The following is a 72,089-nucleotide window of genomic DNA, read 5'->3' as shown; positions in this document are numbered from 1 at the left end:
ATTGTAGTTGTTGTAGTTGTTGTTGGGATTGTTATTGTTGTTGCGGTTAAAGTTGCGGTTGTGGTGGTAGTTATTGCGTTTGTAATTGCGATTATTGTTATTGTTGTTGTTGTTGTATTGGTGACTCTTGTCACTGTTTTCTTCCCACTTCCTCTTGACTTGTTTCGTGTTAGCTTCTTCGGTCGCTTGCTCATTAATTCTCCCCTTAATCTGATTTATGAGTTTATGAGCCATTCGACTTGCCTTTTGTATGGAAGCGGGCTCGTGTGAACTCACATCTTCTTGAATCCTTACCGGTAACCCTTTTACAAACGCGTCGATCTTCTCTTCTTCATCTTCGAACGTTCCCGGACACAATAGGCACAACTCTGTGAATCGTCGTTCATATGTGGTAATGTCGAACCCTTGTGTTCGTAACTCTCTAAGTTCTACCTTGAGCTTATTGACTTCGTTTCTAGGACGGTACTGCTCGTTCATAAATTGCTTGAATGCCGACCACGGTAGTGCGTAAGCAGCATTTTGTCCTACATGTTCAAGATAGGTGTTCCACCACGTTAACGCAGTACCTGTGAAGGTATGCGTAGCATACTTAACTTTGTCCTCTTCAGTACACTTACTTATGGCAAACACCGATTCGACTTTCTCGATCCACCGTTTCAATCCAATTGGTCCTTCGGTTCCATCAAATTCCAAAGGTTTGCAGGCAGTGAATTCTTTGTAGGAGCATCCTACACGATTTCTTGTGGAATTAGTTCCACTGCTAGATCCAGAGTTATTGTTATTTTGCATCGCAGCCTGTACTGCGGCTATGTTTGCTGCAAGAAAAACACGGAAGTCTTCCTCGCTCATGTTCAAATTCTGACGAGTCGTCGGTGCCATTTTCTTCAAAAATAGCCCAAAAGAATTAAGTTAATCATATAGAATATTAAGAGTAGTCAATAGTATTTCGTAGCATAATATGAACTCATTTATAAAAGCTTTTTCTTCATATTAGCGTTTTATAGTTTTAATTCGGGTAGTACCTACCAGTTAAGTTCATACTTTGTAGCTAATATACAATTTAACTACTACAATTCTATATGAAAAACTGATTATAATAATATTTCGCGTTCAAACTTTTATACAAAAATTTACAAACTTACAATACCGCTATTACACATATAGGATGAAATATAGCACATAATAACTTTGCTACTCGGCAGCTATAAAGTCAATTCTAGTTAATACGCAAGTTGTTCAGCAAAAGAAATAAAGACACGTAATTCATAAGTCCAGAAACAAGTCATGCATTCTGGTTTTACTAAGACGACTTCCCATCCTTGGTCTCGTGGAAAGTAACCGTTATGACATTTGGCTAGGCAGCATGTTGTAATGTCATCAAAAGGACGAGGGTTTCGTAATGTCCAACAGCCCCGTAATAATCTAAAAACCTTGTTTCTCACCCCAACTACTGAATCCGTCACTTGTGGGAAAGCTTTATTTAAAAGTTGTAACCCGATGTTCTTTTTCTCACTTTGGTAAGAAGCGAACATCACTAACCCGTAAGTATAACATGCTTCTTTATGTTGCATGTTCTCTTTCTAACTCACGAAACCCTATGTTGGGATATGTTGAGTCAAAATATGTTCTTAACCTATAGCGTAAAATTGCATTTGGGTTCCCCGCATTTAACGCTTTAAATAAAATACGGCGTAACTTACGGTCTCCCCAATGTGATATACCCCACCTATCAAAGGAAAGCCTTTTATAAACTAAGGCATTTATGGAAAGTCTTTCAAATGTTTGACAAGTTACTTTCGCCATAACTAAATGTGCTGATGAATTCTGACCGACTCTAGACAAGATTTCCTCAATCATATCCTCTGGTAGGTCTTCTAAAATATTCGGTTGTCTACCCTTAACATTCATTTTATTTTTATACTGTAAAATAGACAAGGATTAGATTCGTAAAAGATAATTAACAAACAATACAAACAATTTTTACATAGAACATAAAAGTACAAGCACACTACAATACATATAATACACAACATGATTTCAACCCTCTAATCTGAATCACTGGTTTCTTCTTCTTCGAACTTGGTTCGTTTTCCTAATTTTCTAGGGATATATGGTGTTCCTCTAATACGAGCCGTCGTTTTCCACAATGGTTTAGAAAAACCAGGTGGTTTAGAGGTTCCCGGGTTATTGTTACATTTTAGAAAATACGGATGTTGCTGATACATATAAAGTTCATCGGTGTGACGACCCGAAAATTTCCGACCAAATTTAAACTTAATCTTTATACGATTTCGAGACGATAAGCAAAGTCTGTTATGTTAAAGTCTTAACAATTTTGAACTGTGTTTATATATTCAATTACCTTTTGACCTATACCCGACGATTCACGAACAATTGTTTGAAAACATATATATATTATGTAAAAATAAATAAAAGTATACATAATAACTTTAATCAATAAAATACAATTAAATTATTTGAATTGAAAATGTAAGGTAATATACAGAATAATTAAAATGCTATTAAAAATGAACATATATATATGAAAATGATTTTTATGAATGATTAATGATTATATATATATAATGTATAAATAATAAGTATTCAATAAAAGTTGCTACAAGTTAATGTATAAAGATTATATTAATATTGTGATTGTTACTTTCATAATTATTACTAATAGCAGCATTAATAATTGTATTATTAATAATATTATGTTTAACATAAAATAGATAACTATATATATAAAATTGATATAAGTTGTTGTATTATCAAAAATTATCGATATTATTATTATTTTTATTAAATTTCTTATTATTATTATTATTATTATTATTATTATTATTATTATTATTATTATTATTATTATTATTATTATTATTATTATTATTATTATTATTATTATTATAAGTAGTATTATTATTAATACTATTAAAAAGATTGTATTATTATTACTAGTATATATATTGTAATGTATAAATATTGAATATTAAATATATGTTATATGTTACATAATTAATAAGTTATAATATTAAATGTAATTACAACTTAAAAAAAATATATTATTATTATAATAATAATGTCTTATTTTTTTTATTATTAGAAAATAATACAATTTAATATAATTATCATTAATAATTATTATTAACAATTTCATTAAAGATTTTATTAGTATGACTTATTGTTATCATTACTTTTATTATTATTATTATTACTATTAATATATATTTATTTAATTATTAATCTTATAATTTATAATAATCAGATAAAGGGAATTGAAGTTGTTTTACATAGCTTTCATCTGTTGCTAAATTTTGTCTATGTCTCAAACTTGTTACATATCAACATCCATCTGTACGAATTTTGTTTGATTCCATTTTTTTTATTTTTATTTTTTTATTATTTCTTCGTGATTGAATTATTTTTCTATCGAATATCTAATCGATATATAAACAATCAAATTTGGTAATAAGGGACACCATTCGACCTTATTATAACAACTAAATTACAAATACAATTTTTTACAGCTTTAAATTTCGAAAATTCCATCCAAAAGAATGAAGAACACAGGTAATAACTCTGTACGTGCATATTTTTTGTGAAAACTCGAATTTAAAACAATTTTAAAAATCTAAGGATGCAGTTAGGTTATAAATCTTCCAAGTAAACTATCTGGAAAGTTTCATGGTCCAATTTTTACAATCGGGTTCCAATTTTGAAGTTAAACGTGATTCATAAAAAAAGTCAAACATTGTTCTTGAACAAAATTGGAAGTTTCTGTTATGATTTCGATTAAATTAACGAATTATATAGTTTCTAATAACGATTTAAAATATTTGTAATGTTATATGTATAGTCTGAAACGTCCTTAGAATTCAAATTTGATTTTGAGTTCATTATATTTTTTTTCTTCGTATACCGCTGCTGCTGTATTGTAATTTTTATTTTTTATTTTTCCTTCTATCAATAAATCACTCACTGCAATGTGTTTGTCACGATTTAGGAGTCAAAAATGAATTTGATTAACTCGTTGTTGGATTAGTTCTCTGATCGACTTGTTATGGTGAGGATGAGAAAGAAATATAAACCAAAAATAAGAACCAGTTAAATAAAAACGTGTGGAGTATAATTTCAGAAAAATGGATCTAGTCGGATGGTTAAGGAGTGATTCGAGGAACGAGAGGTCGCGGGTTCGAATCTCGTATAGGACATTATTTTTTGTAAAGCTTGCAAAGGGTATAACCATTTATCTTTCATCTTTATTATTATTATTATTATTATTATTATTATTATTATTATTATTATTATTATTATTATTATTATTATTATTATTATTATTATTATTATTATTATTATTATCATTGTTATTATAAATGAATATTATTATTATCATTATAATTAAAAGTATCATAAACATTGTTAGTATTATTATTGATATTATGATCATTATTAATTATTGTTATTATTATTGTTATATTAATAATATGCTCTTTATTATTATTAACATTTTAGTTATTATTAAGTAATATCTTTATGTATTAAAAGTATTATTATTATTATTAATATAAGTATGATGATTATTATTATAACGAATATGATTAGTATTACTATTGTTATTACGAAAATAACACAAACTATTATTATTATCATTAATATTAGTATTAGTATTATAGTAGACTTATTATTATTATTATCATTATTATTAACACTAGTATTATCATTATCATTAATTTAATCACTACTAATATTATTTTAGTAATAATATAATTACAATTTTAGCAAACAAATGAAGTATATACATATAAAATATTTGATACATATAACATAACAAAAGTTATATTTTTATATAGTAATAATGAAATACATAAATTAATTATATAAAAATTATATCATTAATAATAATATATATATTTGTTCGATTACAAGTATATGTATTAATAGATACATGAATTGAATGATATAGGTTCGTGAATCCAAGGCCAACCCTACATTGTTCAATTGGTAAATATCGTCATATGTATTTTTACTACAAAATACATTAGGTGAGTTTCATTTGCTACCCTTTTAAATGCTTTTGCAATATATATTTTTAGGACTGAGAATACATGCGCTTTTATAAATGATTTACAAAATAGACACAAGTACGTGAAACTACATTCTATGGTTGAATTATCGAAATCGAATATGCCCCTTTTTATTAAGTCTGGTAATCTAAGAATTAGGGAACAGACACCCTAATTGACGCGAATCCTAAAGATAGATCTATCGGGCCCAACAAGCCCCATCCAAAGTACCGGATGCTTTAGTACTTCGAAATTTATATCATGTCCGAAGGAGGATCCCGGAATGATGGGGATATTCTTATATGCATATTGTGAATGTCGGTTACCAGGTGTTCAATCCATATGAATGAAATTTTTGTCTCTATGCATGGGACGTATGTTTACGAGAAATGGAAATATGAAATCTTGTGGTCTATTAAAATTATGAAATGATTATTTATGTTAAACTAATGAACTCACCAACCTTTTAGTTGACACTTGAAAGCATGTTTATTCTCAGGTACGAAAGAAATCTTCCGCTGTGCATTAACTCATATTAGAGACATTACTTGAAGTCATTCATGGCATATTTCAAAAGACGTTGCATTCGAGTCATTGAGTTCATCAATATTATTAAGTCAATTATAGTTGGATATATTATGAAATGGTATGCCTGCTGTCAACTTTCGATGTAATGAAAGTTTGTCTTTTCAAACACGAATGAAATGTTTGTAAAATGTATCATATAGGGGTCAAGTACCTCGCGATGTAATCAACTGTTGTGAATCGTTTATAATCGATATGGACTTCGTCCGAATAGATTAGAACGGGTCTTCACAGTTGGTATCAGAGCAGTGGTCTTAGCGAACCAGGTCTTGCATTAGTGAGTCTAACTGATAGTCGTTAAGATGCATTAGTTAGTCTGGACTTCGACCGTGTCTGCATGTCAAAAGTTTTGCTTATCGTTTTTGTCGAAAATCATCTGCTTATCATCCTTAGGAAATTACCTGCTCATTATTCTTAGTCTAGACACGTTTTACTGCATTGACTGCATGAATAGTATATAGACAAAATCCATATCTTAGCGTATCTGTCACTGTAGACTTTATCTGACACGTTTCCTTAATTTTCCCCGTAATTCACGGGATCTTTGGAAGTATGTATAGATATTCTATATATAATTATAATATCATTCGATATTCGAAAATCATTTCATATCAAAACTCTTTAACTGATCGTGAGAGATGGATCCTACACCTAGCTTGGATTCCATTAGTTCCGGAAGCAATTTCGAGATGTATATTGAAGCAGACTCCGAAGTCAATGAACCAGAAGTGCCTCAACCATTTAGTTATTTTTCTTTCTGGAGGAGATGGGGTTGGGTTCGAGACTTACTCACTCGATGGAGAAATGAAGAAGGCGAGCCCTACTGCCAAACTTACTTCCTAACATCGGAGAAAATGATGTACTCACCGGTGAACCTATGCTCAACACTGTATTCACCCTTCTTGCTAAAGTTTTCCACCTCGAAGGTCAAATTACTGCAATCTCAGAAAATATTCAACCTTTACTTCCGAATACCAATCGAAGGAGAATATTAGAAGAAGTTAGGGAACTTCGAATTGATAATCAAGATCTATCGAATCAGATGAGTGGATGGATAGAAATGATAGAGGGTAGGATAGAAATCCTGACAAGAATGGTGCGTGATTTACAAGCTATACTTACTACACCAACATCATCACCAACATCATCACCAACCTCAGCACCAACAACACTTGTAGCACCGACAGCAACAGTACAACCATCAGCAGCACCAGCAGCATAACCAGTACCAACAACAACAACATCATTGCACATCTCAACCTCGCAATCTATACCTCAAGCATAATCATCGTTCTACGAATCATTTTACGAATCGTTTTACATAAACTATCTTCGTCCTTCATGGTGATTATGTAATCTCTAATATTTTAGAGATTATGTACTCTAGTTATAGCCGTAAATCTGATGAGTTTAATATCACATTGACTCATTAAATCCATAATTACGTCTGAAGAAAATAAATATGTATATATGTTTTCATAAAGATTGTAATTAAAATTTTAATTGTACAAACTGTTAATGGTGAAAATATTTTAACGGGTAGGTAATACCCGATGAATATTTAGATTTCGCATTAATAAGTTACACTGTACATTCTTCGAATCTGATTCAACAGTCATTTACTATCCTACTTGCAACCACAGCTATACGAATCCGTTCATCACAGAATAACCATTTTCATTCAATTTCATATTTGGATTTTGACCTATCAGAATCCGACAAGTGGCATAATGAAGAAAACATTGGACAAAATAAAATTTGTTAGAAACAAACAAATTAACTATGAGAAATTTTGTTAAGAATCCACGCTAACAAAATCCTAGCTAACTGTTCCTAGCTAACTGATTACATTTTATTTATCGCAATTTATTTTATTTCAATTTACATTCTCGCAATTTTATTTATCGTTATTAAATTTCTGTTATTTACTTTACGCACTTTATTTATCGTTATTTAATTTTCTTTTATTTATTTTACGCACTTTAAATATCGAGACACGTATACAAGGTTTTGACATATCATATCGACGCATCTATATATATTATTTGGAATCACCATAGACACTCTATATGCAGTAATGATCGAGTTCTCTATACAGGGTTGAGGTTGATTCTACAATAATATATATACTTTGAGTTGTGATCGAGTCTGAGACGAATACGGGTCACGATACGTATTAATTAATTCAAATATTATATATTAAACTATATATGAATTATTGAATTGCTAACTGTGGACTATCAACATTGGACAATTAAAATGAATTAAAATATTGACTATAACATATGAAACTAAACAATTCTTCAAGTTTGCCACTTGATTTCGTCTTAAATCTCAATTTTATCTTGATGATTACAATCTGCGTTCAAACCTTTCATGATTCTTGAAAACGCCTCAATCGAAAGGATGAATCAACTGCACTTCATCTACGGAAAAAAAGATCGATGCATATAGTTATGCACCTGAAAACACTCAGAACCTGAGTAAACGTTTAACACGTAGCTGTGCTAATTCCTTTAGCGTTATTATTACCTAAAATAACTTTGCATCTGCTGTTCGAGATAGCCAGTTTTGTCACAGCTCCAGCAAGACAACTTCGACTTTTCGTACGAAACAACCTTATTATAACGTTGATATATACGCGTGCTCTTTTATTGTTACCAGGGAACCTTTCATATTCCACCATATTACCATCAGCGTTTAATCATCTAAAAACACAATTTTCCTGAAACCACCTCGGATTAATAACCGATGATTCAGATATCATAGCATTTAAATACAGAGGAAACAGAAAAATGGTAGATGGTCTAAACGACCAAAAGTTTGATGATAAAGAAAGGAGTGTTAGGAACGCTCGATGGAAAATTGGGTATTGAAAAACAGATTGAGCTACCCATGAAGGAGACCAAGGACAAATACAAGGACCAAACCCTATATTCAAAAGATTCAGGTAATTCTGGATCCGTTGAAATCTTTAGAGAATATCTTGCTCCGAAGTCATGTTAAAATCTTGCGGAAAATCTTTCTCCATCAACCATCGAACTTAGAAATTGCAAAATATCATCATCAATATCTTCGATATTTCTGAGAATATTTTCATAAATATTCTCGTTCGAAATTATATACCTCCTCGTGCTTCCTGTGTATCATTATATTGAAAACATTCAATAGAAAATTTAGTACCGAAAAGCAGATTATGCGAAACTAGGAAGAAAGCTGTGGACAAATCACAAAGAATAAGTTTGACTTCAAAGAATCCAAATGATTCAATGTCTGCTAAAGTCTTTAGTGAATATCTTGCACCTTACTCTAAACTCTTGCAGATAATAGTTTCTATCATCCTCTAATCTTAGATATTCCGAGATATTATCGTATCTTTCATTATAAATATCCTCCATATTTCTGGAGATATTTTTATAACTATTCTTATCTAAAATCATTAATCTCTTCGTGCTATCAGTATTACATCATATAGAAACTGTGAGTTTCTATATTCTGTAAACTTTCGAGCTTAAAATATGAATGTTATTGAAGTAATGTTGGGAACTGATGCATGAGTCAGTATAATATAATGACACTTGATCAACGTGATTATATTACAGTAAGTCATGCTGAGTTTCTAAATGGGATATGATGATTCACAGATTATAACGTCATCATGTGCCATGTTACACGACTCTTACATTTTATCTGATATATAAACATATCAAGAACATATTTTCTTGATAGTTCTATCTTTTCCGGATATTCTGGTAATTTGGCAAATCAAGATCGTGCTATTACCATTTCTATCTTAGAACATTAACTATGTTCATTTCGAAGTTCATATCTATGAATTCTGGACCGTTGCTCGCTTGACTAGAGGTCGAGAGGATAATAAAAAGGCAAAGAGATCCAAAATAAGGGAGAATATAAAGCCCAACAACAACACCGAAATTACAAACTGTGGATATCAGTGCGTATAGCAATATAAAGACACGGGAGGATTATAAATACAATAATCCCTAGAGCATAGTAGAGATAAACATATTCTTCAGGTGGGAGTTGGAAAAGAAGAACGATCATTGCGATAGTCAGAATAAGAACAAGGATTAGAACCGGATTAAGCATTATTATGAACTTTTAGATATATGAACTGAGAAAGAAGATATAGAAGTGGTGGAAACTAATGGAACAGAAAAGGTAAATTTATAATGCAAATATCAGACAGAGTAATCGAGGCAGATCACCGTATTTAATTATAGAAATCTTAATTCCCTTATTCGCCGAAGAATCAAATCTTTTAGATTTCAAAATTTTCTTAAAATCCCTTGAATTCCGGAATTCAACCCTCCACGTCAAAAGTTAAGACGCACCTTATTTTTTCTAAATTCAACCATGACCAGTCAAAAGTTATGATGAAACGCGTCTTTTTCATTTCATTCTTTTGTGATAACTTCACTCATACGCTTCGGATAATCAAATTATTTTATCCATATTACTGAGTGATGATTACACTATGTTTAACAACTCATATTCGTCATGAAAACATTTTTTTTATTGTTAACCATGATCACCTCACTCAAATTTCGGGACGAAATTTCTTTAACGGGTAGGTACTGTGACGACCCGGAAATTTCCGACCAAATTTAAACTTAATCTTTATACGATTTCGAGACGATAAGCAAAGTCTATTATGTTAAAGTCTTAACAATTTTGAACTGTGTTTATATATTCAATTACCTTTTGACCTATGCCCGACGATTCACGAACAATTGTTTGAAAACATATATATATTATGTAAAAATAAATAAACGTATACATAATAACTTGAATCAATAAAATACAATTAAATTATTTGAATTGAAAATGTAATGTAATATACAGAATAATTAAAATGCTATTAAAAATGAACATATATATATGAAAATGATTTTTATGAATGATTAATGATTATATATATAATGTATAAATAATAAGTATTCAATAAAAGTTGCTACAAGTTAATGTATAAAGATTATATTAATATTGTGATTGTTACTTTCATAATTATTACTAATAGTAGCATTAATAATTGTATTATTAATAATATTATGTTTAACATAAAATAGATAACTATATATATGAAAATTGATATAAGTTGTTGTATTATCAAAAATTATCAATATTATTATTATTATTATTATTAAATTTCTTATTATTATTATTATTATTATTATTATTATTATTATTATTATAAGTAGTATTATTATTAATATTATTAAAAATATTGTATTATTATTACTAGTATATATATTGTAATGTATAAATATTGAATATTAAATATATGTTATATGTTACATAATTAATAAGTTATAATATTAAATGTAATTACAACTTAAAAAAAATTATTATTATAATAATAATGTCTTATTTTTTTTATTATTAGAAAATAATACAATTTATTATAATTATCATTAATAATTATTATTAACAATTTCATTAAAGATTTTATTAGTATGACTTATTGTTATCATTACTTTTATTATTATTATTATTATTATATATTTATTTAATTATTAATCTTATAATTTATAATAATCAGATAAAGGGAATTGAAGTTGTTTTACATAGCTTTCATCTGTTGCTAAATTTTGTCTATGTCTCAAACTTGTTACATATCAACATCCATCTGTACGAATTTTGTTTGATTCCATTTTTTTATTTTTTTTATTATTTCTTCGTGATTGAATTATTTTTCTGTCGAATATCTAATCTATATATAAACAATCAAATTTGGTAATAAGGGACACCAGTAGACCTTATTATAACAACTAAATTACAAATACAATTTTTTACAGCTTTAAATTTCGAAAATTCCATTCAAAAGAATGAAGAACACAGGTAATAACTCTGTACGTGTATATTTTTTGTGAAAACTCGAATTTAAAACAATTTTAAAAATCTAAGGATGCAGTTAGGTTATAAATCTTCCAAGTAAACTATCTGGAAAGTTTCATGGTCCAATTTTTACAATCGGGTTCCAATTTTGAAGTCAAACATTGTTCTTGAACAAAATTGGAAGTTTATGTTATGATTTCGATTAAATTAACGAATTATATAGTTTCTAATAACGATTTAAAATATTTATAATGTTATATGTATAGTCTGAAACGTCCTTAGAATTCAAATTTGATTTTGAGTTCATTATATATTTTTTTTTCTTCGTATACCGCTGCTGCTGTATTGTAATTTTTTTTTATTTTTATTTTTCCTTCTATCAATAAATCACTCACTGCAATGTGTTTGTCACGATTTAGGAGTCAAAAATGAATTTGATTAACTCGTTGTTGGATTAGTTCTCTGATCGACTTGTTATGGTGAGGATGAGGAAGAAATATAAACCGAAAATAAGAACCAGTTAAATAAAAACGTGTGGAGTATAATTTCAGAAAATTGGATCTAGTCGGATGGTTAAGGAGTGATTCGAGGAACGAGAGGTCGCGGGTTCGAATCTCGTATAGGACATTATTTTTTGTAAAGCTTGCAAAGGGTATAACCATTTATCTTTCATCTTTATTATTATTATTATTATTATTATTATTATTATTATTATTATTATTATTATTATTATTATTATTATTATTATCATTGTTATTATAAATGAATATTATTATTATCATTATAATTAAAAGTATCATAAACATTGTTAGTATTATTATTGATATTATGATCATTATTAATTATTGTTATTATTATTGTTATATTAATAATATGCTCTTTATTATTATTAACATTTTAGTTATTATTAAGTAATATCTTTATGTATTAAAAGTATTATTATTATTATTATTAATATAAGTATGATGATTATTATTATAACGAATATGATTAGTATTACTATTGTTATTACGAAAATAACACAAACTATTATTATTATCATTAATATTAGTATTAGTATTAGTATTATAGTAGACTTATTATTATTATTATCATTATTATTAACAATAGTATTATCATTATCATTAATTTAATCACTACTAATATTATTTTAGTAATAATATAATTACAATTTTAGCAAACAAATGAAGTATATACATATAAAATATTTGATACATATAACATAACAAAAGTTATATTTTTATATAGTAATAATGAAATACATAAATTAATTATATAAAAATTATATCATTAATAATAATATATATATATTTGTTCGATTACAAGTATATGTATTAATAGATACATGAATTGAATGATATAGGTTCGTGAATCCAAGGCCAACCCTACATTGTTCAGTTGGTAAATATAGTCATATGTATTTTTACTACAAAATACATTAGGTGAGTTTCATTTGCTCCCCTTTTAAATGCTTTTGCATTATATATTTTTGGGACTGAGAATACATGCGCTTTTATAAATGATTTACAAAATAGACACAAGTACGTGAAACTACATTCTATGGTTGAATTATCAAAATCGAATATGCCCCTTTTTATTAAGTCTGGTAATCTAAGAATTAGGGAACAGACACCCTAATTGACGCGAATCCTAAAGATAGATCTATCGGGCCCAATAAGCCCCATCCAAAGTACCGGATGCTTTAGTACTTCGAAATTTATATCATGTCCGAAGGAGGATCCCGGAATGATGGGGATATTCTTATATGCATATTGTGAATGTCGGTTACCAGATGTTCAATCCATATGAATGATATTTTTGTCTCTATGCATGGGACGTATGTTTACGAGAAATGGAAATATGAAATCTTGTGGTCTATTAAAATTATGAAATAATTATTTATGTTAAACTAATGAACTCACCAACCTTTTGGTTGACACTTGAAAGCATGTTTATTCTCAGGTACGAAAGAAATCTTTCGCTGTGCATTAACTCATATTAGAGACATTACTTGAAGTCATTCATGGCATATTTCAAAAGACGTTGCATTCGAGTCATTGAGTTCATCAATATTATTATTAAGTCAATTATAGTTGGATATATTATGAAATGGTATGCCTGCTGTCAACTTTCGATGTAATGAAAGTTTGTCTTTTCAAAAACGAATGAAATGTTTGTAAAATGTATCATATAGGGGTCAAGTACCTCGCGATGTAATCAACTGTTGTGAATCGTTTATAATCGATATGGACTTCGTCCGGATGGATTAGAACGGGTCTTCACAATCGGGGTTGGAATCGGGTTTCTCTATTTTTATACCTTTTCCCCTATTATTTTCTTTTGCTTTATTAAATTGGGTCGAGGTAATTTCTATAACATCATCGGAATCCTCATCGGGATGCGATTCATCGGAAAATTGGTAATCTTTCCAATATTTTGCTTCCTCGGCGGAAACACCATTGACCATTTTTAACTTTGGTCCGTTGGTTGAGGATTTTCTTTTATTTAATCGATTTACTGTAGGTATCAATATTTCTTCCTCCGAAACCTCTTCTTCTTCCGGTTCCTCCTCTTCCGGTTCCTCCTCTTCCGGTTCCTCTTCTTCCGGTTCCTCCTCTTCCGGTTCCTCTTCGGGAATTTGTGAATCTTCCCAATATATATTCGACTCTTCATTATTATTAGGTGAGTCGATGAGATTTATACTAGAGGTAGACATCTATCACACAATATCAAACATGTTAAGAGATTAATATATCACATAATATTTACATGTTAATAATATATAGTTTCCAACAAAAAAATGTTAAGCAATCGTTTTTAAAGAAAACACGGTCGAAGTCCAGACTCACTAATGCATCCTAACAAACTCGGAAAGACACACTAATGCAATTTTCTGGTTCTCTAAGACCAACGCTCTGATACCAACTGAAATGTCCCATTCATATTGATTATAAACGTTCCATAATAATTGATTTCGTTACGAGGTTTTGACCTCTATATGAGACGTTTTTCAAAGATTGCATTCGTTTTTAAAACAAACCATAACCTTTATTTTATCGACAAGGTTAAAAGGACACCACCTGGATTATCAGAAATGATAATCTAAAAATATCACACTTACACACTACCAATACATATTGGTTTACAATATTAATATGTTACAACAAAGTAAATCTCGAATGCAGTTTTAAACAATATTATACAAGCATGATGACACCAAGACTTGTCCATATATTAGCATGCAACAGCGGAAACTCTTAATAATCACCTGAGAATAAACATGCTTTAAACGTCAACAAAAATATTGGTGAGTTATAGGTTTAACCTATATATTATCAAATTAATATAATAGACCACAAGATTTCATTTATTCAATAATCTTACATTCGCAAGTGTATAAAAATCATTCTATGATGAACACCTGGTAACCGACATTAACATAATGCATATAGAATATTCCCCGCATACTCGCAAGTATGTCATAAATTGGCAATCGCAATCACCATATAAATGGAAGTATTAAAGCATTCCAAATTTTAGAATGGGGTTTGTTAGGCCCATAGATCTATCTTTAGGATTCGTGTCAATTAGGGGTCATTTCCCTAATTCTTAGGCTACCAGACTTAAAGGGGCAATATTCGGTTTAATAATCCAACCATAGAATGTAGTTTCACATACTTGTGTCTATTTTGTAAAACATTCATAAAGCTGCATGTATTCTCATCCCAAAAATATTAGATTTTAAAAATGGGACTATAACTCACTTTCACAGATTTTTACTTCGTCGGGAAGTAAGACTTGGCCACTGGTCGATTCACGAACCTATAACAAATATGTACATATATATCAAAGTATGTTCAAAATATATTTACCATATTTTTAATACGTTTTACTGTTTTAAGTTTATTAAGTCAGCTGTCCTCGTTGCTGTCCTCGTTAGTAACCTACAACTAGTTGTCCACAGTTAGATGTACAGAAAATAAATCGATATATATTATCTTGAATCAATCCACGACCTAGTGTATGCACGTCTCAGGCTAGATCACAACTCAGAGTACATATATATTTGGAATCAACCTCAACCCTGTATAGCTAACTCCAACATTACTGCATATAGAGTGTCTATGGTTGTTCCAAATAATATATATACATGGGTCGATATGATATGTCAAAACATTTGCATACGTGTCTATGGTATCCCAAGATTACATAATATATTAGAATATATGTATAATACAATATTAGTTAGCTAGGATATGATTTGTATAGATTTGTTACAAATTTCACGTAGCTACAACAAGCAAAATTATCCAATCTTGTTTTACCCATAACTTCTTCGTTTTAAATCCGTTTTGAGTGAATCAAGTTGCTATGGTTTCATATTGAACTTAAGTTTATGAATCTAAACAGAAAAAGTATAAGTTTATAGTCGGAAATACAGGTTACAAGTCATTTTTGTAAAGGTAGTCATTTCAGTCGAAAGAACGACGTCTAGATGACCATTTTGGAAAACATACTTCCACTTTGAGTTTAACCATGATTTTTGGATATAGTTTCATGTTCATAAGAAAAATCATTTTCCCAGAAGAATAGCTTTTAAATCAAAGTTTATCATAGTTTTTAATTATCAAACCCAAACCAGCCCGCTGTGTTACTACAACGGCGTATGTCCGATTTTATGATGTTTTTCGTGTTTTCAGGTTTTAAATCATTAAGTTAGTATATCATATAGATATAGAACATGTGTTTATTTGATTTTAAAAGTCAAGTTAGAAGGATTAATTTTATTTGCGAACAAGTTTAGAATTAACTAAACTATGTTCTAGTGATTACATGTTCAAATCTTCGAATAAGATAGTTTTATATATATGAATCGAATGATGTTATGAACATCATTACTACCTCAAGTTTAGTAGGTAAACCTACTGGAAGTGATAAGAAATGATCTAGCTTCAAAGGATCTTGGATGGCTTGAAAGTTCTTGAAGTAAGATCATGACACAAAAACAAGTTCAAGTAAGATTTTTACTCGAATTAAGATAGTTTATAGTTATAGAAATCGAATCAAAGTTTGAATATGAATATTACCTTGAATAAGAAAGATAACCTACTGTAAATAACAAAGGTTTCTTGATCTTAGATGATTACTTGGAATGGATTAGAAAGCTTGGAAGTAAACTAGTAAACTTGAAAGGATTTTTGAAGTGTTCTTGAAGTGTTCTTCCTATGATGATTATAGCTTGATTCTTGAAGTAATTTTTGATGAAGATGATGATTAGTTACTGAAAAAATTCGTTCATAAGTGTGTGTAGGTGTTGAGAGAGAATTAGAAAGAGAATTGGAAGTGAAATGGAGTAGGTGGTGAGTGGTGAAGGGTGAGTGAGGTTAAAAGGAGTTCTTGTTTTGTTTCCTTGCTCATAAGTCATGCTAGTTGCCAAATAATAGTTCCCACATGTGTTAGGTGACTCACATGGGCTGCTAAGAGCTGATCATTGGAGTGTATATACCAATAGTAAATACATTTAGAAGCTGTGTATTGTACAAGTACAAATACGGGTGCATACGAGTAGAATTGTTGATGAAAATGAATGAGGATGTAATTGTAAGCATTTTTGTTAAGAGAAGTACTTTGATAAGTGTCTTGAAGTCTTTCAAAAGTGTATGAATATATATTAAAACACTACATGTATATACATTTTAACTGAGTCGTTAAGTCATCGTTAGTCGTTACATGTAAGTGTTGTTTTGAAACCTTTAAGTTAACGATCTTGTTAAATGTTATTAACACATTGTTTATTATATCTAATGAGATGTTAAATTATTACATTATCATGATATAATGATGTATCAATATAACTTAATATGATATATATACAGTTAAATGCCGTTACAACGATAATCGTTACATATATGACTCGTTTCGAAATCCTTAAGTTAGTAGTCTTGTTTTTACATATGTAGATCATTGTTATTATACTTAATGATATGTTTACATATCATTTAACATGTTTATATATAGTATGTCAATATCTTAAAATGATTCATATGAAATTAGTAAGACGTTGTTATAACGATAATCGTTATATATACCGTTTTCAAGTTTCTTAATTCAGTAGTCTCATTTTTATGTATATAACTCATTGTTAAAATACTTAATGAGATACATACTTATAATAATATCATGATAACTATATATATATCCATATGTATGTCATCATATAGTTTTTACAAGTTTTAACGTTCGTGAATCGCCGGTCAATTTGGATGGTCAATTGTCTATAAAAAACCTATTTCAATTAATCAAGTCTTAACAAGTTTGATTGCTTAACATGATGGAAACACTTAATCATGTAAATATCAATTTCATTATATATATATAAACATGGAAAAGTTCGGGTCACTACAATCAAGACCTAAATCACTAGGCTATTTTGGAATTATTTGAATCCGAAACCTCTTGAAAATGTACATATTTCTTTGCAATAATCACATTGAGGTTGACGAGTGAACACTTGCTATTAGTTAGATTTTTGTAAAAACATTTTTTGGGGTGTACACCCATTCGGTAGAGAATTTTTTTAACCATAAAGAAAGACGAATACAGAATATTATTATGGCGACAACATTGTCATGAGTGTATTCAGAAGGAAAAATAAGAACCAATAAGCTATGATTGATCCTTGTTAACTTGTTATTGCTATGACGCAATCGTGTAAAATGAGTATTTCTTTATGAATTAAAAATATTGATCTTATTTCCGTTGGCCCTGTTTGGTATTTTAATTGGGTTTCAATATGTTAAGTCAATGGTTAACCAAAAAGCTACAGATGGTGGACATATAATAACGTCTTCATTTATCATCGAACTATATACTATTACTATCTCAATAAATAAGATGAATATATTGTAGCATAAATGATGTTCAAAAGTCATGTACATATTTACCTTTATATTAGCACACTAGCATACATACACCACGCGTGTGGGATTGAATTGAGTATTCTTCTTGTTGTCGTAGTACACTAGCACAAGTTAAAACCACCTACATCAATGAATGAAAGATGATGTGTTATTGCATTATGTCATACCATCACGCCACATCATCGAATTGGAGGTTTACCGTACGTCACAAAGTTACCCTAAATGGAATATGGCTATATATAAGCAAAGATCATTTATGTTATCCCTGTGAGTTTCTTAAAATGACAATATATATATATATATATACTATATTATATAAAGACATCAAATTATAATATAAATTGGTGACAGGGTGGGTGATTATTGTCTTTAAGAAAAAACAATACTGTAATTATCAAACTAAGAAACTGCAAGAATCAAATCAGGCACTTTGGGTCATCATTAATAGAGACCGAAGTATAAAACCACTTAAAACACGTACACCTACATCTATGTTGGTTTAACTAAAATAATGGAGACAAAAAACAAGCATGGGCAAAAGCATGAGAAAAAATCCATGTAGAATCCAACACAAGTGCTATGTGCATCATGTCCTATAATTAAAATAAGGTGCATTGAAAAAGAATTCAAAAGGTCAAAGTTCAAAGTATATGCTTGGGATGATTCTATTCTTACCTATTATCCACCTCCCACCTCACTTCAAAAGCCACAAACAAAACCCAACTATGTAAGCTTTCATCCCCCCTCTTCACATTTCCATAACACACACACACAACTCCTATTTCTCTCTATACGATGGGCACAGAAGCGGCGGTAGAAGGCGGTGGCAACGAGGATGAAGATGGTAATCAAGAGATCTAGTGTTTGGCAGTCATAATGGTTTTTAAACACCATTAGGGCAACTTAGACCTTTGGCAAAGTGTGTTAGTTCTGCTTCAACAAAAAAATGTCCATGTAAGAAGACTTTTGTAGAGGAAATGGGGTAATTTCACTCCCCTCCCCCTTCTTATTATGTCACCATCTTTATCAATGATTGTAATGAAACTCAGGCTGTGGAGGCTTGTACTGTTTTTTTTTCTACAATAAAGCTATTATTTGCAAATATATAAAATATTTTAACCTTGTTATAACCTTTACATACAGTTTAATGACTACTGAAACATGCGTGTTTCACTGTTTCATATGAACTCTGGGCCTTTTGGTCATCAACTCATCACCAATAGCTCCTGTACGTCTAACAGCCCCCATGTAAACTCAGTGTGATGGTGGTATTGTATATCTCAGACAGTATTTCATGGTGGCAAGGAACATCATTAAATGCCAATGATCAATTATGATCAGAGTTGGCTTAGATTCGTGATCCATCATAAACTTGTGAAAAGACTCATCATTATGCAACTGAAAATAGCCTAGCAATAGAATTTGAACACAACAACTAGCATAAACTAAAGTAAGTAACTACGAATATCAAATATGGCACTTATCCTACAAAAAACACCTACAATATATGCTATTTTTATCCAGCGAAGTAAATGAATTTTAAAGCCAATAACATGCATTATGATGCTGCCTATTTGCACAATGGACAACATGGCAGTAAGTTCATGGATAAGTAGATAACGATCAATTATATAAACATTCTTTTATAAATCAAAGGAGTTTATGAAACAAACCTGTTTAAGTAGATGATAGACTGATAGTAATCAAGATCATTCATCCCAGTACTAAAGTATGCAAATATAACAATGTGACGACTGACAAGAATTAAATTATAAATCGTTGACATGTTGATTATTTTATTAACATATAAAAAACTAGAGATGGAATAAGTATTATTAATTATAAGCTACAAACCATGCTTCTGCACGTAACCAGCCGGGGTTGGATTGAATAACGTTGTCGTAAACCATTCTGCGTGGCATCAAAAAGACTTGATCATATTCATAGATACTCATTTCAAAGAAAGCCAGATAGTGACCTGCTATTTTCCTGGCTCCTTTAAATAGAAAAGCTTGTATCTAACCAACAAAAACAACACACTTCTATTTGTCTCAACCCCAGAACCTCTTGGCTGATGGATCGCCTCAAAACTGTTAGAAATCGGGTATAAATTGACTGCCGAATTCGTTCTTGAATCGTGTAATCATTGTCTCTATAAAGTATTTCGACCCTACGATTGCCTTGGTTGCACGAAATCTTTACAGGGATAAGACAAGAACGCAATCAGTGTTTTTGGCAACGAAATCACTGATCAAATTGTTAGAGAATATGTTTGTGTTTTCTGTTTGTTGATGAATGCAGAAGAGATGAACAAAAACGTCCAACAAACTGTTATAGGAAAACAGTTAAAACCGAAAGGGTGTAACCCTTCATATTTGGCGGGAAAATCGGTTATACCAAAAGGTACAACTATTTGCTGACACTTATTCGAATGCAACTTTTCTAGGTAATGAATAGTGCAATTTCTGTTGAGGTTTCGGGGCACTGCCCCGAGCCCCGCGAGGGGCGCTACCCCCTCGACCCCTGCCCGCTCACCCTTGGAACCCGCCAGGGGAGCTGCTAACTCTTACGGGCGTGTACTCCACACTCTCCTAACCCGTTGGTAAGTATAGCTAGCTAACACCTGCATTCAAGTAAATCGCAACTAACTAAAATGTACGTTGGAGGACACTAAAATCACCAACAAAAACCATCGAGCAAAGGCTTTTTCTGTTCTCGGTATATTAAGTGTATATATGCCTTAAACTAAGTAAAAGGTCACATTAACCATAATCAAAATATTGTCTGTGTCACATCCGAGAAACTGCTATAAACTAATTTACTACACTTTATAGTCAAATATCATTCAGAGTCATTGTACAAGTTGTTATCAGCATTCGGCAATAAGACAAGTGCACATTGTAAAGTTTGCTTTTAGAATTACAATTTCATACATGATTCTAGAGAACAGAACTGTAAATAAAGTTTGTAGCGCAATTAATAATAGCACACCTTTAAAAAGTGACTCTGAGTGGGTAAATGATGGGGTTTCGATAAATATAATGATTTTTCGGAAAGTCAAAGATCAGTGAAGTTGTTGGTAAGTTTCTTGCTAATGTGATGGAATATGAAAGGTTCTCCAGTAACGATGGCGAGAGAGCAACATATCTATCGAGGTTATAATAAGACTAGTCTGACTGAAAAGGAACTGTTTGTAATAACTCAAGAACACTGTAAATATCAACAACAATAGTCAACTCATGCGTTTATAATAGATATAAATATATAAATAAATAAAAAGTGTCTCTACGAGACTATGAAATGCCTAACTATATAATTTCGATTACATTAATCGCCAATCATTTTGACCTAATTACACTTAAATTGTTAAATCTATCGAGTTTTCGAAATTATATCACGCTGTAGTAACTAAACAGCAATCGCACTATGGAAGCAGTAAATACAGATTAGGGGCTGTACAATTATAGCAACCCTAACGTCGGTGATTAAGATACATATGTCAAATTAATTGAGTTTTATAAAGTAAAGGATAAAAGTACTAATGCAAATCAGTTAAAAAATTTGTTCGATTCTGTTGATTCGTGAAACAATGATATACCGTACAAGTCATAACTGAGTAATTAGGAAAAGAATTAGAAACTCAACTGGACACGGTGGTCCGCGACGGCGTCCCACGGCAGTTACGATCTCCCGGCAGAGGGCGTGGCGGGAAGCACTTACGTGTCTAATAGGAGTAATACTTGGCTAATTTATTGGATGTTCAAGCCTAACTTATCTTGGGCCATAACTGGGTTATTAGGAGCCCATCTTCTCAATGTTTCAAAGGATTATCACTAAAATGTCCATTTTTTCTCCAATATTTTACTCAGAGCCCATAAAAATAAAAATTTGACAATTTGCCCTCGCAAGGGCGCAAGGTGCCCTTTGCGACCTTGGACGCAAGGTGACTCTTGCTTCCTTGCTTCCCGGGGACGCAAGGACGCAAGGTGCCTCTTGCGACCTTGCTTCCCGGGGACGCAAGGACGCAAAGTGCTTCTTGCTCCTACCTGATGTCATAATCAATGTTTTCTTTCAGACATTTCATCAAACACCTTACGTGCATATCTTTGTTTTGCTCTATCTCTTTGTTTGATTCATAAACGTTAGCTTCGAATCTTACTACATGTATATATGCGTCAGGAAATTACAAATATATGAGGTATTTACTAGTTAACTAATTAATAGGTTGAATTAATACGTACTTGATAAAATTGTAGTTGTTCTGACCTTGATGCGAGCTCCAACCTTTTTTTTACTATTTTTTTTTTTTTTTTTTTTTTTAATATACGCTCCATGTATGTAAGATTGTGCGTGAATGCAAATCCTGGAACTCCTCTACATTCATGCAAAAATTGTTCATTTCACTTGAGATATCATGATTATTATTACAACAACAACAATACCCAATTCTACTAGAGTGGAGTATGGGGGAGGTTAGATGTAGACAGTCCTTTCCTCTACCCTAAAGTAAAAGGGAAGTCATTCCTCCACCCACGGATACCTATCGGTCCCCAGGTAGAGGAAGTCGTCCCTCCCTATTCTGTAGAGCAGAGAGGCTGCTTCCTAGGGACCTCCGACCATAAAGAACCATGAATTCCGATATGTGCAGTAAAAGTATACAAGTAAAGTAGATAAAAAAGAAACTTTACCATTAATAAAGTATATATCAATACGATATGTATAGGTAAATAAAGCATGTAACAAAATAATGTAATATAACATATAATTAAAATATGTGCGTGTCAAATATGCAAGTATAACCAGTCATGTAAGTACAATAAGTATACGAAAACATGTTGGTAAGAAGCATGTAGGTATACTATGCAGTATAAAATAGATGGTATACAATGTAAACATAGACAAATAAGCATACAATGATAGCATAAAAGCATGTGATATGTAAGTATGTATAAATTAATTGCTATATAATGTAATACAAACATGTAACCATATAGTGCAATAAATCCTCTGAAAATGCTACAATAAGTATAGATATATAATATAACCATAAAACAGGTACAGCCAATACGATAAGGCACACAAGCAAGTAGGCAGGAAATATAATATAAATATATAAAAAAAAATAAACAAAATGTAGAGCCTAGTCATCTATTCTAATTCTACTCCTCCACAAATTCCTATCAGAAGTCATGTTATCAGTCAATAAGAGCTCCTTCATGTCAAGCTTCAATCTATCCTCCAACCTACGTCTGGGTCTACCCCTTCTCCTTACGCCCCCAACAACAAGGGTCTCGACTCTCCTAACCGGGGCTAAAAGTGGGCGCCTCAAAACATGTCCAAACCATCTTAGTCGTCCTTCCCTCAGCTTGTTGGTTATGTTCCCAACTTTCAAGTTCTCCCTAAAAACTCCATTTGGTATCAAATCTAGCATTGTCTTACCACACGTCCACCTAAGCATCCTCATTTCTGCCACCTCCATCCTTCTCTCCTGGGCTTTCGTCATTGGCCAACACTCCGATCCGTACAACATGGTCTGTCTGATTGCCACCTTGAAGAATTTCCCTTTCAATTTAAGGGGTACCTTATTGTCGCACAACACCCCTTTCGCTGCCCTCCACTTCAACCATCCTACTCGTATACGATGTGTCACGTCCTCATCTATCCTTCCCGATTTTTGAAGCATCGAGCCTAAATATCTAAAGGACTTTTGTGGAGGTAAAATTTGGTCCCCAATTCGGACGTCCACAATATCCTCTTGTTCCTCTTCGCTCGTCCTGAAATCGCATCTAAGGTACTCCGACTTAAGTCTGCTAATCCGTAGGCCATTTGATTCTAGGGCGCTCCTCCATTGCTCTATCCTTCTGTTAAGCTCATCCTGGGAATCCGAAACTAATACAATATCGTCCGCGAATATTAGGCACCATGGGATGTTATCTTGTATCCTTTGAGTCAGTTCGTCTAGAATCAAAGCGAAAAGATATGGGCTAAGGGCCGATCCCTGATGTAAACCTACCTCTACTGGGAAAAACTCAGTGTTTCCTACCGTCGTACGTACACGAGTCTTCGCCCCCTCATACATATCTCTAATAGTCCTTATATATCTACTTGGGACACCCCTAACATTAAGGGTCTTCCAAATCAGCTCACGCGGGACACAGTCATAAGCCTTTTTCAGGTCTACGAATGCCATGTGTAGGTTCTTTTGTTTTTCCCTATACTTCTCCATAAGGCTTCTAACGATGTGGATCGCTTCTATCGACGAACGTCCTGGCATGAAACCGAACTGGTTCTCTGAAACCTTTGTCTCACGTCGGAGCCTCGTCTCAATCACTCTTTCCCAAAGCTTCATTGTATGACTAAGTAACTTTATGCCTCTATAATTACTACATATTTGCGCATCTCCCTTATTCTTGTAAATGGGAATAACCTCACTAAGTCTCCATTCCATAGGCATCTTTGTGCTTCTAAACGTCATGTTGAAAAGGTTTGTCAGCCATCTAACCCCTTCATCTCCTAGGCACCTCCATGCCTCAGTCGGAATTTGGTCTGGTCCTACTGCTTTGTTTCTCCCCATCTTTCGTAGAGACGATCTAACTTCCTCCTGGTTAATCCTCGTACAGAAACAGTTGTTTTGATACTCACGAACCTCATGGAGTTCCCCGTTCCGCTCGGGTCTTTCCCTACAGAAGAGGGATGCAAAATACTCCTCCCATCTATTCCTAATAAGGTCTTCTTTCACTATAGTTTGACCCGCTTCATTCTTGATAAATTTGACGTTAACCAAGTCCCTGCTTCTTCGCTCCCTAGCTTTAGCTATCCTATATATGTCATTAGCTCCCTCTTTAGAGTTTAGTTTCCTATATAAATCTTCATATGCTTTGTCTTTAGCAATAGCTACGGCCTTCTTTGCTTCTCTTTTAGCTTCTTTATATCTTTCTTCTATCCTAGTTCTCTCTGCAGGTGTCCCTTCTCCAAAAGTAATGAGCTCCCTAAACCTTCTCCAAAAATAATGATTATTATTAATTATTAATATATAAATAAAGCTATCATAATCATATTACGAAGTACTAATCAAGCTTAATTGTTATGCACGTAAGGTGTTTGATGAAATGTCTGAAAAAAAACATTGATTATGACATCAGGTAGGAGCAAGATGCACCTTGCGTCCTTGTGTCCCCGGGAAGCAAGGTCGCAAGAGGCACCTTGCGTCCACCGGGGAGCAAGTTCGCAAAGGGCACCTTGCGCCCTTGCGTCTTGCGCGGGCAATTTGTCAAATTTTTATTTTTATGGGCTCTGAGTCAAATATGAGAGAAAAAATAAGCATTTTAGCGATAATCCCATGTTTCAATATTAGCCCTCATTACATATGGGATTGAATATCGAGATATAAACTTTTTTAAAATAACAATAGAAGAATAACATAAGTAGTTGATTTTGTATAACCATTTTAAGGTTTTCTGTAATCATTTTAGCAAAATATTTGTAATATAATCGAAGTGAATAATATTGATTTAAACCCGTCACAAATGACAACCATCCTGACATGAACCATGCGTATTCCAATTTATAGGGACGGTACTTCGGAGACAAATTAGAGGGTTGTACCACGCACCAAACATTCAAGTACTACATACGAAATGTAAGATTAACAAATATCTTACTTTAAATCAAGTTAAAGTGTAAATACATGGCAAATTGACGTTCACGAAAATGTAACAAGGCAAAACAATATAAAAAATACTACTATAAGACCACTGTTAACGCATCAGCAAATAAGGGTGTAAGGTGAGCTAGACAAGGGGTGACACCATCTAACGGCGACAAATTCTGACATTAGTTGGTTTGTGACGAAAACAGAGACGAGAGCGAGAGGAGGTGAGAGAAAAGACGGACCAATCAGTAATTTTACAGATTATAATATATATATATATATATATATTATTAATTTATTTTTTCCCACTCATTTTCTAATCGAATTTTACCACACCACCTTATAAATATTTGACACAAACATGTGATCTTTTGAGTTAACAAAGGTCAAATACTGACCTTGGGACACAGGGGCGTAACTAGTAAGGGGCAAGCGGGGCACCCGCCTCCAGTGAATTTGTAATTTTAAATGCAAAATTTTGGATTTTTTCATTTTGCCCTCGGTGGATTTTTTTTCCCACAAGTCTTCATATTTTGCCCCAAAAGCCTCCGTATTTTGCTCAAAAACTTTCGTATTTTACCAAAAATCTTCATATTTTGTTCAAAAACCTCTGTATTTTGCCCAAAAAACTCCACATTTTGCCCAAAACTTTCGTATTTTGCCAAAAAAACTCCGTATTTTGCACAAAAACATCCGTATTTTGCCCCAAAAACTCCATATTTTGCCTAAAAAAAGTTGTCACGCTTTTAAAAAAAAAATTGCCCTGGTGAAAAAAGTTTATAGTTCCGCCACTGTTGGCACATCTCAAAAAAAGTACACCTTATGCCTCTGAAGTCACTGCCAGCCACGGTTAAAATGATCGTAGAAATACTCACGTTTGGCCCATATGCATAAGAATTAACAAATTACAAATAGTTAGATAGATCACTATACCAGGTTATCGGGGGTTGACCATTTACTAATACTTTTATCACATCGTCAATACACTTTGACCTATTCGTTGGACTTATGTTTATATCTTACATCAGTTCCAGAGTTGTTGAGGGCCTGTTCATTAATTAAAGTAAAAATTACGCCCATAAAATTTTTACTCATGTACAATAACAACAACAACAACAACAACAATAACAAAACTCAATATCACATAAGTAGTGTATGAAAAGGTTCAAAATTTTTTTAATCCTGTATAGTGTCCAAAAAGTTTTCTTCATTTTACGAGTCAAGGCGTTGTCACTACTATGGTTTCTTGTAAGCTATACGTGTGCGTTATTTTCGTAAATTGAAAAATCGTATACTACACGTAAAAAAGGTAGTACAAAGTCAAATGGAATCTAGATGGGTCAACAATCATAGTCAAAGGGGTCAAAACACGTCTATATCTTTGGTAGTGACAAGCCACAAAATAACATGTATGACAGACAAAAAGAACCTTTTTGGGTTAAAGCAAGCCATTTTATATGTATTGCACTATTAATTTAATTGTTAAAGTAAGAGCAACATTTGTCAATTGTCATTATGATGTTATAAACAAATGCAACGAAAATGCTAAATTATTCAATATTAAGTGATGAATCATCATTTAATTAAAAGACAATCAAACACACTCTTAAAATTACCGCTAGGTTTTATATGTATGCAATATAGCTAACCAACCTATTCAACAAATATTTCACATGAACAAAAAAATCACCTCCACGTGTATTTTTCATCTATATAATTCTTCCTGTTTGTAAGTTTAATAAAAGAGACTAAAGTAATCAAAGAGGACGGTTTTCATGATCAGTATAATAAACAAGCTAAATAAGCAAGTCAAACTGGATTAAACTAATACATTGACTGCAGCAGCCGCCCATATTACGCATAAATGGCCATTCAACCCCCTTAATTCCATCCACAATCCAAGTCTTCCTATTTACAGGTACAACTCTTACTTCTTGTATCTTTACCTCAGATACATTCATTTTTGTATCTTCTTTCGCGTGTTAACAAAAACTTTGACTGGTATTAACAATAGAAAACAAAAAACGACTTAGTTATAAACATCCTTTACACGAGTTGTCTCCTGCATAAGAGCACAACCTGACTATGGGGATATTAATGTGTACCATAATGTTCCTTTTGCAGGCATTGTTAACATAAATACTCTGGGAATGAGCTACGGCATCCTACCATCGTTTTCATCTAAACTATATTGCTTTGGTAAGTAGATATTTCGTATCTTTTGCTTTATTTGGTTCGACCAACTCAAATTAGTAGACATCTAACCTTTACTTTGGTGGAATTGAGTATCGTTATTGTTGTTAATATATTTGACTACTAACATAAGTTTTAAATCATATAAACATGCAGGAAACATGAATAATGAAGCGTCGTCCTCGTCCACCTTCCCCGAAGGACTTGCAGATATACCAGACGACGACAAAGTGTATGTACTCAAACTATTGTCCACAAAATAAAAACTCCGAAAAACTAAGTTTAAATACTGTGCAACTAATGCAGGTTTAGTTAGTTAAAAACTTTTTTACCCTTGCAAAATGAACAGCGGCCCGTTAAAATTGTTAATTAAACACATATGCATCTTCATCATATACAACGACCAATTGTTACAAACATTCTTATAACAATGTATGTAATGTAATTCACAGAACTTTCTACAACAACAACTTCCGACTCGACCCAGAAGTCCATAACTACTATCAGCAGCCTGAGCATAGACGACTGGTTGATAATGTTCCTATTCAACGTCCCTTTATGATCAACTACCAATCTGCAGTTACAGACAGTAATCATAGTCCTGTTTTGAACAAGAAACGTATGAATGATATTCGTGATCAAAAGGATGTGAACAAGAAACATGCACATCAGGAACAGATACAACGAATTAGATGTGTAACAGAACGGGTATGTATAATCAACATGTGATTGGATCATTCATTTTATGGACATATTAACTACTACTAATGATTGAAATTTAAAATTATGATATGTGATACAGGTGCCTATCAGAAGAAGCCAAAAGCTAGCTGACAAGATTACAGCCCTCCAAAAGCTCGTATCTCCTTACGGAAAGGTTCGGTTTTTCCGACCATTTTTTTTTCCGACCATTTTCTTTGTTATGGGCTCTATTTTTGTGAACCGAAGATAAAAACCATAAAAGTATGATAAATAATTGGGTTAGGACTAAATTATGCAAACAAACGTTACAACTTAAATCGTGTCATATGCAGACAGACACTGCTTCAGTGCTTCAAGAAGCTCATATCTCGATCAATCTTCTTCATGACCAAATTCAGGTATATTTCATTTCCTTAAAGCTAAGTCATAAACTACAATAATAATCATAGTTGACTATTAATGTAAATAGGAATTTTGTTATGTGAACAGAAGCTGCTGCAGGATATGCAACACAATGAGGAGGTAGAAACAGGCTTATGCAACAGAGGTTTATGTTTGGTCCCTATATCAAGTGTTGATCAGATCAATAGTGTATGTCACACGAAGCAGAATTTTATGCCCAGAAACTTCTAAGCTACTGACTACTAGTATCATACCAATATCAATTATACTCAAACTAACCATATAAGCCACCAGTTGGAATCACTGTTTTATCAACTATAGCATGAAAGAGATATTGGTACTTGTATAGTCATGTAATTTTCAGAAATCACCTACTGTACGAGTTATAAAACATGTTAGTGAATTGGAATAATCAGGTTTGAATATCAATAGCAACATATTTAAGTTGCTTAAACTATCACAAGATAACCCATTTAGTACAACCAATTAAAAATAATCCACTTATCATATTGTCTAAAACGAAAAAAAAACTATCCGTTTACCCGTTTATTATAACCCGTAGACTGTAATTTTTTTTTACTCGGAAGTTATAAAAGAACCTGGTTTATCTGTATCCATCATCATCCTCCTCTATGAAACTCAAATTAGAAAGATGAAACGAATCAATCTCTTCCAAACATTCAGTCATCATAACTTACATCCAAAACACCTTAATTTCATCTCCAAAACCTTTCATGATTTCCCTTCACAAATTCCCTTCAACGATTACCACCATATAATCAGTTTCATCTCCACAGCTAAAACCCTAGACCACCTTCTTCAAATCCACACCCAATTAGTAGTCACAGGCTTCGCACACAGCAATTATACAAACTCCCATCTCATACAATCATACTCATCCTTCAAAAAAATCAATCTTTCTCGATTAGTATTTAATTCAACATCATATCCAAATGTTATATTATGTAATTCAATGATTAAAGCACATATAAGATCAAAACAATATCAAGAAGCTGTAATTATATACAATAAAATGGTAAATAATGATGAATTTAAAGTACAGCCTGACAAGTACACTTATACATATGTACTTAAAGCTTGTACTTTGCTTTTGGATATTGAAAAGGGTGTTTTGATTCATGAAGAGATTGTTAAAAATAGGTTAGAATATGATCTCTACATTGGGACTGGACTTATAGATATGTACAGTAAATGTGGGCAGTTGATGCGTGCACGTGAAGTGTTTGATAAAATGCCTGAGAGAGACGTAGCTGTGTGGAATGCCATGGTGGCGGGGTTATCGCAAAGTTCCGATTTCGGGCAGGCAGTTGAGGTTTTTCGGAATATGCAGTTTGATGGTGGGGTCGAGCCGAATAGTGTTAGTTTGTTAAATTTGTTTCCTGCAGTTTGTAAGCTATCAAGTGTTAGATTGTGCAAGTGTCTTCATGGGTATGTAACTAGGAGACGTTTTCCAAACAATGTTGTGAATGGATTGATTGATGTGTACTCCAAATGTGAAAGAACTGATATCGCTTATCGGGTATTTGAACTCATGCAAAATCCAGACGATGTTTCATGGGGTACAATGATGGCTGGATTTTCGCTCAATGGGTGTCACTATGAAGTCCTGGAATTATTCGATCTGATGATGAGCAGTGGTCTAAACGTAAATATTGTATCAGTTGTTAGTGCTTTATCAGCAGCTGGTGAAATAAGAGATCTAGAAACAGGAAAAAGTATTCATGAATGTGTGAAGAAAAACAGGTTTGATTCTGATATTCGTGTGTGTACACCTCTTATAACAATGTATGCAAAATGTGGAGAGTTTGAAAAGGCACGAGATTTATTTCATAATCTTTCTGGTAAAGATATGGTTGCTTGGTCTGCAATTATATCAGCATTTACACAATCTGGTTATTATGAAGAAGCGATTTCCTTATTTCGTGATATGCAGTTTACAGGATTTGAACCAAGTATGGTAACAATAGTTGGTGTTCTTCCTGCTTGTGCAGAGTTATGCTGCAAAAAACCTGCTTGTGCAGAGTTATGCTGCAAAAAACTAGGAAAAAGTTTACATTGTTATTCAATTAAAAAAGGAATTAACTCTGATATGTCTATAGAAACGTCACTTGTTGCCATGTATGCTAAATGTGATGACTTTAAATCAGCAATATGTGTTTTTGAGCGAATGTTTTATAAAGAAGTTGTGGCATGGAATGCTTTAATTAATCAGTATGCTCAAATTGGTGAGGCTAATCTTGCGGTTAACATGTTTTGTAGATTAAGGTTAACCGATGTGGACCCTGACCCGGGTACCATTGTGGGTGTGGTTACATCGTTGGCCCATTTAGCCGATTTTAACATTGGAACCATGGTTCATGGATTAGTTATGAAATATGGGTTTGATTCTGATTGTCATGTTAACAATGCTCTTATTGATATGTACGCGAAAACCGGGAATCTTGCTTATGCTGAACTTTTGTTCGGTTTAACTGAAATTAAAGATCAAGTTATGTGGAATGTTATGATTGGTGCGTATACTCGAAACGGGTATGCTCAAAAATCTGTTTCTATGTTTCATCAAATGAAATTTGAAGGTTTTCAACCTGGTTTAGTCACATTTGTGAGTGTACTACCTGCAATTGCTTACTTGGCAGACATGAAAGAAGGTACATCGTTGCACGCTGCGATAGTCCGCACAGGATTGCTCTCTCATACCACTATTGGAAACGGGTTGATCGACATGTACTCAAAATGCGGGCGTGTTGATTATGCAGTGGCTGTTTTTGATGAAATTAAGGATAAGGATACAGTTTCTTGGAATGTAATGCTGGCTGCATACGCATTAAACGGGCTTGTGAATTGTGCATTTGAGTTTTTTAATCTTATGCAAGATAATGTTGTTGAAATCGACTCAGTGTCGTTTTTGAGCATGTTATCTGCTTGTAGACATGCTGGTTTAGTTGAAGAGGGAAAAAAAGTGTTTAATTTAATGAAAAGGAAATATTGTATTGAGCCAAAGTTGGAACATTATGCTTGTATGGTAGATTTGCTAGGACGAGCGGGTTTGTTTGATGAAATATTAAGGTTAATTGAGTCGATGCCAATGGAACCAGATGCGGGAGTTTGGGGTGGGTTATTGGGTGCGTGTCAAATGCATTGTAATGTGAAGTTTGGTGAGTTAGCTTTAGATAATCTTGTGAAGTTAGAGACGGTTAATCAAGCTCATTATGTGGTTTTATCGAGTATTTATGCAGAATTGGGCCGATGGGCTGATGCTAAAAGGTTGAGGATGAGAATGTTTGATACGGGAGTTAAGAAAACTCCAGGGTGTAGTTGGGTCAGCGATAAACGAGATCTACTGCTGTCTGAGGGATGATAAAATGAGCTTATAATACACTGTAGAAGTTATTTGTTATAGATTCTTTTCATATACTTGTACTAAATTTAGATATAATTGTTTGAATCTTAGAATTTGGTTAAGAGTTTAGGATATCTTGTTAACTAAGCAGAAGTAGTATGATTGATGTTACCAAAATACCATGTTGCGAATGCAAGTCTAATAGATAAAATTGTTGTAAAAAAGGGCCCAACCGGTGACCTCTTGATCTGCAGTCAAATGCTCTACCACTGTGCTATGGACCCCTTCATGTCATTTTTTTTATAAGCACGAAATTAATATTAATCTTGTATTATTATTAACTAAATAAATAAAATAATAAATGTCTCAATTAGTGGGATTTTTTTTTTTTTTTTTTTTTTTTTTTTTTTTTTTTTTTTTTTTTTTTTTGCAGTTGCTGATTCTTTACACCTTCACCTGTAGCAAGTACTCATTTCTATTTATTTAGTATCATAGTATCCCTCTGCATATCGTAATAGAGAGTTTATCACTTCACGTGAAAGATAATAATACTCAGGAATATGTTTTCTGTACATTTTATTCAGTTTGAAAGATATGTCAAGATGTGTATATATTCTGTAGTACGTGAGATGATCTGCGTTTTAAGTTGGTTTTTTTTCAAAATAATTTAATGTGACAGTCTTTAGCATCATACTCATGTGAGTCATGTGGCCATCTGCAGGTGCTGTTTTCTGATGTTGGAGACTTGAAACGTTACTCAGTCAATTGTGATAGAAGTGGAAGATCAAAGGTATACTAAAGTTTGGGGTTTCAAAATGCCTTTGTGATATATTTTTGTATGGGTCGATACAGGTAAGTCATGCTGACCGTATCTGCTTCTCGTTTGATTTTTTTCAATTATTATATGTAGTTCCTCTATCAACTATCAGATAGATTCTAAGTACCTATTATTCATTAAAAATACAGTTCGTGTGTTAAATATATTCTTTCATTTGAGATGATTTTTGCCTGTTGGAAAAAAAGGCCTGATTCAACCATTTGATAAATAAATGGGTAGAAATATAGCCTGAATCAATCATTTCATAAATAAATGGGTAGAAATTGTCATATGTTATTATAGAATAGTTGATATGGCAGGGAACTGCAGTGGTTGCGTTTGTTCGCCAATCAGATGCTGATTTGGAGAAATATCGTCTAGAAGCAATGCATATAAACTAGAAATTGTACTTGACCCATTAATTACAATGGAATTACTCTATGTGAACATGTTTAAAACAGGATTTCTCGTAATTCATCTGTGGAGGCCATTACAAATATTAATAAGCTAACAGATAGTGTACTTAGTTTTGCTCTGTGGGTTGCGAATGATGTTTTACTGAAATATTGGTTGATATGCAAAAGATTGTGTGTTTAATTGTGAGCTATGAAGTTCCTAACCAGAAGATGATTCTTGCTTTTATTCAATTCTTGCAAGTTGCAACACTAAAAAACTCGGTTCAGACGCGTTAGAGAGCATTTGGCCTATGTTGATTTTGATACATCTTTCTTCCGAGATTGACTCAGATACTCTTTAAATTATTTTATTGTTACAACATTAAAGAACTAGTGGTTTGATTTTTTGGGATGTCTTATGTAGTCATTAGTTACATAAATTTGTAAAAATACAAAAATTCTTTTTTATACGCAGTTAACTCTTTTTTGATATCATCAGCCTACGGCCCCCCTATGATGACATTCTAGAGCTATTTTGTTAAATTTAAAGCAAACAAAACTAAATAATTTTTTTTATCAAAAAGGATTGTATATAAAGAATTGGTCATGTTATATACAAAGTATTTTGTAAGACCATTTGTATCGGTAACCAGAGACGCCGTCACTTCCGACGTGGAGGAGAAGAAACGCCGCAAAGGTGCCGTAACAAGGCGGCACTTGGTGCCGTCACTTTGGCGTTTGGGGAGAAGAAACGGGAAGGGTAACGGGTGTTGGTGACAAATGGCGAGCTCTGGTTCGTCTGTTTCTATTTAGCCGTTGCATATATAAAAAAAAAATTCAGTAATTTTTTTTCCCCCTATATATATATATATATATGTACATTTTTACCACACAAACTTTATCAATCTTACTTCCATTCTTTTATTTTAATCAAACAACATACAAACAAATTTTTTTTTTCTTTTTCAAAATGGAAGATACTTGCAAGATACTCGAGTTTCTTGATGATGATTCCGATGATGAAAAAATTGTTAGTTTTATTAATAGTTTAACGGAAGAAGAAGTCGATGGGGAAGCAAGCAGTTCGAAATTCCTTCGAAGCCGGGTTTATATTGCTATGGATTGTGAAGATGCTGCTATAAGGTTATATAATGATTATTTTTCGGAGACATCAATGTATCCCGAAAATAAACTTAAGAGACGTTATCGAATGAGTAGTCAATTATTTCTTCGAATTGTGGAAGGTAGATCTAATTTTAATAGTACCAATATTCCGAAATATTTTTTGTTTTTTCGGGAACGTCCCGATGCAACAGGTCGTCAAAGTTTGACGATTCTTCAAAAGTGTACAGCGGCCATACGTCAAATGGCGTATGGAACTACACCCGATTTGTTTGACGAATACATAAAAATAGGTGAGAAAACTGCCGCTTTATGTTTAGATTATTTCTGCAAATGCGTATTTCATTTGTTTGCTAGAGAATATTTGCGAAAACCCACTGCCCAAGATATCGCTAGACTTTATAATTTTCACGAACAAAAACATAGTTTACCGGGTATGCTTGGTAGTATAGATTGTATGCATTGGGAGTGGAAGAATTGTCATGTTGGTTGGCAAGGGCAATACACAAGAGGTGATCAAAAAGGGCCTTCTGTAATGCTTGCAGTCGCCTCACAAGATTTGTGGATATGACATGCATTCTTTGGTATGGCAGGTGCGAACAATGATATTAACGTTCTAAATGCATCACCAATTTTCAACACTATAAAAAATGGAACGGCTCCACCTTCACCATTTGATGTCAACGGACATCACTACGAAAGAGGGTATTACCTAGGCGATGGTATATACCCAGATTGGGCCATGTTGGTAAAAGCGCCTCATAATCCAATTGACGAACCACGTAAAAAATTTAAACGTTTTCAAGAAAGTGCGAGGAAAGATATTGAGCGTGCATTTGGAGTATTTGTGATGACCCGGGAATTTTGGAACAAATTTAAACTTTAATCTTTATATTATTTCGACACGATAAGCAAAGTTTGTTAAGTTGAATCTCAAGAATTTTAAACTATGTTCATACATTCATTTAACCTCGACCAAATTCCAATGATTCAAGAACCATTATATGAACGGACATGATTATATATGTATATGTGTATATATTATAACTTGAAAACGTTAACAAAGTATTAGACGTATAATACTTTACACGAATGTATTTGTTTCGATATAGGTTTAATATAATTATCAATGGAATTAAAAGATAATATCAAATGATTGATTTATCAGATACATTGTATGATCGTGAGTCTCTATTGAGAGGTCCACTTTGATTTAGGAAACCTTTCCTTTTTATCGATATTCAGAATAAATGGTAAAGTGACCTACAAGTAAGAACAAATATGTCAATTAACGATTACTGGACAAAGGTTAGTAGAGATTAACTTTCAACACAATGATTGTCTCGTGTCTCTTGATAAAGTTAATTATTTAGTTTTCTTAATATTGAAAACGTTTTACGACATAGATGAAACCTTTTAAAGAATGATTTTCAATATAACTATTTCTGGAAAACTAAATTATATTTTTTTCGATTTAGTTCAAATATATGAAAGCGTTCTTCGAAATAATAGATTTTTAATTATTATAACGTTTCGATAAAAAGATGTGAATGTAATTAGTTTTAGAGAACTATAGTTATTCGATTTAGTATGGACACGTTTTTCGATATAATAGAATTTGATTGTTAAAATATTTTTATGGATTTTCAATGATATGAAAATGAAAATAAAGATAAAATAAAAGTTTCTAATGAGCACTAAAAGACTACAACATTTCATCTCAAGATTTCAAGTTAAAATGATGAAAATCACTAAACCTGCGCACTTGCACGAGAAAAATCATAGCTAAATCATACTAACTCGAAAAAGGGTGATTCCGGTGTCCAGACGTCCGTAACTCAAAAATCTACAACTATCGTGAAGACACCATACGCGTACCACGTACCTATCTACGCGAAACGCGTAATGTTAGTCGACATAAAAAATTTGTCGACATAAAAAGTGATGGCTGGGTTAGGTGGGCAACATATGTCTTTAAATATTGAATTCAGAATCGATGTACATCATATTTCACTCATCTCTCTATCTATTACTTGTATGTAATTATTATTTATATTATTTATATTATTATTATTATTATTATTATTATTATTATTATTATTATTAAGATTAATATTATTATTATTAATCTTATTATTATTATTAGTATTATACATAAAATATTACGACAAGGTTCTGCTCGCGTGTTTTTCAAAACGGGTTTTATGAGTGGGTCAAAGCTAAGGAAATTATGGGTTATAGCTATGGAGGTTATGGGTATGGTTCAGGGATTTTGCTCATAAATCAAACCTAGTGTTTATCATCTCCGTTACGTCTACGTACTTTCCTACAATATTGAATCTCAATATTGATATGTTGAGATCTACGATTATTTGATAATCCGAGTTTCGGTCACATTACGATGAACAACTTTATTTGCTGCTAAGGTGAGTTTCATATGATCCCTTTTTACTCTCTACATTTTTGGGCTGAGAATACATGCAAATGCTTTATTAACTGATTTACAATATTTATATGCGTGAGTTTCATATGATCCCTTTTTACTCTCTACATTTTTGGGCTGAGAATACATGCAAATGCTTTATTAACTGATTTACAATATTTATATGCGTGAGTTTCATTTGCTTCCTTTTTAATTGCTTTTGCAATCTATATTTTTGGGCAGAGAATACATGCACTTTATTTTAAACGCAATGGATACAAGTACATACTAAATTCTACACCGAGTTTGAACCGAAAATCCCTTAGCTTTGGTAACTAGTAACTGCCGGTTATAAGAATTGGTGGGCGCGAGTAGTAGTATATGGATCCATAGGGCTTGATATCTCCTTCCGAGCTAGAGCACTAGCCTTTTAACGGACGTATGCTATTTGAGAAACGTACACGTTGGTTTGCGTGTATTATTAAGATGATTATACAAAGGGTACAAATTATATATACGTTAAGTTTAGTTACCAGGGTGCTCAATCTTGTAGAATATTTTGATAAACGTTTCTGGATGAAACAACTGAAATCTTGTGATCCACCTTTATATACAGATTATACGAAACATTAAAACTATGAACTCACCAACCTTTGTGTTGACACTTGTTAGCATGTTTATTCTCAGGTTTCTTAGAAGTCTTCCGCTGTTTGCTTAGATGTTAGACAAGCTATGTGCATGGAGTCTTACATGACATATTTTTCAAGGAAACGTTGCATTCACCAAATCATCACCATGTATCTTATTTTGACTGCATTGTCAACGAAATTACTGTTGTAAACTATTATTTATGGTGATTGTCTATATGTAGAAATCATCAGATATCGAAAAATTTTGATTTAAATATTCATTTATGGTGTGCCTTTTCAAAAGAATGTAATGTTTACAAAACGTATCATATAGAGGTCAAATACCTCGCAATGAAATCGATGAATGACGTGTTCATCCATATGTATTTGGAGCGATCGTCATAGTTGGTATCAGAGCGTTGGTCCTAGCGAACCAGGTCTTGCATGAATGTGTCTAACTGATAGTTGTTAAGATGCATTAGTAAGTCTGGACTTCGACCGTGTCTGCATGTTAAAAGTTTTGCTTACCATTTCTTGTCGGAAATTACATGCTTATCATTCTTAAGTCTAGACACGTTTTCCTGCATTTATTGCATGAATAGTGTATAGACAAAATTCATATCTTAGCGTATCTGTTACTGTAAACTGTTCCTGACATCTTCCGAAAATTTCTCCGTGATTTGTGGAATTTGGTATTATATATACATATGTAAATTATGTATTGAAGAATACCAAATTAAATTCTATAATCTAATTCATATCAAAAATAATCTCCCTAATTATACAAGATGGATCCCGTATCTAGTTCAAATTCCTTAAACTCTGACAGCTATTCCGATATGGATATTCACCTGAATTCCGAAGACAGTATAACCGGAATGGATCAACCAATTAGCCATCATCTATTCTGGATGAATTGGGGATGGGTTCTTAGCCTACTTAATTATTGGAGACAAGAAGAAGGTGATCCCTTCCATCCACCACATTGCCCTCTTGGCGAAGAATCTGAAGCACTTACCGGATAACCTGTTCGAGACACCATTTTCTCTCTCATTTCTAGAGTATCTCGTCACGATAATATACTATCTCAAATTTTGGATCTTATTCATCCGCTCGTACGAACCGCCAATCATCCCGGTGTAGTAGAAGAAGTCAACGAGCTTCGTGCTCAGGTAGTGGCTTTGGAGAATATGGTGCAAAGGTTACAAGCACCAGCAGCATCGCCGGCATCAATAGTACCACCGACAACAACACCAACAGTACCATTACCACCACCAACAACATCCGCATCGCAAACCTCAACTTCACAATCTGTCCCACGAGCATCAACGTCATACGCACCGTAGTTACCAAGAAATACCAGCAACAATAAACGATGAAGTATTAACTCATTTCCCCTGAAGAAATTTTATGTATATTTAATATATATGAATTTTGAAATAAAAATAAATCTTTTCGTACTAAGCTATTACGTGTGAATCTTAACTGATAGGTACTACTCGGTTAGTTCATATTACTAATATGCAATGATGTACATCCTTTCTTAACAAATTAACCATTGTTAACTACAATCTCTGTTTCAACCCAATGAATTCCATTTCATAATAAACCAAGTGTATTAATCAATTACATAATTGATTTTACATTTTCATTTTCGATGTACTCAAAACTTTCCAGAAAACATCATCTATGTCTTGTAAGGTTCACAAAAATTCCACGAGCATCAACATCCTTCACCGAGGAATAAGAATAAATAATGAAGTATTGATTACATTAGCGAAATACTCCGCAAAGATTATGTAATCTTTAATGTTTTAGAGATTAATCATTTCTAAGTTAAGCCGAAAATTAAATGAGCTTAATATGATATTAACTCATTAAATCTGTGTTACATCTGAAGAAAATATACATACATATATTTTCATAAAGACGGTAATAAAAATTCTTTTGTACAAAGTATTAATTGTGAAATCTTTAACGGGGAGGTAATACCCGGGAAATATATAAGTTCGCAATTAATATGTTACACTGTACATTCTTCAACTTTGATTCAAAAATTATTAACAATGCTCACAACGATATACAATCATTTTCATACAAATTCAATTACATATTCTGATGTTGACGGATCAGAATCCAAGTCATAACTCTGAACCGGTGAAATCATTCTTAGATCTCTACATCTTTCAAAGCTATACTTTGACTTTGAATCTGTGCAAGATCCATTAGCATTGTTTTTACCGAAAATAACCTTGCAATTCCTTTTCAAAGTATCCAGTATTATCAACCATTTAACCAGTCAACGATGACCTTTTAGACTTGTAACTTTGGCATATACGTTTTTGTTACTGAGGAACCTTTCATGTTCCACTACATTAGCAGTAAATTTACCAACAACTTCATTGATCTTTGACCTTCCGAAAAATCCTTATACTCATTGAAACCGTATCATGTACTCATCCACATCTTGTAACGGCAATTGCCATACCAACTACAGGAAATTAGCAATCAGTATTTTGAAATCTTGCAGCACGTCTACGCCAACAGTTATATGTGTACATATAACGTCTACCTCCTGGACTTACATACTTCGAATGTGAAGTTTCCGAAAAACACCCCAAACTGCGAAACTAGTTCTCCGAATTTTGGAAAAATATTGATGAAGCAGCAAAAACTGTAAACGACCTTAACAGTCAAAAGTTTGATGATAAAGATTAGTATGGTGGTAAAGCTGAAAAAAATAGAAGGTTTGGAACTGGAAAACGGATTGAGCAAAGTATGAAGGAGGCTGTGGATAAATTACAAAGACTGAACCTGCCTTCAAAGAATCCAAATGATTCAGTGTCTGCTGAAATCCTTAGCAAATACCTTTCTCCTTACTCTAAAAACCTTTGCGGACAATATTCTTTATCATCATCTTATCTTGAATATTTTAAGATATCATCGTATCTTTCATTATAAATATCCTCCATATTTCTGAAGATATTTCCATAATTATTCTTATCTGAAATAATTTATCTCTTTACACCATCTGTATTATATCATAAAAGAAACTATTTTAGTTTCTAAATTATGAAACCTTCAAGTTTAAAATATGAATATTTTTGAAGTAGTGTTGGGAATTGAAGCATGAGTTAGTATAATATAATGACACTTGATCAACGTGATTATATTACAGTAAGTCATGCTGAGTTTCTAATGGAACGTGATAAAGGTTCACAGATCCCACCCTCATCATGAACCATGTTACATAAGTCTTTCATTCCATATAATCCCTAAATATATCAAGAAAATATATTTCTTGATGATTCGGTCTTTTCCGGATATTCTGGTAATTTGACAAATCAAGATCGTGTCATTACAATTTCTTTCTTAGAACATTAACTATGTTCATCCAAAACTCCATACCTACGAATTCTGGACCATTATCCGCTTGACTTAAGATCGGGAAGAGAAAACGAAAGCATAAAGCTCCGAAATATAATGGATAATATAAAGCCCGATAACAACCCCAAAATTACAAACCGTGTATATCAATGCGTATAGCAATATAAAGACACGGGATAATGAAAAACACTATAACCCCAAGGTAATAGTAGAAGAAAATAACTTCCTCTGGTGGCAGATGAAAAAGAAGAATAAAGGATACGATAGCCAGGAAAATATCATGAATCAGAACTGGATTAAGGATTTTCACAATCTATTGGGATGTATGAAATAAGAAAGAAGATTATAGGAGTGGTGAAAATAAATAAAACGGAAGAGGTCAATTTATAGCGAAATATCACACATAGCAATCGAGGCAGATTACGCATTTAATCAAAGAAAATCCTAATTTCCGCAAATTTCGAAGAATCAAATCTTATATAGATTATGAAGATTTTCTATTCCTTAAATTCCGGAAATCAATCGTTACTACGTCAAGAGTTAAAAACGAATCTCTATTTCCACATTTCACTCTTTTACGATAACTTCTCTCTTACGCTTCGAGTAATTGGATTGTTTTATCCATATTATTCAACGGTGATAAAACTATATTTATCGACTCATATTCATCATAAAAACATTTTTTATTGTTAGCCATGACGACCTCACTCAAATTTCGGGACGAAATTTCTTTAACGGGTAGGTACTGTGATGACCCGGGAATTTTGGAACAAATTTAAACTTTAATCTTTATATTATTTCGACACGATAAGCAAAGTTTGTTAAGTTGAATCTCAAGAATTTTAAACTATGTTCATACATTCATTTAACCTCGACCAAATTCCAATGATTCAAGAACCATTATATGAACGGACATGATTATATATGTATATGTGTATATATTATAACTTGAAAACGTTAACAAAGTATTAGACGTATAATACTTTACACGAATGTATTTGTTTCGATATAGGTTTAATATAATTATCAATGGAATTAAAAGATAATATCAAATGATTGATTTATCAGATACATTGTATGATCGTGAGTCTCTATTGAGAGGTCCACTTTGATTTAGGAAACCTTTCTTTTTTATCGATATTCAGAATAAATGGTAAAGTGACCTACAAGTAAGAACAAATATGTCAATTAACGATTACTGGACAAAGGTTAGTAGAGATTAACTTTCAACACAATGATTGTCTCGTGTCTCTTGATAAAGTTAATTATTTAGTTTTCTTAATATTGAAAACGTTTTACGACATAGATGAAACCTTTTAAAGAATGATTTTCAATATAACTATTTCTGGAAAACTAAATTATATTTTTTTCGATTTAGTTCAAATATATGAAAGCGTTCTTCGAAATAATAGATTTTTAATTATTATAACGTTTCGATAAAAAGATGTGAATGTAATTAGTTTTAGAGAACTATAGTTATTCGATTTAGTATGGACACGTTTTTCGATATAATAGAATTTCATTGTTAAAATGTTTTTATGGATTTTCAATGATATGAAAATGAAAATAAAGATAAAATAAAAGTTTCTAATGAGCACTAAAAGACTACAACATTTCATCTCAAGATTTCAAGTTAAAATGATGAAAATCACTAAACCTGCGCACTTGCACGAGAAAAATCATAACTAAATCATACTAACTCGAAAAAGGGTGATTCCGGTGTCCAGACGTCCGTAACTCAAAAATCTACAACTTTCGTGAAGACACCATACGCGTACCGCGTACCTATCTACGCGAAACGTGCAATGTTTGTCGACATAAAAAGTTTGTCGACATAAAAAGTGATGGCTGGGTTAGGTGGGCAACATATGTCTTTAAATATTGAATTCAGAATCGATGTACATCATATTTCACTCATCTCTCTATCTATTACTTGTATGTAATTATTATTTATATTATTTATATTATTATTATTATTATTATTATTATTATTATTATTATTATTATTATTATTATTATTATTATTATTATTAAGATTAATATTATTATTATTAATCTTATTATTATTATTAGTATTATACATAAAATATTACGACAAGGTTCTGCTCGCGTGTTTTTCAAAACGGGTTTTATGAGTGGGTCAAAGCTAAGGAAATTATGGGTTATAGCTATGGAGGTTATGGGTATGGTTCGGGGATTTTGCTCATAAATCAAACCTAGTGTTTATCATCTCCGTTACGTCTACGTACTTTCCTACAATATTGAATCTTAATATTGATATGTTGAGATCTACGATTATTTGATAATCCGAGTTTCGGTCACATTACGATGAACAACTTTATTTGCTGCTAAGGTGAGTTTCATATGATCCCTTTTTACTCTCTACATTTTTGGGCTGAGAATACATGCAAATGCTTTATTAACTGATTTACAATATTTATATGCGTGAGTTTCATATGATCCCTTTTTACTCTCTACATTTTTGGGCTGAGAATACATGCAAATGCTTTATTAACTGATTTACAATATTTATATGCGTGAGTTTCATTTGCTCCCTTTTTAATTGCTTTTGCAATCTATATTTTTGGGCAGAGAATACATGCACTTTATTTTAAACGCAATGGATACAAGTACATACTAAATTCTACACCGAGTTTGAACCGAAAATCCCTTAGCTTTGGTAACTAGTAACTGCCGGTTATAAGAACTGGTGGGCGCGAGTAGTAGTATATGGATCCATAGGGCTTGATATCTCCTTCCGAGCTAGAGCACTAGCCTTTTAACGGACGTATGCTATTTGAGAAACGTACACGTTGGTTTGCGTGTATTATTAAGATGATTATACAAAGGGTACAAATTATATATACGTTAAGTTTAGTTACCAGGGTGCTCAATCTTGTAGAATATTTTGATAAACGTTTCTGGATGAAACAACTGAAATCTTGTGATCCACCTTTATATACAGATTATACGAAACATTAAAACTATGAACTCACCAACCTTTGTGTTGACACTTGTTAGCATGTTTATTCTCAGGTTTCTTAGAAGTCTTCCGCTGTTTGCTTAGATGTTAGACAAGCTATGTGCATGGAGTCTTACATGACATATTTTTCAAGGAAACGTTGCATTCACCAAATCATCACCATGTATCTTATTTTGACTGTATTGTCAACAAAATTACTGTTGTAAACTATTATTTATGGTGATTGTCTATATGTAGAAATCATCAGATGTCGAAAACTTTTGATTTAAATATTCATTTATGGTGTGCCTTTTCAAAAGAATGCAATGTTTACAAAACGTATCATATAGAGGTCAAATACCTCGCAATGAAATCGATGAATGACGTGTTCATCCATATGTATTTGGAGCGATCGTCATAGTATTACAGGGTAGATTTGCAATGTTAAAGACTCCGGCGAGATCTAAAGACTTCAACAAAATTAGAAGACATATGTATGCTTGTATTGTATTATATAACATGATTCAAGAAAATAACGGTTATGCTATTGAAAGGAGAGAAGAAAGAATGATAGAAAGGAACCCACCACGAAGGTTGCAACGAGATTTGCGGGATCGAGATGCAAGGGTTAAGGAAATAAGAGACAAGCAAGTTCACCAACAGTTAGAGGCAGATTTAACCGAGCACGTTTGGAACTTATCACCTTACTTTCGGTCCGCTAATAATAATGAGTAATTTGTTATGTATTTTATAGTTTCGTTATGGAATTTTAAAATTATGTAATTTCAATTAATGTAATTCATGTTTAGTTGTAATGATAGATTAGTATTCCATAAAATATAGCCGTTTATTATAATAATTCCTAAAACGATTACAATATTTCTTTATAAATAGAAAATAAACTTAGTTCCTAAAAACGATTACATTATTCCAAAAGGCTATTTCAACAAACACATTCATCAATCTTCGAATTCACGTGGATCGTGTTGCTGAAACCCTGGAGATTCAGGAGCAGCTTCATCTTCACTTGCAGAAATGGCGTAGCTTTCATCGATCCATTCGGTGTAAATGTTAATTGGTTGGTTACGTAACAAGGCTCGCCCAGTCGCACCAAACCAATCGTGATCTTCTTCTAGTAGCGAGGCACGAGAGTTGGGTTTTTTGAAAAACCAGATTTGTTTAGTGGGGTAGATTATGTCTCGCTGTAGCAACTCAAGCAAACACATATAACTTGGACATTTACGAACATCCATGTAATAATCTCGTGTTTCACACTCGGTATAATTCATCATTTCGCTATCAAATTCACCTCCGTAGTGAACTTTAACAACAACATTCAACTGACTCATTTCGAAGTGTGTGTGTTTATGGTTTGAGAATTTTAGAAGAGATGAAGTGTGTGTTTATGATTTGAGAAGAGTGGTTGTATATATAGGGGAAAAACTAGCCGGTTTAAAAAAAAAAAAACGGTTATAAATATTGCTGTTAGAATTTTAAAATATTTTTAAAAAATAAATATAATCATATAATAATATAAATAATATAAATAAAATTAAATAAAACAGAAAAAAGAAAAATAAAATGCCACCTCAGCATTCCACTAAAAGTAACACCAGAAAAATAACACCACCACTACTCCACTCAGAAAAGTAACACGTCCTACTCAGCAAAAAAGTGTAAAAAAGCAAGTGACACCAAAAGTGACACCACTCAACATTACGCATGGTCTAAGAATGAAAGTGATTTTTTAACTTAATTGGTCATGTTATAGAGTTTGTGAGGATGAAAAATCGGTGACGCTATTTATTAAATTTATTACTTCTATATATATATATATATATATATATATATATATATATATATATATATATATATATATATATATATATATATATATCTAATTTGAAAGAAAAAAATCAAGTTAATTCATGTTTTACACAAGTTCTTCTTAATTTAAATAAAATATTATCCATAAATTGGAAATTTATGAAAAAAAAAAAAAAACTTGAAAAAACATATTCATTTTGCATAAATTAGGATTCAATAACCTATTTCAAAACATATTTTACAAGAAAAATATCAAAATAATGAGATCCAAGTGTTTGTCATATAATAAGCTTACATGTATAGTAACATCATATTCACTTTTGTCTTGTTAGTGGTGGGAATAATCCTATCCTTTCATGATCGTACCTTATAATACAATTCATAGATAACAACGTGTAATTCTTATTAAATTTTTTTTTATTTATTCCCTCTCTTTCGACCCTTAATTTTGCCTCGTTTAGACATTTGGTACAGTCCTCCCTACTAATATCAGGAGTACATTGAACTGACATGTACAACTTAGTTGATGTTGACCCATAAGTTGAATTTCCTATTGCAAAATTACGATGATGATCTTCTAATTTTTTTTTATTATCTCCAATTGCTTCATCCAATAACTTGTTAAACAAATCTGAAAACCCCTTGTTTAATTCTGCAACGTTGGCATCACCTCTATCCCATTGGAAGAAGCCCCAATCCCGACCCCAATCTTCGTACTTTCCTCTCATATCATAATCAGCGTATCGCACCATGCAATAACTAAAGTAGGAATTAAACACCCAAATTACAGCTCTCTTATTTTTAGGACAAGCGTTTCTAACATGGTTGACTGATTTCTCGATACAATCTGAACAATCGTCCTCCCTTAAATGAGGTGGGCAAAGGAGCAAGACTTGAACACTAGTTATCGGGCCGTCTGGAACAACTACAAAACCCGTGTACGGGCGGTTACGAACAACGATATCGACAAGACTATGTAGCATCATATTTCGAACATTAACCGTGGTGTCGTTTTCGAAATCACCAGTTTTTCCGCATCCTGTCCTAACCTGCTTAGGGTTGAGTGGTAGTTGGTTGAATGGTGGTTGAGCTATGATAACGTTATTATCCCCATGGATGATTATTTGAACAAGAAGCACAACAAAAATACTACTAACACTCTTTTTTTTCATTTCGTTAATTCACACTTATAATATCTCATAGCTTGTATTCTTATTTATAACCTAACATTGTGAATTTTAACACCTAACTTGGTTAATGTTACTAAAAAAACGTGTCATAAACTAGAGTTTGAGTTTGATATAATACTAAAAGTAGGCAAAAATATGTTAAACCAATTTTAATGGTTATTGTGACGTGGAGGCAAAACTGATTTTTGACCGTGATGTGGCAGTGTTACGGAATGAAGGTAAATAGTTGTGAGTGTTAAATTTGAGTGAGATGTTTCTTTGGGTAATATGGTGCAATATGAATGAAAGTTTTTGGGGGGACGTGATACAAATCGAATCCTGAATAAACTGAGCCGGTAAAATCCGGTTCAAAACCGAAAAAACCCGATTCTGAAAAGGAAAAAAAAAAACGTAAAGCAATCCCGAAAACCCGGTGGTTGTGTACCTCTACACAAAACCCTTCGAATAATATTTCACTTCTACTTGTACAACTTACGAATTCTCGTAGGGTGCTCTGATAATTATTCTTGACTTAACAACAATGGCGACTCTATATGGAAGCAAGTGGGGTCAAAGGACCTCATTAATTTTTTTTATATATGTATAAAATACTAATAAAATATTATAGGATACCACTAAATTTATAGATAGGACCCCATATATTTTTAAAATTAGTGATTTTTATGAAAGTCAATAGTCATTCTTTAGAAAAATTTTTATAATGTATCACTCAAATTGTATAGGACCCCATTGAGTTTGCATTCTAGAATCGCCACTGCTTAACAACCTCCAAACATGTCACACCTCAAAACCATGACTTAAAAGTCAAGTGCCATATCTCATCTTGTAAAGGAATTTACACAAATCCTCGGGTTAAAAACAGCATGCCTTCGACTTACTAATGTGGAGATAGTAATAAACTTTTGTTAGCAGATAGAAACATTAAATTAATATAAAAAGGTATCAAGACAAGAAGATACAGAAGAAGACAAAAGGTACCTAAAGACAATGCCTTATTTGATACTTGAAATGAATGTGTACAAGTTGACATACGTTTGTTGGATGTCTTGCATATGGCTCATTCATTTCTACAACAGACTCTCTTTTTTAAACAAAGTAACTCGGATCATACTCTCTTTTTTAAACAAAAAGTAAATTTAATCACATGTTTAATCATTTATGTTGATGATATGATAATAACAGGAAATGATAAGAAAGAAATCTCTAACTTATAATTAAACTTGTTTAAAGAATTTGAAATGAAAGATTTAGGCAAACTTAAATACTTCTTGGGGATTGAAGTGTTAAGATCCCAACAGGAATATTTATTTGTCAAAAGAAATATATTCTTGATCTGCTTGCAGAAACAGGGATGATTGATTACAAACCGGCTGAGACTCCAATGATACCGAATCAAAAGTTGTATATGGAAGACGATGCTGAGCTAGTAGATAAAGGACAATACCAAAGGATAGTGGGAAAGCTCATTTACTTGGCTCACACTCGACCAGATATAGCACATGCGGTAGGAGTTGTAAGTCAATTCATGCACCAACCGTAGGTTCATCATTTGGAAGCTGCAATGAGGATTATCCGATATCTAAAGAAAACACTAGGTCATGGAGTTGTATTTAGTAAAAATGGGCATCTAAAAACGCAAATATATACTGATGCAAGCTGGCTTGGAGAAAAAGGAGATAGAAAGTCAACATCCGGCTTCTTTTCAATAGTCGGAGGAAACTTAGTAGCATGGAAAAGCAAGAAACAAAAGGTTGTTGCTTTATCAAGTGTTGAATCAGAGTTTAGAGGCATAGCAAAGGGAGTGGTTGAAGCTTTATGGATTCGAAAACTTTTAACAGACATTGGCTTTCCCCCAAAAGAAGCAATTCAGATCTTATGTGATAACGAAGCTGCCATTGCTATCTCAGAAAATCCGGTACAACACGACAGGACTAAGCATATTGAAATCGACAGACACTTCATTAGAGAAAAGTTAGATGCTGAAATTATATCTATCCCATCAATCAGACCAGAAGATCAACTCGCAGATATTCTCACCAAATCTGTCAACGGAAGATTCTTCAGCGACGTTCTTGGCAAGTTGAATATTGGAAACCCCACTATTCAACTTGAGGGGAGTGTTAAAAGAGTCAACAAAAAGGTCAACTTAACATTTTAGGTAAGTTGACATTGGGATCAGAAGTGGTCCACTTCATCATTTCCCTAAAGAGATGATCACAAGACTGCATAAAATCAAGTATCCAACGGATTGGTGCAGGCTACACAACAGCATATTACCATATTTACCAAGGAGGTTCCAAAAGTAACTTGAAGCCATTTCTTGTAATAGAATTAGCTGTTAGAACATAATGTGTATAAAAGAACTCCTCATTTGATATAGTAAACACAATACAATTGTATCAAATACTCATATATTTAATACAAGATCATATTTACATTCAAACACTCACCCCTGATCAAAGTATTCCCTGTGTTGAACCAAAAAACAAGTTCCCAACATTAATTAAAAAGACAATAATAAGAAAATTAAGCAAATAACATATTAAAATTATCACATTCTTACACTATATAATAATGTGGCATATAGTTTGGTATCCCAACTTATAGAGACCAAATTCTGTATTTGCCCTTCAGATGCAGTGTACAACAATTGTGTCACCAACACTACTATTTTGTAGTTGTGGCTGTAGAGGTAGTAATTTTGAGCAATTTACTAATAAACGGGTCAAATTTGTTCACCAAACAGTCAAAAGTAACATAAAGTTTTGCTACGTATATACAACCTCCTATATAAAAGTTTAAACAACATTGTAACAACACCAGCCTTTTATGAAGTTCAAGAAGTGCACTACATAAATTGCATCTACCTTTTTTTCTTTTTTTTTTTCTTTTTTTGAACGGTGATTTTTTGGCATCAGTGGATCATTTCTTTCAACGACCCTCATCATTTGCACGTAGCACACACGTTCGGCGGAAACCCGAACCCGATCGACAATTGCCATATATTAAGTTGTCTGTACTAAATTCTCTGTTACTCCGTATTATTTAAGTTATCAGTCTTTTCAACTCATTTTTAAAAATACCAAGTGAAGTATGATGAAATTTAGTAACACAAGTTTTTTCTATGGTATGACACGTGATAGTATTCTATAGCAACTTCACTTCTATAGATTTACAGAATTTTATTACGTGTATATTTATATTTGTTCATTATTCATTCAGGCATATATGGTGCATCATTATGAAAACTACATAAAAATCACCTGATCATATCTTGTGTGTGTTGGTGATTTTAGTGTTATCAACAATCATTTTAGTTAAATGGGATTTACTAGAAAGCAAAGGATTATCGAATTAAGCTCAATGACGAGTTTGGAGAGTGCGGAGTGCACGCTCGTTCGAGTTGATTTAATAAGGTCTTGTAAATTACATCTTTTGATGAAAGGTAACCATGAATGGTTACATCATTTCATGAAGAGTGATATCATTTTCTAAAAGGTGTAAACGAAGAGTTGCATCTTTTAGTTGAAAGGTTGCATATTTGCATTGAAGGGTTACATTCTTTCGTCGCACCTTTTCACCTCTTATATATAGAGGACTTTGCTTTCATCAACAAACAGAAAATACACACATATTCTCTAACAATTTGATCAGTGATTTCATTGCCAAAAACACTGATTGCGTTCTTGTCTTATCCCTGTAAAGATTTCGTGCAACCGAGGCAATCGTAGGGTCGAAATACTTTATAGAGAAAGTGAATACACGATTCAAGAACGAATCCGGCAGTCAATTCATACCCGATTTCTAACAAATCTATAAAGTAATTTTGTGATAATTTTGTTCCTATGAATCGTATAAGACATATGGGATTTGATATGGACTTTTGTGTGATAAATCTGTTGGGTGTATCATACGTGTGAGATGTGGGATATTAATTTTAAGAACAACAGATGGTGTTTTAGGATGTTTGCATGATGCGGTTACCAAGTAATCATTCAGATTGAATGAAAATTTTGACATTCCATTGTTTCGATGATTATTTGGGTTGCAAATTGGTTGGAGATCCAGGAGATGTGTATTGGAAGCATATGTTTCAAGAATAACTTGTAAGATGGAATAACCAACGATACCGAGTACGCATTTTCTATCTATCTTCTTCACTTTTATGCCATGTTTAACATAAATTGAATGCAAGCATGAAACTTACACGAACGAATTAACAAGATGCCATGATAAAGTACTTTATATGGTGGTGTTTTGTCACCATACAAATTTTGGTTGTAATTTCATGCACGGTAAACAGAAATTTATGTTTATGGTATGACAAATATTATGGGTAGAATTAATTTGCTTTCCCTCGAAATGAAGCCAGTCTATGTTTGAAAGGTTTTCAAACTAATACCAAATATTCAAGGGTGTGTTAAAAGGATTAATTTTTAACGAAATGGTTTTATGAAATTAATTCTTAAAATCATTTAATCTTTGGAATCACGCATATTTAAGATTGTCTAACCCTTGAATGAATTAACTTCGTACAATTAATTCAAATACCTGAGACTTCATGTGGTTTCTGTATTAACAATTTTGATGGGATTTATTCCTTATCATTATTGTTGAGATTAATTAGAAACAAAGACTTGTTAATGGGACCTCTAGTTATTCTGTTGCATTCGTTAGAATGATTATTACAAGATTAATATCCACATCTATAGACAGGCAATTAATGAATGGTGCAATTAACCGTTGATACGTTAGAGCGGTTAACGGGAAAAATTCGCACTTATTGAATTGACACAACTTAGTGTCGGTCACATATTTGCATGATACATCACAGACTTTGCAAATGTAGCATTTATATATCGGGATTGTAAACACAAGTCACTTTCTTGATGAATATTCTAAAATTCATATTATACTAAAACGTAAATATATGAGATATAATTACTCGGACCATTGTGACCATTAGTTGTGGAGGTAGTATATGTATATGTATATATACGTGCATCATGTACGGATACATAGAGTGTCAATAAAAAGAAGGTTGTAATATTTTCTTTGGATGATTGACATGAAAACCCCTCATGGATTGTTGATAATTGTGATCATTTGAAAAGTCACAAAACAATCTTGTATGGTTATGAAATGTCTGTTTGTTACTAAATGAAATGACCATGAAATTTTTATTATTGGTGAGGTATGTCCACAAACTATTTGATGATCTATCAAGTTGGTCTTAGTTAGTAAAAGGAATATGTTTTAATATGGAATGAAGATTAGATGTTGCTTAATTGTTTTCAATTACCGGTATGCTTTGAAAATTGGCGGGATGATGTATGTGATTACATTAAGTGACCAATATAGCATGGTGTTGGAGGGATTAAGCATGGTCTAGAATAATGCATTGTGATGTAGTTTAAGTATTTTAATACTTTAAAGCCAACCATGGTTTATGGTTTAATTCACAATGAGAATCCTTGTAGCATATTTAAAATATATTGAGTTTACTATTGATCATTAAGATGATACATCTACAAGTTGTTGATTTTACAATTGGTATAGATGTGGTATCTTGGATTAAAAGAATGATGTTGAGATTATTGACATTATAAACTTGTTGTCATTACTTCTTGGTTCTATAAGTGGATTGACTAAGGTATGTTTATAATAATAATCTTACCATCTAATGTAATGGTAATAATTGTGTACACAAGGATAACAGGGATACATTATCCAGGGTGTATAAATTATATGTTTACACTGATTACTTGTGGAAAGTGGGCGTATACACGGACTAATCAATCAATTGATTTAAGTACTCACGCGTATCTTATGATATAATAAGAATTTGGTAAGTCCTTGGATCAAAGGATTACTAAAGAAAATTGATTGAAGTCGAAGTGAATGAGAGTAAAGTCCAATTAGATCCCTAGGTATGGGATGTCCTATGACTAAGGCATATAGTTAAATGTACAAAGAAAAGTCTAGACACTTATGCCTTAGACAAATTATGTTTCGTGAGGTTAATCACGAATGAAGTGATGTATGTGGATTTTGTTGGATTACAAAAAAGTTTGACTAAATCACTTGACAAAAGCATTAGCCGGAAGCACGCGAAAGTTGGCTAATGATGTGGGATTGAAGTCCATTAAATCTTCTAAAGTGAGACGCCCAATTCCCTTCTAGTACAACGCTAGGAGCTGAATTCAATGAGGTAAGCTTACTTTCTGAAGATTGAAACACATAAATATACTGATCCCAAAGTATGTGTTTAGACTCGTAAGTGAAGTTAGGTTGAAGTTTAACTTCTTAATAGTTCTTTTGAAAAATTGCAAATGCGGGTGCAAGACTAAAAGAGCTACCTATGTGAACATGAAGTTTTGCCGCCTCAATGGAGCTTTGGACTTAGTTGCCAATATGTTCACTGAAGGATTGGGACACATGGCTTGTAATAGTGTCAAGATTGTCTTAGGGATATGTAAGAAACTGATGTGTATAATATTTTATAGTCTTCATATGAGTGGAAGGGTTCAATTTCTGAAACACCCTGATACTCGAATTCTCGTAAATATTATACTAAGTGAAAATTCAATTTCTGAAACATTTTCATTTATGCATTGGTTTGTTCTGTTTGTTTAATTATTTTAGTAAATCAAGGATTACACTAAAATGGGGGGGATTTGTTGGTGATTTTAGTGTTATCAACAATCATTTTAGTTAATTGGGATTTACTAGAAAGCAAAGGATTATCGAATTAAGCTCAATGACGAGTTTGGAGAGTGCGGAGTGCACGCTCGTTCGAGTTGATTTAATAAGGTCTTGTAAATTACATCTTTTGATGAAAGGTAACCATGAATGGTTACATCATTTCATGAAGAGTGATATCATTTTCTAAAAGGTGTAAACGAAGAGTTGCATCTTTTAGTTGAAAGGTTGCATATTTGCATTGAAGGGTTACATTCTTTCGTCGCACCTTTTCACCTCTTATATATAGAGGACTTTGCTTTCATCAACAAACAGAAAATACACACATATTCTCTAACAATTTGATCAGTGATTTCATTGCCAAAAACACTGATTGCGTTCTTGTCTTATCCCTGTAAAGATTTCGTGCAACCGAGGCAATCGTAGGGTCGAAATACTTTATAGAGAAAGTGAATACACGATTCAAGAACGAATCTGACAGTCAATTCATACCCGATTTCTAACAGTGTGAAAATGACAAACCCAGGAAAAGTTGAAAGTTGTTTTGTAAACCTTCTCGTATCATCAGAATTACATTATCTATTAGTATGTTTTAAGGTGCGATTAAATTAGTCATTGCAAGTTGAAGTCGTAGCAAGTAGTTTAACCAGTTTTGGGTATATTGACCATGATTCTCATTTTCTCACCATCACAAGATAACCTAATGATTAGGACCCTCGTATCCTTGCAATATGTCTCTGAGACTTATTCTATTCAGGCTACCCTAGGAGGGAGACTATTTCTTATTCTTATGTATACGTTCTAACAGTTGGGTTATCATCGCTACCTCTTATGAAGTAATCAAGACCTAAATCACTAAGCTATTTTGGAATTATTTGAATCCGAAACCTCTTGAAAATGTTCATATTTCTTTGCAATAATCACATTGAGGTTGACGAGTGAACACTTGCTATTAGTTAAATTTTTTGTTAAAACATTTTTTGGGGTCTACACCCAGGGGCGGAAATGAAGAGGGGCAAGTGGGGTCACCCGAACCCAGTGCAAATTTTTTTTATTGCAAAAAATTTAGGTTTTTTCGTTTCGAACCTAGTGGAATTTTTTTAGGCTAAAAGTCTTCTTATTTTGCCCCCCAATGTCTCAAGAATTTGCCGCAAATCCTTCAAATTATGTCCAAAAACCTTCAAATTTTGCAAAAAAAACCTTCAAATTTTGTCTTAAAACCTACAAATTCTGCCTAAAAACTTTCATATTTTGCCCAAAAAAAATTGATACGCATTTAAAAAAAATTTCACCCCCAGTGAAAAAAGTGTCTATTTCCGCCACTGTCTACACCCATTCGGTAGAGAATTTTTTTAACCATAAAGAAAGACGAATACAGAATATTATTATGGCGACAACATTGCCGTGAGTGTATTCAGAAGGAAAAATAAGAACCAATAAGCTATGATTGATCCTTGTTATTGCTATGACGCAATCGTGTAAAATGAGTATTTCTTTATGAATTAAAATATTGATCTAATTTCCGTTGGCCCTGTTTGGTATTTTAATTGGGTTTCAATATGTTAAGTCAATGGTTAACCAAAAAGCTACAGATGGTGGACATATTATAACGTCTTCATTTATCATCGAACTATATACTATTACTATATCAATAAACAAGATGAATATATTGTAGCACAAATGATATTCAAAAATCAAAAGTCATGTACATATTTACCTTTATATTGTAGCACACTAGCATACACCACATGTGTGTGGGATTAAATTGAGTATTCTTGTTGTTGCATCGTAGTACACTAGCACAAGTTAAGTAGTTGTTCTAAGGGTTTTGTAAACCACCTACATCAATGAATGAATGATGACGTGTCCTTGCATTATGTCATACCATCAAGCCACATCATCGAATTGGAGGTGTACCGTACGTCACAAACAACAACAACAACAACAAAACCCAATACCACATGAGTGGTGTACGTCACAAAGTTACCCTATATGAAATATGGCTATATATAAGCGAAGATCATTTATGTTATTCCTGTGAGTTTCTTAAAATGATAATATATATATTATATCAAGACATCAAATGATAATATAAATTGGTGACAGGGTGGGTGCTTATTTGTCTTTAAGCAAAAACAATAATTATCAAACTAAGAAACTGCAAAATCAAATCAGGCACTTTGGGTCATCATTAATAGTAACCGAAGTATAAAACCACTTAAAACACGTACACCTACATCTATGTTGGTTAAACTAAAATAATGGAGACAAGAAACAAGCATGGGCAAAAGCATGAGAAAAAATCCATGTAGAATCCAACACAAGTGCTATGTGCATCATGTCCTACAATTAAAATAAGGTGCATTGAAAAAGAATTCAAAAGGTTAAAGTTCAAAGTATATGCTTGGGATGATTCTATTCTTACCTATTATCCACCTCCCACCTCACTTCAAAAGCCACAAACAAAACCCAACTATGTAAGCTTTCATCCCCCCTCTTCACATTTCCATAACACACACACACAACTCCTATTTCTCTCTATATGATGGGCACAGAAGCGGCGGTAGAAGGCGGTGGCAACGAGGATGAAGATGGTAATCAAGAGATCTAGTGTTTGGCAGTCATAATGGTTTTTAAACACCATTAGGGCAACTTAGACCTTTGGCAAAGTGTGTTAGTTCTGCTTCAACAAAAAAATGTCCATGTAAGAAGACTTTTCTAGAGGAAATGTGGTAATTTCACTCCCCTCCCCCTTCTTATTATGTCACCATCTTTATCAGTGATTGTAATGTAACTCAGGCTGTGGAGGCTTGTACTGTTTTTTTTTTTTTTTTTCTACAATAAAGCTATTATTAGCAAATATATAAAATATTTTTACCTTGTTATAACCTTTACAAACAGTTTAATGACTACTGAAACATGCGTGTTTCACTGTTTCATATGAACTCTGGGCCTTTTGGTCATCACCAATAGCTCCAGTACATCTAACAGCCCCCATGTAAACTCAGGGTGATGGTGGTATTGTATATCTCAGACAGTATTTCATAGTGGCAAGAAACATCGTTAAATGCCAATGATCAATTATGATCAGAGTTAGCTTAGATGCGTGATCCATCATAAACTTGCGAAAAGACTCATCATTATGTACCTGAAAATAGCCTAGCAATAGAACTTGAACACAACAACTAGCATAAACTAAAGTAAGTAACTACGAATATCAAATATGGCACTTATCCTACAAAAAACACCTACAATATATGCTATTTTTATCCAGCGAAGAAAATGAATTTTAAAGACAATAACATGCAATATGCCGTTGCCTATTTGCACGATGGACAACATGGCAGTAAGTTCACGGATAAGTAGATAACGATCAATTATAAAAACATTCTTTTATAAATCAAAGGAGTTTATGAAACAAACCTGTTTAAGTAGATGATAGACTGAAAGTAATCAAGATCATTCATCCCAGTGCTAAAGTATGCAAATATAACAATGTGACGACCGACAAGAATTAAATTATAAATAGCTGACATGTTGATTATTTTATTAACATATAAAAAAATAGAGATGGAATAAGTATTATTAATTATAAGCTACAAACCATGCTTCTGCACGTAACCAGCCAGGGTTGGATTGAATAACGTTGTCGTAAACCAATATGCGTGGCATTAAAAAGACTTGATCATATTCATACATACTCATTTCAAAGAAAGCCAGATAGTGACCTGCTATTTTCCCGGCTCCTTTAAATAGAAAAGCTTGTATATAAGCAACAAAAACAACACACTTCTATTTGTCTCAACCCCAGAACCTCTTGGCTGATGGATCGACGGTTTTAGCAAAGGCTTTTTCTGTTCTTGGTATATTAAGTATATATATGCCTTAAACTAAGTAAAAGGTCACATTAACCATAATCAAAATATTGTCTGTGTCACATCCGAGAAACTGCTATAAACTAATTTACTACACTTTATAGTCAAATATCATTCAGAGTCATTGTACAAGTTGTTATCAGCATTCGGCAATAAGACAAGTGCACATTGTAAAGTTTGCTTTTAGAATTACAATTTCATACATGATTCTAGAGAACAGAACTGTAAATAAAGTTTGTAGCGCAATTAATAATAGCACACCTTTAAAAAGTGTTTCTGAGTGGGTAAATGATGGGGTTTCGATAAATATAATGATTTTTCGGAAAGTCAAAGATCAGTGAAGTTGTTGGTAAGTTTCTTGCTAATGTGATGGAATATGAAAGGTTCTCCAGTAACGATGGCGAGAGAGCAACATATCTATCGAGGTTATAATAAGACTAGTCTGACTGAAAAGAAACAGTTTGTAATAACTCAAGAACACTGTAAATATCAACAACAATAGTCAACTCATGCGTTTATAATAGATATAAATATATAAATAAATAAAAAGTGGCTCTACGAGACTATGAAATGCCTAACTATATAATTTCGATTACATTAATCGCCAATCATTTTGACCTAATTACACTTAAATTGTTAAATCTATAGAGTTTTCGAAATTATATCACGCTGTAGTAACTAAACAGCAATCGCACTACGGAAACAGTATGATACAGAATAGCGGTCTGTACAATTATAGCAACCCTAACGTCGGTGATTAAGATACATATGTCAAATTAATTGAGTTTTATAAAGTAAAGGATAAAAGTACTAATGCAAATCAGTTAAAAAATTTGTTCGATTCTGTTGATTCGTGAAACAATGATATACCGTACAAGTCATAACTGAGTAATTAGGAAAAGAATTAGAAACTCAACTGGACACGGTGGTCCGCGACGGCGTCCCACGGCAGTTACGATCTTCCGGCAGAGGGCGTGGCGGGAAGCACTTACGTGACTAATATTATTATACTTGGCTAATTTATTGGATGTTCAAGCCTAACTTATCTTGGGCCATAACTGGGTTATTAGGAGATGAGCCCATCTTCTCAATGTTTCAATAATCAATATTAGCCCTCATTACATATGGGATTGAATATCGAGACATAAACTTTGTTAAAATAACAATAGAAGAAGAACATAAACTAGTTGATTTTGTATAACCATTTTAAGTTTTCTTTAATCATTTTAGCAAAATATTTACATAATAATCGAAGTTAATAGATTATATTGATTTAAACCCGTCACAAATGACAATCATCCCGACATGAACCATGGGTATTGCAATTTATAGGCAGGAGTCTATTGTTTAGCGGCCCGTGTGATCACAAGACACCACTATGTAAAAATTTTATGTAGAAAATACTCTTTAAATGATATAGGACACCATTAGATTTAACTACATGATCCCATATATTTTTCGAATTTATTATTTTTTCTTTGAATTGTATAGGACACTACTAAATTTAACTACTGGACCACGTATATCTTTCGAATTTGTAGTTTTTTAAAGATAAACAACCACTAAAATAACATTTAAATATAATTAGTATTGAAGAAAATTGGAGACCCCATTGAGACGGTACTTTGGAGACAAAGAGGGTTGTACCACGCACCAAACATTCAAACGCTACATACGATATGTAAGGATAACAAATAACTTACAATAAATCACGTTAGAGTCTAAATGTAACAAGGCAGAACAAATATAATAAAATAAGAAATACTACTATAAGATTTTTATTTTTTTTAACAGCAAATACTACTATAAGGGGGCGTTTGGTTTGTGGGATTTAGAGGAATTTGCATTTCAAATTTCATGAAATTCCATGTTTGGTTGGAGGATTTGGTCGGAGGAATTTGTATTTCAAATCCCATGAAATACCATAGATGAAGGATTTGAAAATTCTTTGTATATATGAGGGATTTGAAATCCCATGTTCTAAGATTTTACGTTTACGATTTACGTTTCGCGTTCACGTTTCGGGTTCGCTTTTCGGGTCCACGTTCCGGGTTAATGTTTCGGGTTCGTGTTTCAGGTTCGCTTTTCAGGTTCGCTTTTCGGGTTCGCGTTTCGAGTTCGAGTTTCGGGTTCACATTTCGGATACGCGATTCGGGTTCGAGTTTCGGGCTCGCGTTTCGGGTTCGCATTTCGGGTTCGTGTTTCAGGCTCGTGTTACGGTCTCGCGTTTCGGGTTGGCGTTTCGTGTTCCATTTCGGGTTCGCGTTTCGTTTGGCCCGCATGCATGAGAAATTGAGAATTACAGTAACAAATTACAAATAGCTAGATCACTTTACCAGGTCATCGGTGGTCGACCATTTAGTAATACATATACTCCGTGTTAGATTTTAATTTACTAAAACTTATAAAATACTTTTATCACATCGTCAATACACTTTGACTTGTTCGTTGGACTTATGTTTATATCTTACATCAGTTCCAGAGTTGCTGAGGGCCTATTCAGTAATTAAAGTAAAAAAATTACGCCAATTAACTTTTTAATTCTGTATAGTGTCCAAAAAGTTTTCTTCATTTTACGTGTCAAGGCGTTGTCCCTACTATGGTTTCTTGTAAGCTATACGTGTGCGTTATTTTCGTAAATTGAAAAATCATATACTACACGTAAAAATAAAAAAGATAATACAAAGTCAAATGGAATCTAGATGGGTCAACAATTATAGTCAAAGGGGTCAAAACACGTCGATATCTTTAGTAGTGACAAGCCACAAAATAACATGTACGATAGACAAAAAGAACCTTTTTGGGTTAAAGCCAACCCATATTATATGTATTGCACTATTAATATTAATATAATATAATTCTTAAAGTAAACAAAGGTGTTAATAGTTACGTACATTTTAGCAACATTTGTCATTATAATGTTATAAACAGATGTAGCAAATGCTAAACTGTTCAATATTAAGTGAGAATGCTAAAATGTTCAATAGTAATGATGAATCATTTAATTAAAAGACAATCAAACACACTCTAAGACTGCCATTATCACTGACTGTAATATCAGAGTTAAATGGTGCACTTTTTGGTGAAAAAATGAATTTTTTGACTGTAATTGTAGTTCACCTTCGTTAACTAAAAAAAGTTAAATTTTTGTGGCAAATATTTGTAAAGCGACGTAGTAAAATCTGATTAGAATTTGTGTGAAAAAAATAAATTAATAACAAAAACATATTAATATTTAAATCATGATTGGTTGCTTTTCATCTCACGCCTCCTTTAGATTTCATAAATGACATAACTAACGCCTCACGCCGACGCTCTGTTAATTCCGCCAGCTCCGTCAAATATTTCTAACTCATCTCACGCACTCCTTCCAACGCCACTTTAATAGGAGTCTAACTATTTTTTATCTTGCGATAAAAACATTTTACTTTGAATATAAATATTTAATTAATTTAGGGTCCAAGTCATAAATAGGTCATATACTTTCTGAAACAACTCAACCCGTATTCCATACGATAATTTTTTTTTTAATGATAAACCGTTAGCGCCAAATTAAACGGTTACATATAACCCATTAAACAACATCACAAGTTAAATGTTTACAAACGGCACGAAGGCCCTTAACAAATGTAATACAAGTTTGACCCATTCACAAATGATAGTTTTAAACCAAACAACACTTCGAGCATGGTTTGGGGCTAAACTACCCAAAATACTAGGCCAACTTCAAAAGCTTCGACAAGCATCATCAAGGGACACCTAGTGCCCAACAACCCCTTTTCCCTTATCCGCACCTGCATCTAAAAAGATAAACAACGAGAGGGGTAAGCTAATGCTTAGTGAGTGCAACAATTACATGATTACATATACAACCTACTTACTTGCAATCACTTACGCATTTACCGCATACATGCTAGCAATATAAATAATCATACCATCGCAAGTATAATAACTAAACTTCCAATCACACGAGCTAGCATAACGATAGCATATAAATCGAACAATATAATATGCTACATTACAACACACAACCATGGTTAACCAATCGTACAAGGAATGGTACTTAAATTTCTCATCGGTGTTCACAACAACTGTTAGTGCACTTAACACGTCGTACATTAACCCCACGGGTGGCATCTTAACACGTCGATACTTCACCCCGGGCGGTGTCTTAACACGTCGACACTTCGCCCCGAGTGGTGTCTTAACACTTCGACACTTCACTCGTTACATCCCTCGGAGTGGCATCTTAACACATCGATGCTTCACTCCCGAGTGGTGTCTTAACACATCGACACTTCACTCGCCACGTGAGAAGTGGTGTCTTAACACGTCCACACTTCACAACTCATACCACACAAATAAATACATCATATATGCACGCATATAATTATTCCACTCACCTTATCGCCTTTGGTGATCTAGTGAATCAAGCTCGCAACCTTCAAGGATATGCACCTATCACATTATGCATTTAATTAACATACAACCTAGTGGAATTAACCACTATCACTCAATTCTTGAGCATTTAATGTCCTAACCGCATTAAATGACTCATACCCACCAAACCGCTCATTAATGGCCATGACTCGTCATAAATCACTAAAAGCTAGTGATTGGAGCCTAATATCACCAACTAACACAACTATGGGTATCTCATACCCATTTCACCCAATTAGGTCAACCATGACTCATTTGACCCATTTTAACACTTATACACACAAACTTGGTCAAACTTAACCCTTTAACAAGCTTTCATCATTTACAAGTGTGTTAGTGACTAGCAACTCAATTTAACACTTACAAAACCCTAATTACATGAACAAACCCTATGTTAACACCATTTGGGTTTTCTTACATCAAATTAACCCAAATCCACCCATTAAATCCCCAAATGGGTCTTACAAGTCCCAAATGGCCAAACCCTAGCCATAAATTAACTAAAACTCAAAATACAGAGTTAAGACTTACCAACACTATCCACTCGTAGCTAAGAACGAGGAGAACAACTTTAATTCTTGCTCCAAATATCAACTCTCAAATCTTCACTCTCAAATCTCACTTTGAATTCAATTGGGTTTTTATGTTTTGAGAGGAAAATAGAGAAGAAAATGGAAAAGAAAATGAATAATAAGGATAAGTGGCTGAGACTTAAAGTCTCAATCAGATCTACACGCGAAAAGACGAAAATACCCTTGATTCACTCTTTTTAAAAGCTAAAACCGAAACCAGTTCACCCAGTGGGTCGCGGCGCGACCCATATGTCGCGGCGCGGCAATGCACATAAAATTTGAGCCGTTTAATCTGGTTCCTGACTCTTGATTCGCGTTATATGTTGCGGCGCGACCTTCCTCTCCGCGGCGCGACAATGGCCGCAGTCTGACCACCTTTCCATATTTTAAACTCACAAAGATTTACACGACTTTTAAGCTTCGTTCTCGTTTCTCATATACACTAGACTTCATCCTAAGGCCTCGCCCGACTTAACACCATCAAAACTCATGCATATACTTATACATGCATACCTTCTTAACTATATATATTATATTCATATATACATTTACACAACAACTAACACTTATGTTTATTTATCATAAACAACGAAATCTAAACGTACAATTGGTTAAATATGTACCTTTAGGCATGTACGGGAAAAACGGGATGCTACAACTCTCCCCCACTTGAATCGGAGAGCGTCCTCGCGATCCAAGCCGCATGACAAGCCTGAAGGTAAACCAAAATGAACTCTTCGGATTCCCACGTAAATTCGTAACCCTTTCGATGTCGCCATTGCACTTTGAAAGTTCTAACTTCCTTGTTTCGCAACATCTTAACCTTCTCATCAAGAATTGCAATCGGCTCTTCAACATACTCTAAATTGTTGTTCAATGCAATCTCATCTAACGGCACCCAAGTCGAGTCATCCGCAAGACACTTACAGAGATGGGAAACATGAAACATATTATGAATCCCCGCAAGCTCTTCGAGAAACTCTAGTCTATAAGCAACCTCACCAACGCGTGCCAAAACCTTAAAAGGACCAATAAATCGAGGAGCTAACTTTCCTCGCTTTCGAAACCGGATAACACCCTTCCATGGAGAAACCTTAAGCATCACCATGTCACCTTCTTGAAATTCGATCGTTCGTCTACCTTTATCGGCATAAGATTTTTGTCTATCTTGCGCCGCCTTAAGTCGAGCCCGAATCATCTCAATCTTACTATTCGTCTCTAGGACCAAATCGGTACTCCCGATTTCTCGTTGTCCCACTTCACCCCAACAAATAGGAGTTCGACACCTACGCCCATAAAGCATCTCATAAGGTGGCATTCCAATACTAGTGTGGTAACTATTATTGTACGAGAATTCCACCAATGGTAAGTGCTCATCCCAACTACCACCGAAATCAATAACACACGCCCTTAACATATCCTCCAACGTTTGATTCGTACGTTCGGTTTGACCGTCCGTTTGAGGATGATACGCCGTGCTCATTTTCAATTGAGTACCCATATCTTCATGAAATTTATTCCAAAACCGAGAAGTGAAACGAGTATCTCGATCTGAAACAGTAGATATAGGAACCCCATGTCTCGATATCACCTCCTTGATAAACAACTTAGACAAAGTCTCCGATGATATCGTTTCCCGAATGGGAACAAACAAAGCACTCTTCATCAATCTATCAACTATCACCCAAATTGTATCATATTGGGTTATCGCCGTCTTTGGTAACTTGGTAATGAAGTCCATGGTAATGTGCTCCCATTTCCATTTCTGGACTTCCAAAGGTTGCAACTTACCGTACGGATTTTGGTGTTCGGCTTTGACTTGCAAACACGTGACGCATTGTTCAACATACTTAACAACATCACGTTTCATACTGGGCCACCAATACTCTTTCTTCAAATCAAGGTACATTTTCGTCGCGCCCGGATGAATGGAATACTTTGACTTATGTGCTTCATCAAGTAGCACCCGCCGGTAATCACCCATCTTAGGCACCCACACTCTTCCTTGAAAAGACAACAAACATGCGGGCCTAAAGTAATGAACTCCGTTTGCCCCACGATTCATTCCTCACGCTTGTTGTGAACATATGCTTCTATTTGAATCTCACCAAGCTTTACAAGAAAATCGTTAGTAATAATCATACGTAACAATCTCAATCGTAACGCCGGATGTTGACTCTTTCGGCTTAACGCATCCGCGACCACATTCGCCTCACCCGGATGATAAAGTATCTCACAATCATAATCTTTCACCACATCTATCCACCTACGTTGACGATAATTCAAATCTCGTTGAGGGAAAAGATGTTTCAAACTCTTATGATCCGAATAAATCGTACACTTGACACCATACAAGTAGTGGCGCTAAATTTTCAACGCATGAACCACTGCCGCCAATTCAAGATCATGAGTCGGGTATCTCTTTTCATGTTCCTTTAATTGTCGAGAGGCGTAAGCGATGACTTTACCTCTTTGCATTAGAACACACCCGATTCTATTTAATGAGGCATCACAATAAACCGTCATATCTTCAATCCCTTCCGGTAATACCAACACCGGAGCTTGACATAATTTCTCCTTTAATAATTGGAAAGCAATTTCTTGATCGTTTTCCCAATTGAACCTCACGTTCTTCCTAGTCAATTTCGTCAAAGGAGAAGCAATTGTAGAAAAGTCTTGGATAAACCGACGATAATAACCGGCCAATCCGAGAAAACTTCGAATTTCCGTAGGCGTAGTCGGTTTCCCCCAACTCTTCACCGTCTCAATCTTCCCCGAATCTACTTGAATACCTTCTTTATTCACAATATGGCCAAGGAATTGAACTTCCCTTAGCCAGAATTCACATTTGGAGAATTTAGCATACAACTTCTCCTTCCGCAACGTCTTCAACACTTCACGCAAATGGTGTTCATGTTCCTTCATACTCTTAGAATAAACAAGTATGTCGTCAATGAACACAATTACCGACTTGTCCAACATAGGTTGGCACACTCGGTTCATAAGATCCATGAATGCTGCCGGTGCATTTGTGACACCAAAAGGCATAACTACAAACTTAAAATTCCCGTAACGAGATCGGAAAGCCGTTTTCTCTATATCTTCCTCACGGACCCACACTTGGTGATAGCCGGACCGTAAGTCAATCTTAGAAAAATACGTTGCACCTTGGTCAAACAAATCGTCAATCCGTGGCAATGGATAACGATTTTTGATCGTCACTTTGTTCAACTCCCGATAATCGATGCACATCCGCATGCTACCGTCTTTCTTTTTCACAAACAAAACCGGAGCACCCCATGGAGAGGAACTCGGTTGAATAAAACCCTTTTCAAGCAACTCTTGCATTTCTGTTGGTGCTAAACGATAAGGAGTTTTAGCAATGGGGGTAGCCCCGGAACCAACTTAATGCGAAATTCAACTTGTCTTTCCGCTGGAACACCCGGTAACTCATCCGAAAAAACGTCTTCAAATTCATTAACCACCAGAATTTCACGAATGGATGGTGGCTCATCACGAGTATCAACAACATGGGCAAGAAAAGCCATGTTGCCACTAACAAGGAAACAACGTGCCCGTGCATAAGTGCATATCGGCACAAGTCTTCTTTGCTTATCGCCATGAATAATTAACTCTCCCCCACTTGGGGTCTTCACACTAATGAATTTATCATGGCATGCAATATCGGCTCTATTACGATTGAGCCAATCCATACCAACAACAATATTAAAATCACCCAAAGTCATCGGAATGAGATCAATTTTAAACGTTTCAGTACCAAATACAACATTACAATTTTTACACACATCAACCACTAGCACCGTCTTGCCATCCGCTATTTCGACTTCTACCGGACGACTTAACTTAGCTAACAGTTTATTAAGTTTAGGCAAAAGTTTTGGAGACACAAACGACAAATTTGCACCACGATCAAATAGAATCCTTGCTGGTTTAGAGTAAACCATGAAAGTACCTGAGAAAACTTCGTTAGATTGCTTGCTTCATCATTCGTCATCAAATAGTTGCGACCCCTAGCCGTACCCGCCGCTTTCTCTAGTCGCTTAACATTATCATTGCGCAAATCGGGACACTCCGGCCTCTTATGTGTGATGACCCGGAAATTTCCGATCAAATTTAAACTTAAATCATTATATGTTTCTGACACGATAAGCAAAAGTTGTTAAGTTAAATCTCAAGAATTTTAAAAACTATTTCATATGTTCAATTGACCTTCGACTGCTTCCGACGATTCATGAACAGTTATTTATATATTTAAATATATATGAATTCCATACATAAATAATATTATATACTATAGTTAATAAATATTAAGGATTAAATATATTATAATTAGTAATGATGAAATAATTAATAAATTGTATTATATTAAATTTAATTATAAGTTTTAATATAATTGTTATATTAATATTATTAATATTGCCTCACTATTATAATTAATATTAATATTGAAATCAGTATTAATTATATTATTATTTTCAATATATTGATATGAAATATAATATACATAAACTGTTATATTATTATTACTAATATTATGATCATCATTAATAAACATCTTATTTATTATCATTATTATATTTATTGTCATATTATCATTATTATTAATATCATTAACGATATTATCATTTCTAATATTATTATATATTTGTTACTAAAAATTATTGTTATTAATATATTATTAAAAGAAGTATTAATATTATTATTAATATTATGAATTATTATTATTATTATTGTAATTATTAATAGTAATAATATAAGATCAAAATTATGGTTATAGATATACAGAAAACCAGATTTACATGATACATATATGGATATAGATACGTGTATACAAATAAATAAATAAATAAATATAAATACAGTATATATATATATATATATATATATATATATATATATATATATATATAAATAAAAATAAATAAGTACGTAATCTGCTTTATATCCTTGTCAATCTGTAAATGATTTTCAGTTTTGTCTTTAGAATCTGCACAAGGACGATTTCCATATCAGATATATCCAAGAATCTGTTTGCAATCACTTTCACTTTTATTTTTTTATTATTTAGTTGTGTACTGGATGAGTTAAACCTGTCGACTCAATTTTTGAGGTATAACAAACGGATTACTCAGAGTATCACAAAAATATATTTTGAAACTAATAACAAACCACCAGTATCTTTACTATATCTATTTCTATATTTCTGTTCCGGTTTGCAATTACCCACGATTATCACCCAAGCCATCATTACCACTTAAAACCGCTGTCATTTACTCGTTCCCTCTACAGTATTGTTCGATTACATCAATCTATATCAGAGAATGGATGCTGTTTATGTTCTTTTCTATATTCACTATTAACCACCGGAGAATCCACCACCAAAATCATTTTATATATTTCCTTCGATTAAGCAAAAACAAATCGACACCACCTCACATGAACCATCAAAATTTCACCACACTTCTCTCTATAAATCTTTCTATTTACGATTGCAAATCATAAACCATCGGTCACCTTCATTTATCACGACACCACCACCTATTTAAAAACTCTCACAGCAACCATCATTAATGTCCTGTTTATTTCTGTTTTCTTTCAAACCATCGTTGCCACCATTGAAAACCACTCAAGAAAACCATGATCTTGAATCACCACCTTTTTCCATCTCTCTTCTCTCTCTAAATTCTTCTTCGTGAAATCTATCAAACACACCACTTTAAATCATCTTAGTGCTGCTACTTTACTACAACTACTAAACTATATCATCACCATTGATCAATACTTAATTTCTACTACCTATAACTCGCTAGATTCCCAAACAAAGCCAACACCATCTCTTTATTATTATCTTCTTTGTTTCGAGCCTACAACCATGAGAGTATATATATATTCAAGGAAGATTACTAATTGTTGCTTTTCAAATTGTTGGCCGACAAATTCTAAATCAAAAACCCATTTGATCGAGTTAATTGTGATACTTTTTCTGTGGTGGGTCAAGGCTATAAATTCTACAAACCCACTTTTAATACTTTATTCGATGATTGGTTCAACAAAATCCCATCAGGATATAAAACACAAATATTGTAGCAGTGAGTGTTTATCCTTTTCTTTCTAGTTGGCATTTATCTAATATAATATTGTAAATGGAACGTGAATGGGAATCCAAAGCCATCGAGATTTGTTTTTAGCTTCTCATCAAATCACTTATTTGGGTCTTTGCTGCTAGACATCTTACCTTGTTAACTAGTTGGGCTGCATATGTTAATTAAACTGGTCTGTTAAATTGTGATACTAGTGGCCCGAAATTTCAAATAAATAAGGAAGATAAAAGGTTGCGTATTTTATGATAAAGCGTAATAAGAAGTCGGTGATGTTACGATTATGATTATAGTGTTATATTATGAACATGATGATGGCGAGATACAAGATATGATGATCAAATGATGCTAATGATAAATGATGAAACAAGTGTGACGATCATGGATTATGATTATGCTTATAATTATAATTATGATTGTTAGATAGATGATGAGGGTAAGTATATGATATACAATAATGATGGTGATAATCGATCATGTATTGAGGATGATGCGAAGATGATGAATGTAATAACAAGGATCAAACGTGTGAAGAGAGGGAAGGGAAATAGTAAAGATCGTGTTAAATAAAATTAAGTGGTGCTCTTAATCAGAAAAACAAGATAGTATGGATGGTTAAGGGTGTTTATGCTTATTCAGAAGGTCACAGGTTCGAGCCTGGGGAGCTGCAAAGTTTTTATTTTTTTTAGATGATGAAGCAGAAGGATACAGTCACACAGGGGTTAAAAGAATTTAATCCGAGAAATAAATTAGAAGGAAGCAGATGGTGCTATGGTTAAGGGCGTTGACGGGGAGCGAGAGGTTGCGGGTTCGAGTCTAGGCTATGACAATTCTTTTTTAGGAACCTTATTTTTGAAGTAGATTTATTATTATTATTATTATTATTATTATTATTATTATTATTATTATTATTATTATTATTATTATTATTATTATTATTATTATTATTATTATTATTATTATTATTATTAGTATCATTATTTTAGTATTATTTATAAATTAAATGACATTTATAATATATATATATATATATATATATATATATATATATATATATATATATATATATATATATATATATATATGTTTTACATTTATATTAAAATTAGATACTATTTTGTTTAAATAAAATGTTAATATAATTAAGATACAAATAATATATAAATATATTTTAATTGAACCATATATATAAATATTAATTTTTAGATATTATATAATATTTTAAGTATTAATACATAATATTTGTAATAAATAACATATATATTATATCCTAATTAAACACTAAGAATCTATTATATAAATATTAATTATTTAAATTATATAAAATAGATATAAATTCATGTATTTATTAATATAACATATAAATTATTAACATAAATTTGTTTAAATGTTAGTATATGTGTGTTAATAAATATACTGGATATAGGTTCGTGAATCTGAGGTCAACCCTACATTTGTTCAATATCGTCACATGTATTTTTACTACAAAATACAGTATGGTGAGTTCATTTGTTCCCTTTTTACTCATTACATTTTTAGGCTGAGAATACATGCAAATGCTTTATTAACTGTTTTACAATATTTATATGCGTGAGTTTCATTTGATCCCTTTTACTCTTTACATTTTTGGGACTGAGAATACATGCGCTGTTTTTACAACTGTTTTATTAAATGCTTTTGAAATATATTTTGGACTGCGAATACATGATATGCTTTTATAAATGTTTGACGAGATAGACACAAGCAAAACATTCCTCGAATGAATTATTATGCAGACAGAAGTTCTGCGGATTATTATTGAATTATGTGGACATGATAATTGCCACCATTGAATTATGTGGACATGATAATTGCCACCATTGAATTATGTAGACATGATAATTGCCACCATTGAATTATGTGGACATGATAATTGCCACCAGTTGATGTGAATGTTATGTATCGAGAGAATGATTTTATACAAAGGTTATGTGTATGTTATTTTTGTTCACAAGATATGTGTACGGTTACTAAGATTTATGAAAGATGATTTCGTACACGAGAAAAGTGTACTGTATTTAAAAGATATCACATGTACATTACAGGTGGGTATAGGATTCGGGCCCATTTGTACCATGCAACATTTAAATCTTGTGGTCTATCAAAATGATGAATTTTATTGTTTTATAATAAACTTATGAGCTCACCAACCTTTTGGTTGACACTTTAAAGCATGTTTATTCTCATGTATGAAAGAAATCTTCCGCTGTGCATTTGCTCATATTACATGGAGTCGTTCATGGCATATAGAGGTCAGAACCTCGCAATGGGACCAACTGTTGAAGACTTCGTCCAGATGGATTAGGACGGGTCACTACATTATGCCCTTCTTTACTGCAATTAAAACAAGTGAGCTTGGTTGTGGATGATGGTTTCGGGCACTCACGAGCCATGTGCCCCTTTTGCCCACAATTGTAGCAAGCATAAGTAAAATCTCCGGAAGCACCCTTCTTCAAACTACCAACACTCTCGGAGCCCTTCTTGTTCTTCTTGTTTGAAAAGTTCGAATGACTAGTAGCTTCAAACTTCCTCTTGCCAAAAGTAAAGCCACTCTTTTTCAAGATGAGCGACTCGAAACCTTTGGCCATATCAAACAACTCATCAAAGCTTTTCACCACGTTCATACTAATATTTTCTTGATAATTGTCATTCAAGATTCGATAGAAGTCTTCCTTCAACATTTTATCATTCCCGACATACTTCGGGCAACATTGGGTTTTTGACAAGAAAACGGATTTAAGAGTGTTCAAATCCATCGACCCTTGCCTCAAGGAACGCAACTCGTCCTTAAGTCTAGTAAGATCGCCCAAAGTTCGGTACTCTTGGAAAAACTCTGCCTTAAACTCTTCCCAAGT

The 72,089-nt window shown here is 33.0% G+C and overlaps 3 protein-coding genes across 3 annotated transcripts; 2 read left to right on the top strand and 1 right to left on the bottom strand.

Annotated features, from left to right (window-relative positions):
• The first annotated feature begins 30,019 nt into the window (after positions 1-30,019).
• LOC139899806 (pentatricopeptide repeat-containing protein At2g39620-like) lies at positions 30,020-33,954 on the top strand. Its single transcript, XM_071882642.1, has 5 exons — positions 30,020-32,715; positions 33,170-33,201; positions 33,321-33,342; positions 33,416-33,526; positions 33,874-33,954. The coding sequence occupies exons 1-5, from the start codon at positions 30,028-30,030 to the stop codon at positions 33,952-33,954; spliced, it is 2,934 nt and encodes a 977-aa protein (XP_071738743.1). The 5' UTR covers positions 30,020-30,027.
• A 964-nt stretch (positions 33,955-34,918) lies between these two features.
• On the top strand, positions 34,919-45,205 carry LOC139899805 (uncharacterized). Its single transcript, XM_071882641.1, has 3 exons — positions 34,919-35,582; positions 35,664-35,792; positions 45,000-45,205. Exons 1-3 carry the CDS (start codon positions 34,919-34,921, stop codon positions 45,203-45,205), a joined length of 999 nt encoding a protein of 332 aa, XP_071738742.1.
• A 1,406-nt stretch (positions 45,206-46,611) lies between these two features.
• Positions 46,612-47,469, bottom strand: LOC139899804 (antimicrobial ginkbilobin-2-like protein). Its single transcript, XM_071882640.1, has one exon. It carries the CDS (start codon positions 47,467-47,469, stop codon positions 46,612-46,614), a length of 858 nt encoding a protein of 285 aa, XP_071738741.1.
• Between the last annotated feature and the right edge of the window lie 24,620 nt (positions 47,470-72,089).

The sequence above is a fragment of the Rutidosis leptorrhynchoides genome, chromosome 3 (genome assembly GCF_046630445.1).
Source record: "Rutidosis leptorrhynchoides isolate AG116_Rl617_1_P2 chromosome 3, CSIRO_AGI_Rlap_v1, whole genome shotgun sequence".
NCBI lineage: Eukaryota > Viridiplantae > Streptophyta > Magnoliopsida > Asterales > Asteraceae > Rutidosis > Rutidosis leptorrhynchoides.
The sequence above is the reverse complement of the archived record's forward strand: the minus strand, read 5'-3'. Positions and strand labels throughout refer to the sequence as shown.

Coding starts and splice junctions, on each gene's coding strand:
- LOC139899806 (XM_071882642.1), top strand. CDS start 30,028: ATGAAACGAATCAATCTCTTCCAAACATTCAGTCATCATAACTTACAT. Junction 33,202..33,320: donor TACACCTTCACCTGTAGCAA/GTACTCATTTCT, acceptor CATTTTATTCAG/TTTGAAAGATATGTCAAGAT. Junction 33,527..33,873: donor ATAGAAGTGGAAGATCAAAG/GTATACTAAAGT, acceptor TTGATATGGCAG/GGAACTGCAGTGGTTGCGTT.
- LOC139899805 (XM_071882641.1), top strand. CDS start 34,919: ATGGAAGATACTTGCAAGATACTCGAGTTTCTTGATGATGATTCCGAT. Junction 35,583..35,663: donor GCAAGGGCAATACACAAGAG/GTGATCAAAAAG, acceptor TTGGTATGGCAG/GTGCGAACAATGATATTAAC. Junction 35,793..44,999: donor AGGGTATTACCTAGGCGATG/GTATATACCCAG, acceptor ACATGATTCAAG/AAAATAACGGTTATGCTATT.
- LOC139899804 (XM_071882640.1), bottom strand. CDS start 47,469: ATGAAAAAAAAGAGTGTTAGTAGTATTTTTGTTGTGCTTCTTGTTCAA.